Raw genomic sequence first — 72,089 nt, 5'->3', positions numbered from 1 at the left:
TTACCCTCGTGAACACCAGACGCCATCACGAATTCTTCATGGACGTCATCTTTAAACCACACACCAGCAACCCTGACCTTGAATTTCGACCAGCTGACTGTCATCCAAGCCGCTGAAGTCTACGGGATTAAAGGCCAGATTTTCAAGAAATTCCGAGAATTCTACAATCAAGCCAACAGTAATAGATAGGACAAGGACACACTATATTAAACACACATTAACATATGCTACAGCACACCATCACACGTTAGGCTTCGTTTTTTTAAATTATAAGTGTCTTACATATTATTATTTTCTATATATAAATACACAGAAGTTTGTAGGGATATGAGATATTGGTTCACACTCAGGATGGGATGGAGAAAGGAAACTCACAATGTGCTCACTGTATACATATTGTATTGGATGTACAATGCAGCTTGTTGCTGGGTAGGTAGCATGGTAATAAGCGTTGAGTAGAGAGAGCTGGGTGGTGAGGGTGCCCAGAGTGAGGGCACGCGGCTTGAGGGACGCCAAGGTCGCTGGCGGGAGCGGCAGCCGCAAGGCTGGCGCGGAGGAGGTGTTGCTTGCTGGTGGCACTGTGTAGAAAGAGAGGCTGGTCACAGCGGTGTCAGGCCTTATAAGGCGGGGGTAGGCGTGGGTAGATAGTTGACCCCAGCTCCGTGGGCGGCGCTGGAGGCGTAGGCTGGGTAATTCGAGAAGGTTCGATGCTTGTAGGGGAGGAATCCACTACAATACTCCCCTTCCCCTCCGGGCGCGGCGGGAGGCTGGAGGTTGGCAGAGTTGCGTGCCACATGTGAGGCAGAACGGACTGTGCATGCCACATGTGGGACATAACGGCGAGGGCGTGGATGAGCCGGCCGCTATGGGGGAGGCAACTCTGTCGAGATACACGAGATCTGTGGGAGAAAAGAGAGAAGAAGGGTTGTGGAGGCGATGAATATTGTGCTTCCCTCGCGATAGGTACAGAGTCCTCAGATGCGCCTGCTGGGGTGTGCGGGCCTGGGTCAGGAGCAGGGGCTGCGTTAGGAAGAGTGTCCATGACAGCAGCAGGGTGCATGACAGCAGCAGGGTCCACGACAGCAGCAGGGTGCAGGACAGTAGCAGGGGGTACCTGAGGGAGAAAAGAGGGGTGTGTGGGTCCGCGTCCAGAGCAGGGGCCGCGTCATAGAGCGGCAGGTGGGTATGCTGGGCCGGGGGCGGCGTCTGAGGCAGGACGGGTGTGTTGGGGTCGGTAGGACGTGGTGCTTGGGGCAGGAAGAGGAGCGGCTCTCCGCTTAGAGTAGCAGAGCTGCTCTAGGGTGTCTAACCTGCGGTGTAGAGACAGTAGTTGTAGAGCAGATGAGAGCTGCCTCTGCGTGGGTAAGCCGGTCTTCCATGTTGCTTGAAGACTGGGGGAGTGATCAGTTTCTCCTCCAACCTGTGTGAGTGTGAATCTCCGGGGATCACCATTTGTGGGGGTATGAGATATTGGTTCACACTCAGGATGGGATGGAGAAAGGAAACTTACAATGTGCTCACTGTATACATATTGTATTGGATGTACAATGCAGCTTGTTGCTGGGTAGGTAGCATGGTAATAAGCGTTGAGTAGAGAGAGCTGGGTGGTGAGGGTGTCCAGAGTGAGGGCACGCGGCTTGAGGGACGCCAAGGCCGCTGGCGGGAGCGGCAGCCGCAAGGCTGGCACGGAGGAGGAGGTGTTGCTTGCTGGTGGCACTGCAGGGTCACAGCGACAGCAGCAGGGTGCAGGACAGTAGCAGATACCTGAGGGAGAAAAGAGGGGTGTGTGGGTCCGCGTCCAGAGCAGGGGCCGCGTCAGTAGGAGCGGCAGGTGGGTACTGCTGGGCCGGGGGCGGCGTCTGAGGCAGGACGGGTGTGTTGGGGTCGGTAGGACGTGGTGCTTGGGGCAGGAAGAGGAGCGGCTCTCCGCTTAGAGTAGCAGAGCTGCTCTAGGGTGTCTAACCTGCGGTGTAGAGACAGTAGTTGTAGAGCAGATGAGAGCTGCCTCTGCGTGGGTAAGCCGGTCTTCCATGTTGCTTGAAGACTGGGGGAGTGATCAGTTTCTCCTCCAACCTGTGTGAGTGTGAATCTCCGGGGATCACCATTTGTGGGGGTATGAGATATTGGTTCACACTCAGGATGGGATGGAGAAAGGAAACTTACAATGTGCTCACTGTATACATATTGTATTGGATGTACAATGCAGCTTGTTGCTGGGTAGGTAGCATGGTAATAAGCGTTGAGTAGAGAGAGCTGGGTGGTGAGGGTGTCCAGAGTGAGGGCACGCGGCTTGAGGGACGCCAAGGCCGCTGGCGGGAGCGGCAGCCGCAAGGCTGGCACGGAGGAGGAGGTGTTGCTTGCTGGTGGCACTGTGTAGAAAGAGAGGCTGGTCACAGCGGTGTCAGGCCTTATAAGGCGGGGGTAGGCGTGGGTAGATAGTTGACCCCCGCTCCGTGGGCGGTGCTGGAGGCGTAGGCTGGGGAATTCGAGAAGGTTCGGTGCTTGTAGGGAAGGAATCCACTAGAAGTTCTCTAGAATTAATAATTTTCTTTGCCAATTATTACGATAATTTTCAAACATTAACTGAAAATGACTAAGCAAAGCTTTTGTGTAGACTGACTTTTCCTGTCTATTTAACACTGATGGATGATTTTTTTTATTTAATGAGTTCAGATATTGCCGATTTAAAGGATATTTAAGATAACGTTTCAGATAATTCTGACAACGCACTCAAGACTGACACTGTACTAGCCACTGGTACTAGTGTAAATACTGAACACATAGAATTAATAGATTCGCAAGAAATGCAAGCGCCCTTACTGTGAGACATTTCTGTTGAGAGTAGTGAACATTTAAGTGATCAATTGCATGACGATTTATGTCGTGGAACCCTGAGGTCAGGAAATACGTACAATACAACACTTGATTACGGGCAGGATACCTCTCAGTCTACAGAGTCTCAGAGATTTTTACTTTCCCTCTTGCATCCACGCATCTTTTAGTTAGATCTAAGTTGTCTAGCAACTCACAAACCATGGCTACATCTAATACCAGCATGTCATCTAACCAACCTAACATTGTTCAAGTATTGCCGTGCAGTGATCGCATTCGCGAGTTTACGGCAGAGGATGACTATCGTATGACCACATTTTTAATGTCATGTGAAGATGTAATGAAACACATTCAAATAACAGGTGATGAAGAACGCAAGGAGTTTGTACGCGGTCACATCAAAGAAGGAAGTTATGCTAGCCAACAATTGAACGCTAGTGGTCTTGCACATCCTACTTATGCTAAGTTTAAGAAGACTTTAATTGGTCTATTTGAATTAGGCGCACAGCAGGGTTACCTGAACTGGATGTTTAGGCGAGTTGAACATCTGCCACGGACGATACGCGCAGAAGACACGATGAGAAGTGTTTCCCTTGCTGGCGAGGTCTGTCAAGATATCTTAACCAATTTTGGTGGTTCACCCTGGGTGGACGAGCACAATAATATGTCTCTAAACAGTTTTGCACAATTAATGGAGTTCCTTGGTTTCATCCTAACGATCTGTGACCTGGCATATATTCATGCAAAGACACATGATTATAAGCCCGATGAGGACATTTGGATTATGCAGCCAAGATCGCTATTAAATCATCACGTAATCCCATGGCAAGGAGAGTAACACCTGTGGCGTCAATTCAGCAACGAGTTCCCAAGAACTCAGCAACAAAGAAGCAACATTTAGCATGCACACATTGCAAGAAAATGGTCATACAGTTTATTTTTGTAACCAACTCCAACGAAGTGGTGCTAAGCCTAAAAACAAACCAACCCCTCAACCACCACAGCGACTAGGCCCACCTAAAACTTACGCAACAGCTGCTCAAACCAAGTCTGCTTCAGACCAGACAGCTGGCGTGTGGTGTTTCCCACCCATACTACGGAGGATTGTGTAGCAGCCCGACGATGTAGAGAAATAGGGATGGAGTTACCCTAGGTATCCCACCACGGTAAGTCGAGTCGTCACTTTCACAAGAAATCGGGGGAAGACCAACGCCAGTCCGAGACCGATATAAGGTAGGTACACCACTACCAACACGCGACAAAGCATCTGTTACAGCCTCGTTAATAGCGGCGCTAACCAAAGCGGAATTGTTATCAATTCCGGCGAGGGTTGGGTCATTCAAGTTAGCGTTAGACATTAATTGATACGGGTGCTTGTGCAAACGTACTTTCTTTGGCAACCTATCAAGAGTTACAACGTAGATCCCCTTACCGAGAATTTTTGATTCGACCTACTGACACCGATCTCTTGGGAGTTTCCGGTACTCAGCTGGACATAACAGGAATGGTAACATTACCACTACGTTTTTCTAGACGTGGTATATCCTTTTCTGCAGAATTTTATGGAGTCCCAGACTTTAATTTACCAGTTGACGGCTTAATAGGTCTTCCAACTCTTAAAACTAATTTGATAGATGTTCAGCCAAGTGTAATGGCCCCTGTCTCATCAACAGAAGCATTATATAAATGGGTTCTTTACATTTGATTTATATTCAAATTCATCCCCTGTAACTTTCCACTGGCTATGAGTTGTCATGCCCAGATCACGTGAATGGTAGCTTCCTTGGGGTGCGGCTCATTTGACTATGTCAGCACATGTGTCAGCTCGCATAAGCCGGCGCCCACGGCTAGTCAGACTCATACTCCTCAATCGAAGAGACGTTGATTACACTGTCTATTTACATAGCCGCCGTCCTCTCTCTTCACGCTCATAAATAGTAGAAGTTACTGTTGATCTACACTCAGGAAATATATAAACAATACTTTTTAATAAAAGAAGAAACTTCAATTGGGTTTCGTTACTAAAGCCCAATACACTATAAGTGTACCAACCTGGTTAACTTGGAATTAACCAGCCGGTTCATATGGTGGCAGCTACGGTGGTGACGATACATATTAGTCTACATACCAAGACGTCAGTGTTTTGTGAAACAAGATAAACAAAAAACAGTGACGTGAAACATAACGTATGAGAGGCAAGTATTTTGCTCTTACTGTTAATCATTGTCTGACCCAAATGAAACTTAATGGATAAATTTTCAAAGTTTTCAAAGTTGTGGTCTGAAGACCTTACTGACCTGGCAGAACTTTTTGCTGAAGAATCACAAATAGAGGATAAACGTCAAGTATCTACTGCAGAGGTTAAGTTAGGATTTAAGCCGGAAACACAGCTAGACGTTTCTGTAGAGAGTAGTGAGCAGTTGATTGAGGATTCATTTGACAATTTAAACCGTCTTACCTTACGGTCGGGGAATCAGTATAGTACCTCGCCTGGACATTCACAGGTAGTTCCCAATCCTACTCTGAGTGATAGTGTGTCGGTTAACCTAGCATTACCCCACCCTTTAACTGAGCCTTCTGTTAGAAGTAAACGTAGTAGCATGCAAACATCTAACGCTAACATGGCTTATTCTAACACTTCACCCAATAACGCTCCCACGTCGACTAACCCAGATAATGTGTTTCATATGATGCCACGTGCTGACCACGTACGTGATTTTACGGGTCAAGATGATTATCGTGTTACACACTTCATCCGTGCGTGTGAGGACATTATGCTCAATGCAAAAATTACCGATGATCATGATAAAAAGGCGTTTGTGCGTTCCCACATTACGCAGGGATCGTTTGCTAGCACGCACTTAAATGCGTATGGTCTAACGGCCCCTAATTATGAGTAGTTTTAGCGCATCCTTATTGGAATTTTTGAGTGTGGGTCCCACTTGGGCCATCTGCAATGGGTATTCAGATGGCTGGATCGTTGTGCTCCGGTGGTTCACGCGGAATCACCTATGGTGGCTGTTGACATTGCCGGGGAATTGCGTCAAGGCTTATCCTGCGAATCTACATTGAGCACGATTCGTCCTGGTGGTTTAACAGAACGTTCTAGTTCTCAACAGAACAGGCGCGTTACGAATATTGAAAGAAGGATGTTATTTGTGTGATTTTCTAGTTTGTCATAACCATGTTGCCCAACAGCCTCCGCAATTCCTAATTGGTAGTGTTTCACCTCCAACTAAACAAACTAGACAGGAGAGGATAGATCAAATAATACCCCATGTTAAGGTGATTGAACACTCTCAAGGCAAGACTAGGTTCCTGGAGTTGCTTGCCGACTATCGAAACATTGTATCTTTACCAGGGGAACAGCTAGGTCACACAAATTTAACCTCACATCACATATCCCTAAAACAAGGCACAAACCCAATTTATATACCAGCTTACCAACTACCACATAGCCAGCGATCTGTAGTCCAGGACATGGTTCAGGATATGTTGGATCAAGAGGTTATCACACATTCAAAATCCCCTTTCAATAGTCGACTATTTTTAGTCCCTAAGAAGGATGGAGGTTGGCGCCCAGTAATTGATTTTAGGCGCATCAATGAAAATACTATCCCAGATAGGTACCCAATGCCTGTCTTGAGTGATATTTTACAATCCTTAGGCAAGGATAATGCTGTATTTAGCAAACTTCATTTGCTTAGCGGTTATTGGCAAATACCTATTGATGAAAAAATCTCGAGAGATTACTGCTTTTAGTACTCCTTTAGGCCATTTTGAATTTCTGCTGATGCCTTTCGGTCTCAGAAATGTCCCACTGACTTTTCAAAAAATGATCAACACCTCGTTTGCAGGGTTGATAGGGACCACAGTATGTGCCTACTTAGATGATCTCATCATAGTCAGTAAGAATGTAGATATGCATATTGTTAAACACAATGAAGTTGTCCAAAAACTTTCTACAGCAGGACTCAAAGTCATGTAGTTGACGGTAACAGCATTCATACAGTTGATGACAAAGTTACGGCTGTTGCCCAGTTCCCACGTCCTACAATTGTTGATAAAGTACGTAGTTTTCTTGGTTTATCTGGATATTATCGTTCTTTTATTAGGGGCTATGCAACATTAGCTTCACCCTTGATTAAGCTACTTAGGAAGGATGCAACTTTTGTATGGAATGCTGAACAAAAAGATAATTTCATTGCATTGAAGACAGCATTTCCTGATTACTCTCAAGAATTTACTATGTGTACCGACGCCTCAATACAGGGAATCAGTGCTGTACTTATGCAGCTGGACGCACGAGGAAAATATAGTGATTGCTTTTGCAAGTCGTAAACTTAATTATGCCGAAACACGTTATTCAGTAACGCATCTAAAAACATTAGCTGTTGTTTGGGCACTGAAGAAGTTTAAAGACATAATTTTTTGTTATAAAATAACCGTCTATACAGATCACGTGGCAGTGACAGAGCTGTTTCACGGTAAAAATCTTTCAGGTAGACTAGTACTTTGGTATCTAACCATTCAAGAGTTTGAACCCGAGTTCAAGTATTTACCGGGACGAGCGAATGTGGTCACAGACGTTTTGTCCAGAAACATAGCACCAGTGATGCCTCCATCATCGTTTTCCCACTCGCAATTAAGGGATGAACAACGACTAGATCCATTATGGTCTACAGTAATTTTCGCTCTCGAGTCGGGGGAGGAGGCTAATCTTCCAATGTTACCTCTTCCGTTCAATCAATTTGAACTACGACGAGACATACTCCTTCGCTCCAAGCAGACAGCTGACGGTATTGTTACACAAATTGTCGTACCTGATACACTTCGTGAAACGATATTAAAGTTGTATCACGATGCTTCCCAAGCAGGTCACCCCGGACGTGATAAATGTCTGGCGGAGGTCAGAAAGAAGTATTTCAGAACTACTATGAAAAAGACAGAGAGCAGCACATTGCTAAGTGTCTTCCGTGTGCTCAGCACACCAGAGCGTCTGTTTGACACAGTCGCGATCGACTTGTTACAACTTCCGAAGAGTCATCAAGGATCCTCGTACGTCCTAGTGTGTGGATCATTTTTCTAGATTTGTGATTTTAGCCCCACTGAAGGATAAAACAGCCGAATCTGTGGCTTATGCCTTAGTTATTCACCTCATATGTCCTTTTACTGCTCCTAAGGTTCTTCTCTCCGACAACGGATTAGAGTTCAAGAACCAATTTGTAGCGCAAATATGTCGACAATACGACATCCAACAAAGTTTTATCGCATCTTATCATCCACAGGCTAATGGCCTTGTTGAAAGAACCAATTGCAAAATCCTTGAGATTCTTCGTCCAATAGTGAGTCAAATGCACTATGCTGTTGTTTACGGCATAGACAAAGGCCTACCGTGTGACGTACTTACAGACAAGCCATGCCCAATCTATAATGTGGACGATTTCGCTACCAGGCAAATCAACGTATTCACGGATATTCATGGCTAAGTACGTAAACATTTAGCAACGTCACGCGCTGAAATGATATACAAGCAACATAAACAAGCTAATCCTGTCATGCTAGAAATAGACGATGCTGTTATGGTGCGAGAACCTGAACGAAAGTCCAAGCTTTCACCCAAATTTGACGGACCTTTCCGCATTATTGCTAAAGAAGCGTGCTTCAAATTTAAAATTTTGACGTCAAACTCACAAACTCCAGATGTTGTGCATGCGGACAGACTTAAAAAGGTCCATTCAGATTAATTCCCCAGGAATGATAATGATGTCCGAGACAACGATGTCCCAGACATACTGTTCAAACAGCAAACACGTCAAATACACCCAGTGTATCTGTTGATTATGGTTTAAAACTACGTTCTGCGAAACGTATATAATAATGTTCCTAACATTTCTACAATGATATTAAAACAAAAAGATTTCTGAGTCTAATCATTTATTTATTTATTTTCAATTTCATGAATTCAGTGCCTACACTGGAATGATTCGTTTCTTTTTCCAAGCATTTTGCATGCTACGAAAACTTCAACTCAAGCTGTATCTATTAACAAAAACGAACTAATTGCAAGTATCGTTGATGCAGGGTTAGGACGAGTGGATGCACAGCATGTGTACAGTATGTGAAAATTCTTCTTGAAGCATTACAAATAGCCAAGACGAGTTATCTTTTAACTCCAATTTTCGCAGACGAAGAAGTAGAATAGTATATCCTTCTGTTAGTCAACTCTCACGCACTATGCTATCCTCATCCACGTTACTATGCTAGTTCAAAACAAATTAATGCATGGCATGTAGAACCTTTTCCATTATACTCTGATGACACACTGTTTACTCTGGATATACCAACCGAACTTTTACTAATAGAAGTGGATGATTTTAGGGTATTATCACGGTGTGGGTCGTCATGTATACATTTACACATATGTCCAGCCTATGTGTGCGAGTTTATTCTGCTGCAGACGGAATATGCGAATTGGCGATCATACAAACTAACGTTCGCACAGCGCTGAAACAATGTAACTATACACCGATTTTCCAGGAAAACTTATTCATGCGCTTCTAAACAATGTTCAGTATATATCTATATATATATTTTTTTTTCTCTCTCTCTCTCTTCCCTGAAGGAATCACGTCACTTTACGATGCCAAGATGGTGGTGAGCAGTTAGTTGTGAAAGGTTATTATAAGGCTCCGGATTACTGCGCGATAACCTGTAAGTCGTTGAAAACCTTGCCTTCCCATCATCATTTTGCATTGAATTTAAATCTCACTTCGGATTTGATTCCTTTGTACCAAGTTTCTATTTTGACTCTCAGTGAACTCAATCTTATGTTAGGTAAATTAAAATTTATTTCTTATCTGAAAGATTCACATTTTACTAATATAGAAGATAAAATGCTATTTTGTTTTATTTTTCACGGGATTTCTTATACCCAGTTTAACTATTCCCACCATTGTGTAATATTGCCAGTAATATTTTTGTTTTGCTCCTAGAGAACAATATTATTTTAATTTAACATTGTACATAATATACTCTTCTGTAAGGCACTTAAGACTAGGACTCTAGTAACTGCTGAACCCCAGGTTGCAGTTGCTTCAGTTTGGTGTTTTCACACATATGTGTGTAACATGGATAGGTTTATGTATAGGGTTTTTATTTCTCTGCGAGAAGCTAATTCCTCGTAGAAGCTTGGAAAGTGGTGACGGAGCGATGTATTAGCCCTTGTCTTATGGCAGCAGCAATTGTATAAATTTGGGTTAACAAAATTAGTTTATATAATCCAATCACCCTACTGTAATTTTCCATAAGCTGTGAGGTGCCATGTGGCGTTCACGTGAGGGGAAATTCCTCTATTAGTACGCCGACCTTCAGAAAGTAGGGTCAGCCCAGCCTCTCCTTCAGAGCCTCCCCTCACGGCACCAGTCTTCACTTGAGCCCCACCAGAATCGGACGGGTGATCTCAACTCAATCAAGCTGAGCCCCCGTCCTTAACTAACACTCACAGCTTACAGTGTTAATTACGGTGCATCTACTAATAGACTGTGATCAATACAGTTTTACAAATAAATAGAGAAAAGACCATTTTGAGTTTGTAACTTAACCCCTCAACTTATTTATATATAAGCCAAGTTAAGGGAACTCTAACCCAAAACTTATATATAAACACAGCTGATCATCACAGGTAGTGGGGAGGTGGGGCGGGGAACACAGCTGACCACAGTTAGTGAAGAGGCGGTGAGCACAGCTGATCATCACAGGTAGTTGGGAGGTGGTGAACACAGTTGATCATCACAAGTAGTGTTGAGGTGGGGACGTGAACACAGCTCATCATCATAGTGAGACACCCGGTAGGGGAACACAGAGAGTGGGGGAAGGGGCGTAAATAGGGTCATGTGGAGTAACTTAACACCAGGAAGATTGGAAGAAGTAATATATGTGTCAAGGTCAGATGAGGTTCATTTATTCTAAAGAGCTAATATGAAGTTCATATAGAATCCTGATGGTCAACTTGCTAAAATAAGATCACGTACTGTACAATATTATCTTAAAAAGTATCTACCAGGATGGGTCCGATCAAAGACTAAAAACAGTAAGGGCAAACCGCTTTAACATTATAAACTCTAGTTCCGCTCCGTTCAATGACGTGAGGGTAGCGATGTACGGTGATCAGATGGTGACGGCCTTGCCTTGGTTGACGTTTGACTTTTTTTTTTGAGTACTCGTAAGGCTAAGGCTTTTCTGTGGCCAGGTGTTACACAATGAATGCCTTATGTTCTCATAGTCATTCAAAAAATAAGTAATATCGAAAAAAAGCATAATACTATAAGGAAACACCTGAAGGGTATCGGGCATTTCGATGATGACATGGACGAAGCAACTCATTTGTTAAACTTATTAGCAATGCAAAGATTTTCCTTATGTCAGATATGGCAAGGTGAATGTCTGGGGGTATTCTGGACAACTGGATATTGCCTTATAATGTATATTTAAGAAAATAGAGCAAGTTTATCGAAGCGTTAAGCATCACGACCGTCGCTGGTGAATTAAGTGATGTAATTCTGATTTTTTTTGGGGGGGGGCACTAATATTGTTTTCTTTTGTCAGACGTGGCAAGAACAATGTCTCGCGGTCTTCTGGATGACTCCAATACTTTTTCTTTAAGGCAGTATTGTACTCAGTATTGTACACTTTACCTTGTCATGAAAATCCATGCCATTATTCTTGGGGAAGTAAAGGCGTGGCCTCCTTGAAGAGTTGCTGCCATCTAAACCATCATTGGGGTTTACACTCGTTGTACTGATCATGGTTGAAGAATGACTCGCACCATCAATTTTCTTTTGCTTATCCACCAAATGGGAAATATTATCTTCACTGCTTGTACCCTCTCTATTCCTCTTTTTATTCGCAATTTTAAACGGCTCTTGTTCTTCACATTCACTGCTGCTAGACAGCTCCAAATCCGCCAACAGTCCTCCAGCAGTACCCTGGGTTACATTGCTATGACTGCTGTGTCCACCACCCAATTCCGTCATTGTAGTAAGCGACCTGCTCGTTGAAGCTCTTCCGCCAGCCATGACCGGACGTGTCCGGCCAGGGAGGTGTAGGAGGGCGACCTGCACGTCCGACCAGTACGACCAGCGTTCCAGAAGTGGTGCACAGACTGTCAGGTCACGTTTGCATGAGGAGGGCATACAACACAGAGTCCCTGCCATAAATGAACGGCTAACTAACCAACACCTCACTGGTCGCCTCCAGTTTGCCCAGCAATATGTTGGGGAGAACCTGAATTTTTGGTCGCGAGTAGTCCTCACGGATGAGAAGATTTTTGTCATTACTAACCACGGTAAAATTCATTTGTGGGGGCCAAATCGCACGAGGTAAGTAAGTTTAACCTATTAACAAGTCCATAATGATTAAAATAGGATTTAGACCGTATGTGTCAGTGTAGCCGTAAAACATCGAACAGCTCATTGTACATTTTCAAATAAGTCTAAGATTATCGCATAACATTAAAATTTATTTTCAAGTATTATACTACAAACTTAATATAAGATGTAATAGCTTAATTAGGCCAATATATTTATATTTGCATCGTATTTTCTCTTCCTGCAGATACGACAGGGTGGCGCAGGCTGGTCCTCACAGCATCACTCGAGAGGGCGATGTGCATCATGGAGGCCAGGCGGCCAAGCAACCGTCTAAAGTCTAAACCATGCACTCAGCAGAATCAGGGCCTCTTGTCACTATGGCACTAGTGTTTTGGTGAAGTTTTCATCATGGTAGAGTGCCCAGTGGTTCACTTCTGAGGTGCCAACAGAAGTATTGCACTGGATACAAAGTTAGGTGGATGCTTACTTTGTAGTTGTAACATTCATTAGTTTTTATGTGTTAGGTAGGACATATTCTAGTAATTAATATTTTGTAACGTGTTTATTGATATTATCTAATTTTTTTGTATATCATAAGCTATGTAATTTTAATGTTATATTATAGAAGGTGCTAACTAAGAATTTTAAATGCCGAGTGGCCCATTATTGGTATTTGTAGCACATTGTATGTCATGTTGTAAGGGGGCTGTTTCTTCCTTTACATCTTATTTCATATTTATCTAATATACTATAGGACTAGGCGTGTGTTTGTCTGTCTGGTTGTGTGTGTGTGTGTGTCTGTTCTGGGCAGCCGAAACGGCACAATCGTTTTTCATCAAACTTGGTGGAAAAATCGCAAAAAATTCGTAAAGTGGAACAAACCTGGTCCCATATCGATGGTTTCTTTAGGAAGCCATTAATTAACCATTTTATTTATGCTGGAAAACGATGCAAGTCTACGGACTTGGAGCACCCTCATTCGCTGTACGCTGTCAACCCACGATTGCAGTTATCATAAGGCTCCCTCCTCCTCCCCCACTGTTTTTCTTAGCCTACTTTTTTTTAATGCTGTTTGGAATAGTAAAGGAAGGAAGGTGAAAAAATAGAAGAAAAAAGAAGGGGAAACAGAAAATAGTTAGAGATAACAGGCTTAGTTTCATCATGCGTCTGGATGCGCAGTTTAACGTTACCAGACGACCTTACAGCTACAGTGTATACTTATTTCTGTGGGTGACTGTACATGGAAAAGGAGAAGAGATAAAAAGATAATAACAGGAATGCATGGAGAAGATGACTACAATAGACACAGGGTGAATATAGTCAGTGAAACAGATAGGAGGTTGACAAAAATAGACAGATTCATACATGCACAAATAGACAATATGGCAACTAACAGGACAGACAGACAGCTGACTGACTGGTTCACAATAGACAAACAGGCAGACACATGCCAACAACGGATAAGACAGACAGATTTGACGACACAAAGAGTACAGACGGGCTAACATTCAAACACCACGCAGACAAACAGACAGTTGGGATGGCAATAGACAGGACGGATGGACTTGAGACAGATTAGAAGGCATCTATAAACAAGAATGACACTAAATTGACCATAGGTGCGCCAGTGAGGGTAGGAAGTCTTACATCCACCAGTATAAATAATAAGACGCATTGAAAACTAACACCCTTGCGTGGAAAGAACATCGATGGTCGGTCAGTCATGTGAGATGGGCCTAAAACTGACTAACGTAGATGATGACTATGATGACTTAAGCAGATGGTGACTAATCTAACCATAATCAAGGTCACTTCTCTTCATAATATAATTTATCTCGGAATGATCATCGGTGATTCATAATATATATTTTTTTTTTTTTATGATTTTAACCTCTCCTTATGGCGACAATACTTTAACTAATTGTTCTAACCTTTATTCTATTCCTTCTTATAGTATATTAGATACTGTAAGTATCACGACCACGAGCATGATTATTACAACCACGACCATGATTATAACAACCACGACCATGATTATAACAACCAGAGCCATGATTATAGCAACCAGGACCATGATTATAACAACCAGGACCATGATTATAGCAACCACGACCATGATTATAACAACCACGACCATGATTATAACAGCCACGACTATGATTATAACAACCACGACCATGATTATAATAACCACGACCATGATTATAACAACCACGACCATGATTATAACAACCACGACCATGATTATAACAACCACGACCATGATTATAGATGACAACCGACCATGATTATAACAACGTGATTATAACAACCACGACCATGATTATAACAACCACGACCATGATTATAACAACCACACCATGATTATAACATATGATTATAACAACCACGACCATGATGATTATAACCATGACCATGATAACAACCACGACTATGATCATAACAACCGACCACGATTATAACAACCACGACCATGATTATAACAACCACAACCATGATTATAACAATCATGACCATGATTATAATAACCACGACCATGATTATAACAACCACGACCATGATTATAACAACCACGACTATGATTATAACAACCACAACCATGATTAAAACAACCTCGGAAACTGTACCACAGGACTCGCCACCAGGCACGAAGGGCCCACGATCACTTGTTATTCTTTATATATTCTTCAATACTTATATCTTGCTTCATATCTATATTTTCTTTTAATCTTTTCTTGTGTATATATATCTAATATACTATATGACTAGCCATCTGTCTGTCTGTCTGTCTGTCTGTCTGTCTGTCTGTCTGTGTGTCTGTTCTGGGCAGCCGAAACGGCACGATCGTTTTTCATCAAACTTGGTGGAAAAATCGCAAAAAAAATCGTCGAGTGGAACAAACCTGGTCCCGTATCGATGGTTTCTTTAGGAAGCCATTAATTAACCATTATATTTACGCTGAAAAACGATGTAAGTCTACGGACTTGGCGCACCCTCATTCGCTAAGCCCACGATTGCAGTTGCAGTTATCGTTCGGCTCCCTCCTCCTCCCCCACTTTTTTTCTTAGCCTACTTTTTTTTTAATGTTGTTTGGATTAGTAAAGGAAGGAAGATGAGTAAATAGAAAAATAAAGAAGTGGAAACAGAAAATAGTTAGAGATAACAGGTGGGGGGGGGGGAGTTGAGTTTCATCATGCGTTTGGATGTGCAGTTTCAACGTTACCAGACCATTTTCGGACCTTACAGCTACAGTGTGTACAGTATACTTATTCCTGTGGCTGACTGTACATGGAAAAGGAGAAGAGAGAAAATGATAATAACAGGAATGCATGGAGAAGATAGAAAGGGAGAAGAGAAGGAGAAGAAGAGAGACTGAAGCATTATTATCCTTAAGAGGCGAGGAAAGGAGATGGGAGACAGGGATAGTGAGAGGTGGAGGTATGAATGGAGAGATAGAAGGACAGAATAAGAATGATATAGAAGGATAGTAGCGAAGGAGACTCGAGAAGGAGACAAAGGAAGGACAACGATAAGTAAAATAAAAATAAAAACAAGAGTTTGGATGATAACAGTAGAAATTAGTCGGTTAAATGTACGTAAAAAGAGTAAGAATAATGAGATAAAACATAAAGAAGAAAGAGACACTTATTATAACAATCACGACCATGAATATAACAACCACAACCATGATTATAACAAACACGACTATGATTATAACAACCACGACCAACTACGACCATGATTATAACAACCACAACCATGATTATAACAAACACGACTATGATTATAACAACCACGACCAACCACGACCATGATTATAACATCCATGACTATGATTATAACAACCACGACCATGATTATAACAACCACGACTATGATCATAACCACGACAATGATTATAACAACCACGATTATGATTGTAGCAACCACGACCATGATTATAACAACCACAACCATGATTATAACAACCACGACTATGATTATAACAACCACGACCATAATTATAACAACCACGACCATGATTATAACAACCACAACTATGGTCATAACCATGACAATGATTATAACAGCCACGACTATGATTATAACAACCGCGTGTATGATTATAACACCCACGACCATGATTATAACAACTACGACCATGATCATAACCAAGACCATGATTATAACAACCACGACTATGATTGTAACAACCATGACCATGATTATAACAACCACGACAATGATTATAACAACCACAACTATGATTATAACAACCACGACCATGATTAAAACACCCACGACCATGATTATAACAGCCACGACTATGATTATAACACCCACGACCATGATTGTAGCAACCACAACCATGATTATAACAACCACGACTATGATTATAACAACCACGACCATTATTATATCAACCACGACCATAATTATAACAACCACGACCATGATCATAACTACGACCATGATTACAACAACCACAATCATGATTATAACAACCACAACCATGATTATAACAACCTCGACCATGATTACAACAACCACGACCATGATCATAACAACCACGACTATGATCATAACAACCACGACCACGATTGTAACAACCACGACCATGATTATAACAACCACGACCATGATTATAACAACCACGACCATGATTATAATAACCACGACTATGATCATAACAACCACGACTATGATCATAACAACCACGACCACGATTGTAACAACCACGACCATGATTATAACAACCACGACCATGATTATAACAACCACGACCATGATTATAATAACCACGACCATTATTATAACAGCCACGACTATGATTATAACAACCAAGACCATGATTATAACAACCACGACCATGATTATAACAACCACGACAATGATTATAACAACCTCGGTAACTGTACCATCGTACTCATCACCGGGCACGAAGGGCCCACGATCACTTGTTATTCTTTATATATTCTTCAATACTTATATTCTTGCTTCATATCTACATTTTCTTTTAATCTTTTCTTGTGTATATATATCTAATATACTATAGGACTAGCCGTCTGTCTGTCTGTCTGTCTGTCTGTCTATCTGTCTGTCTGTCTGTGTGTCTGTCTGTCTATTCTGGGCAGCCGAAACGGCTCAATCGTTTTCATCAAACTTGGTGGAAAGATCGCAAAAAATTCGTAGAGTGGAACAAACCTGGTCCCATATCGATGGTTTCTTTAGGAAGCCATTAATTAACCATTTTATTTATGCTGAAAAACGATGTAAATCTACAGACTTGGCGCACCCTCATTCGCTGTACGCTGTCAGCCCATGATTGCAGTTATCGTTTGGCTCGATGCTCCTTCCCCACTTTTTTTCTAGCCTATATTTTTTTTTAATTTTGTTTGCATTAGTAAAGGAAGGAAGATGAGTAAATAGAAGAATAAAGAAGGGGAAACAGAAAATAGTTAGAGATAACAGGTGGGGGGTGGGGGGGTAGTTGAGTTTCATCATGCGTTTGGATGCACAGTTTCAACGTTACCAGACCATTTTCGGACCTTACAGCTACAGTGTGTACAGTATACTTATTCCTGTGGCTCACTGTACATGGAAAAGGAGAAGAGAGAAAAAGATAATAACAGGTGTATAGATGTGTGGGTACCAAGATATGTGAACACGCCTGACGGCAGGACTCTGTTACCATTCATTGTACCATTTATTCACATGTCAGTATTGCTACATATTATTATACCATGTCTGATATCTATGCTTATGTCTAATGCCTATGTTCACTTACTATGTCCCGATATACTATGTCTGTACCGCGCTAGTCGAGTAACTAGAGGACCTCATTTATTGTCCTAGTGATGTCTAGCAACCCTCCTTGCCCAGCTAGACAACTTCTCTCAGATCGGCTCCGGCCTACCTACGGTCCGGGGTCCCTTGTGCTCGCTTCTGTATCGGTCGGCTATCCCGCCAAGTCTTGTACACTTATTGAATATACCTACTGCTCGTGCTCTGGAGTTTCAAGAACCTTGTCTAGGATTGCATCCACCACATGGCGCAGTTGAGTAGCTCCAACACGACAGTTCACAAGTTGCAAAAGCCGGCCTAGTCCGTTTCCCGGCCTCGTCTGTTTCCCGCCCAGAAGATATACTCCACAGTGTCCCTGGATTTAAAGAGCTTTGTGACCTTGTGAAGTGCCCTAAGTGAAGTGCAGTGCCTTTCATGTCTGTTTGCTATGTCTCTGCAGCCCTACAGGTAGCAGAAACGCCTTCAGCCCAGTATCCAAGACAGCACCTCCGGCATACACCCCCCGTCCGCACAGGCCCGCAAGCCACTGACTCCCTACACTGAGTCACCACCAGCCCCGCCCGGGCGCCCGGAGGGATACGCCGCTGCCAGCCGTCTCCCCTCACTTCACAAATATTACAGTCAGTACTCTTTTACTTGCCCGCCAGTTCCTGCACTTAGGCAAGTACATTGACGAAAACATAGCACTCCACCTTATTCTCCTTGTCTTTCCCATCGCAACCATACCAAACACGAGAGTCCGATCACGACGATTTGCTGGGAAATTTATATGAGGATTATGAGGAAGACGACGCCTCACAGACCCTCCCACCCCCCCTCACGCCTCACACGCCGGGAGCGCCAAATTCAAAGGATGGGAGCCGGGATATACGTCAGTTAATTCACTTCCTACAAGTTTCCCAAGAGAAGGAAGCCCAAAGACGTCAATTAGAGGAGGAAAAACGACGTCAAGAGGAATTGTCAAGACAGTCAGAGGAATCAGCTTACCGTCTTCAACTTCAACAACAACACCAAGCTGATAACCACAAACTCCTGGGACTATTGGAATTGCTGGCAACGAAGACGACTTCACCAGCTGCCACAACCAATTCGCCAGCTTCAGCCTCTTCATCTATCCTTCAGACAACGCCTCCTCACACGTCACCTATTCCCCTTGGGTATGCCTCAGTGCCTTCTCAACCACCTGTTCCAGTCTCAACTCTCGTCGACCTCTCCGTGCCTCCTCCACCGCCTGCCGTCTCGAGCACACCCCTGCACAGCAAGTCTTCAGTTACCAGCCCCCCACCTCTTCAATCTGATGCAACATATCAAGTATACCGTCAATGGCGACGTCGTTTCGAAGACTTTGCTGTCATGTCTGACCTCAACCGAATGCCCCCTCATAAACAACTCATCCAATTAAGATCGTGCATCTCCCTCGATGTTCAACGCCTCCTAGAGCACACGCTAGCCATTCCCCCTGACTCCTCCATGTCAGTGAAAGAGGTCTTAGACGCCTTGCAGAGTCATTTCCGTGGCCTCCGCAATGAAGCTTTGCGTCGTAGGGAACTGCTATCCTGCAAACAAGCCTCTGGGGAATCATTCTCAGACTTCTATGCACGACTTAAGGACCTAGCAGCCGAGGTGGACCTATGTACAGGCGATCCTGTAACCTGTGCCGAGATCCAGCTCAAGATGATCTTGCTGATGGGTGTACGTGACGAGGACCTGCTTCAGAAACTCCTCACCCTCGACGCCGCCTCTCCCCTCACCGACTTCGTCACCCGTTGCAGGTCGCATGAGGCCACAAGAGAGGCTGCCTCAGCTATACACTCATCGCCATCTCAAGTTCACGCCGTCTCCACCTACAAGAGGAATCAACGCCAGATGCAGACGGCGTCCTCTCCACAGCCCCCGTCACGGTCACCAGTTTTTTCTCCCGAATCCTGCAGAAGCTGTCAGCGCCAGCACGGTCCAGGAAAGTGCCCTGCAGCTGATAGTACATGTCGAAACTGCGGGTTTCAAGGCCACTGGCCCCGCACACCTCGATGTCCCGCCAACAAGGTCTCATGCAACGCTTGCAACAAGCAAGGACACTTCGCCAAGTGTTGCGGGTCCACCAAGAAGCCTCCATCCCCAGGTCAAAATGTCTCTTCACCGTCTCCCAAGAACAACAAAGGATGCCTATGCGTGGATGATGCCTCGAGTGACAGGTCCCCCAAGCCCGTCAATGTTCGTCTGTCCTACAGCACCAACTCTTCCAACCTCCTGATGATACCTGACACGGGCGCGGACATCACGGTGATTGGACCAACACACCTGGACGCCCTCAACATCCCCAGGAGTAGCCTGTCACCAACAGCCAGGAACGACGTGCTCACAGCGGACGGGTCCCCGATGTCTCCAGCTTTGGGGTGCTTCAAGGCAACATTACAGCTCGGTCCCAAGTCTTGCGTTGCCACAGTCCACGTCCACGAGGGCATCCAAACCCCTCTCTTGTCATGTGGCCATTGTCAGGACTTGGCCATCGTCTCATCCGAGTTCCCAAAGCCCATCCTCGCCGTGACACACCTCAACAGGTGTGCAGAGATACCTGTTTCAGCCATGACCACACCTGCTGCCGCCCGGGAGTTCTTTTTTCGTCAGTTCAGCGACGTCCTTGTCTCCAAGTCCGACCTCCAGAAGACGCCGCTCAAGAAGATGACAGGCCCCCCGATGAGAATCCACCTCAAGCCTGGCGCGACGCCTTTCGCCATCCACACACCCAGGCCTATCCCCTTTGCCATACGGGACAAGGTGAAGGCGGAGCTCGATTCTCTGGTGCAGCAGGGGATCATCAGACACGCCGGTGAGGAGCCCTCCGAGTGGTGCCACCCTATGGTCTTGGCACCCAAGCCTGTAGGTGTTCGCATCACAGTGGACCTCACCCATCTCAACTCGCAGGTCTCCCGTCCCGCCCATCCATCGCCTACGCCCATTCAAGCAGTCCGCAGCGTCACCCCGTCTGCAAAGTTCTTTACCACGGCGGATGCACTACATGGGTACTGGCAAGTCGACCTGGCGGAAGAAGATCGCCACCTCACTACATTCATCACGCCCCACGGCCGCTTCCAACACTGCCGCGGACCCATGGGCTTCGCAGCAACGGGGGATGCGTACTGCCTCCGTGGGGATATGGCCCTGCAGGGTGTCACCAACTGCGTGAAGGTCGTAGATGACATCCTGCTCTTCGACGATGATCTCCCGGCCCACTTGAACCGAGTTCATCTGATGCTCACAAGATGCCGTGCCCATGGTATCACCCTGAATAAAGATAAATTTGTGGTCGCCGCCTCCCAAGTCAACTACTGCGGCTACAACATCTCGCCAGAGGGGATCTCAGCTGATGGGGAGAAGGTCAAGGCCATCAGGGACTTCCCTACTCCAGCGAACCTGACCGACCTCCGCTCGTTTATGGGCCTGGTAAATCAGCTGGCAGACTTCTCCCCTAAACTCGCCACATCAGCCCAACCTCTACGCCCCCTCATGAGCCCCAAGCGCTCTTTCCTCTGGACTCCTGACCACGACCTAGCGTTCAGGAATGTTAAGAAGGCGTTGCTGTCACCACCAGTCTTGGCACCCTTCGACCCGTCCTTACCAGTGGTCCTCCAGACCGACGCCTCCCGTCTATACGGCCTCGGATATGCCCTCCTTCAAGATCACGGCCAGGGTAGACTGCGCTTAGTTCAGTGTGGCTCCAGGTTTCTGACGGACACGGAGACCAGATACGCCACCATCGAACTAGAGATGCTGGCAGTCGCCTGGGCTATGGCCAAGTGCCGCCTTTACCTGTCCGGCCTCGGGCATTTCACCCTCATGACGGACCATCGCCCGCTCATACCCATCCTCAATCACTACACGTTGGACGCCATCGAAAATCCTCGCCTCCAACGTCTCAAAGAGAAGACCGCCCCTTACGTCTTTACAGCTGTGTGGCGCGCCGGGAAGCTTCTGTGCATACCAGACGCCCTCTCCCGAGCCCCTGTTAGTCGCCCCACACCTGAAGATGAAGTCGACTGTACCACGGCCGCGGCTCACGTTCGGTCTTTAGTGACACACACAGCCACTTCTCTTGCTGACAAGACGACGACGACGCCCTCCATCGAAGACGATAGGACTCTCCAGGAGCTTCGCATCGCCGCCGCTCAAGACCCGGCATACGTCCAACTCCTCGACTACGTCTCCGCTGGATTCCCCACCAACCGCTACGACATTCACGCCTCCGCCCTCCCCTTCTGGAAGCTAAGGGATAGCCTCTATGCGGACGGAGAGCTGGTGTTGTACGGCCCCAGGATCGTCGTTCCCGCTGCCCTCCGCCGGCGCACCTTATCCCGCCTCCATGACAGCCACCGCGGCGTTGAAGCCACCAGGCGCAGAGCCCGTCAGACCGTCTTCTGGCCTGGTATTGACGCCGATATTAAGAGCACGGTTGAGGCCTGTGAGCCTTGCCAGCAACTCCAGCCCAGCCAGCAACAAGAGCCGTACCTGTGCAATGACCTCCCAAAGCGGCCCTTTGAGTCCGTGTCCGCCGACTTCTTTAATGTGGCCGGAAAGTCTTTCCTGGTGGTCGCCGACAGGCTCTCTGGATGGCCCGTGGTAGTTCCCTGTGGTCGGGACACCACCTCTTCCAGGGTCATCCGGATGTTTTGTCGCTTCTTCCGGGAAGTCGGAGTGCCTCTCCGCCTCCGAACCGACGGCGGGCCCCCGTTCAATAGCCACGAGTTCAAGAGCTTCGCCGAACGCTGGGGTGTCCACCACATCGTCACCTCCCCTCATTACCCGCAGGCGAATGGCCACGCCGAGGCAGCGGTAAAGTCAGTAAAATACCTCATCCTCAAGACAGCACCAACGGGGAACCTGGACTGCGAGGAGTTCGACAGGGGCCTACTAGAACTCCGTAACACCCCTACCCCTGCCGGACGCTCTCCTGCCCAGGTGTTGTATGGCCGCCCCCTTCGTACTTGTGTGCCTGCCCACCCCCAGTCCTTCTTAGATGAATGGCAGATCAAGGCGGACGAGTGTGACCGCCGTGAGGCTGCCCGGATGGCCCAAGTGACAAGCCACTATGACGCCCACGCCCGCCCCCTTCCCAGGTTGACCGTCGGCCAGCAAGTACGAATCCAGGACCCGACGTCACACCGCTGGGACAAGGTCGGGGTCGTCATGGGCCGTGGCGAGTCTCGTTCGTACCAAGTCCGCCTCCCCAGTGGTCGTGTGTGGTGGCGAAACAGACGCCATCTCCGCCCAGTGCCATCCTCTAGTGACGAACCTTCCTCCCCGTCCCCTGTGTCCCCTTGCCCAGACCAGGAACGAAGGTCGTCAGTTGATCCTCCCATTGTCCCTCGCCGCTCCCCCCGACTCATGGGAAAAGAGTCCGTAGCCGCTCGAGATTGCACTACGAGCGTAAAGGGGGAGGGAGGTGTATAGATGTGTGGGTACCAAGATATGTGAACACGCCTGACGGCAGGACTCTGTTACCATTCATTGTACCATTTATTCACATGTCAGTATTGCTACATATTATTATACCATGTCTGATATCTATGCTTATGTCTAATGCCTATGTTCACTTACTATGTCCCGATATACTATGTCTGTACCGCGCTAGTCGAGTAACTAGAGGACCTCATTTATTGTCCTAGTGATGTCTAGCAACCCTCCTTGCCCAGCTAGACAACTTCTCTCAGATCGGCTCCGGCCTACCTACGGTCCGGGGTCCCTTGTGCTCGCTTCTGTATCGGTCGGCTATCCCGCCAAGTCTTGTACACTTATTGAATATACCTACTGCTCGTGCTCTGGAGTTTCAAGAACCTTGTCTAGGATTGCATCCACCACAACAGGAATGCATGGAGAAGATAGAAAGGGAGAAGTAAAGGAGAAGAAGAGAGACTGAAGCATTATTATCCTAAAGAGGCGAGGAAAGGAGATGGGAGACAGGGATAGTGAGAGGTAGAGGTATGAATGGAGGGATGGAAGGACAGAATAAGAATGATATAGAAGGATAGTAGAGAAGGAGACTAGAGAAGAAGACAAAGGAAGGACAACGAAAAGTAAAATAAAAATAAAAACAAGTATTTGGATGATAACAGTAGAAATTCGTCGATTAAATGTAGGTAAAAAGAGTAAGAATAATGAGATAAAACATAAAGAAGAAAGAGACACTTATTATAACATTCACGACCATGATTATAACAACCACAACCATGATTATAAAAACCACGACTATGATTATAACAACCACGACCAACTACGACCATGATTATAACAACCACAACCATGATTATAACAACTACGAGCATGATTATAACAACCACGACTATGCTCATAACCACGACAATGATTATAACAACCACGACTATAATTATAACAACCACGACTATGATTATAGCACTCACTACCATGATTATAACAACTACGACCATGATCATAACTGGAGATGTTCGGGGTACTTGGTTCTAACTACAGGAGCGAACATAAACACCTGTAGAGTTTTGTAGGTTCTTATTAACGGAAATATGCAAGGGCGCTTAAAAGCACAGGTAGTCCTTACACTCCTATAGGGGTCAACTGGCCTCTTTCTGACCTCTCAGGTGACATGTGGTAATTGGTACATTAGCAGCTTCCAGATGTCGCCAGGCACATTTATCTAAGCGTGTGGTGACATGAAAGAGGGGCATTGCCACACGCTATTGACTAGAGAAGTAATGTGTGTATATAGAGTACATACATGGTATACATATAACATACATAATGTACATACACCCCCCCCCCTATACGCTCATAGCAAAGTCTTGAGCGGACCTTTTCCTGTGGATCCGTTCTTAGCGTCGAGGGGCTTAATCACTGGAGGGGGGGGAATATGGGACGCAGCACTGGTGGCGGGATCAGCGGAAAGCGTTTTTACGGGTTGGAGAAAACGGCGGTTCCTCCACCACACACGACCGCTGGGTAAGCGCACCTGGTAGTCCCGTGACCTACCGAGACCCATGACTACGCCCACTTTGTCCAAACGTAAGGAGGTCGGGTCCTGGACACGGACTTGGGTGCCGACACTCAACCTGGGGAGAGGACGGGCGTGGTCGTTGTGGCGGGCGACGACGTCTTGAATACGTTCGGCGGCTCGGCGATCAAAATCCTCTGTCTTGGCCTGCCACTCCTTGGAGAAGGATTGAGGGTGAGGAGAGACACAAGAACGGAGGGGGCATCCATACAAGACCTGGGCAGGGGAGCGTCCGGTATAATTGGGTGTGTTGCGGAGCTCAAGGAGAGCCTGGTCGAAGGCCTCGCAGTCAATATTCCCAGAAGGGGCCACTTTGAGAATGAGGTGCTTCAGGGATTTGACAGCAACCTCAATGTGGCCGTTGGACTGCGGGTAATGAGGCGGTGACAACACATGCCGGACTCCCCGTCGATCGAGGAACACGGCAAAGTCCCGGCTTGTGAACTGGGGCCCTCCGTTGGTTCGCAGGCGCGCAGGAACGCCCACGTAACGGAAGTGGTGGCGGAACTTGCTGATGGTGGCGGCAGATGTCGTATCCTTACCACACTTGATGACAACCGGCCAACGAGAGAGACGGTAGACGATAACCAGGAAGGACTCTCCTGACACACAGAAAAAGTCGACCGACACAGACTCAAAGGGGCGGGTGGGGTTGTCGTCACTCATGAAGGGTTCCTGCTGCTGGCTGGGTTGTAGTACTTGGTGGGGCTTACACGCCGAGACAGAATTGGAGATGTCGGGGTCGATGCCAGGCCGGAACACAGTCTGTCTTGCACGCCGTTTGGTGGCCTCGGCTCCACGGTGACTGTCGTGGAGGCGAGCCAAGGCGTGGGGACGTGAAGCAGCAGGGACAACTACCGAAGGAGAGGTGTCACTGGCCAGAGGTAGAGGTAGGGCGGCAGCAGGGTAGTTGCTGCTCCCTTCGTGCACCCTGTTGGCGTATTTTACCTCGAGAATCGGTGTTGGGAAGTCCTGGGAGATGATGGCCAACTCTTGGCAATGTGTGTAGGACAGCAAAGGAGTCGGGACACCATTATGCACGTCAATCCAGGGTGGACACGACCTGTTGCCAAAGGTGACATGTGCATAGAGTGAATCTAGGGCTGGGGCCATCTGTGAACCGTCTGCCGTGACGCGGAGGTCCTTGGGAGGCGGTCCTAGATCACTTGGAAAGAGACCCCAGCATTGCAAATGCTGGGGACCGATGACCGTATCCTCAGCGCCAGTGTCGGGCAGCATCTCGAGACAGGATGACACACTGCCGTAGGTCACGATGACGCTAACATGCTGGGGGACTTTGGTCTTGGGACGCTCGTAGTACACCCTCCTAATATGGGTCAGGCTTTGTCCAGGGTGGTCGTGCCTCTGATTTGGCGACTGTGGGCGGCCCTCACTGGTGGAAGGGCGCTTCTGCTTCCGTCGACGCTGTCCCTTGAGTATGTTTGTCAGTCAACACTTGTCGTTGTGGCCCAGACGACCACACACGTTGCACTGGACGCGTTTGGCTGGGCACTGTACTGCAAGTGACCAGTGGCCCTTGCGGTCACAACTGTCGCAGGGAGACTCAGCAGCTGGACATACCTGTGTTCCGTGCTGCCTACCACAGCTGTTGCAAATGGAGCCGAGCTTGGGCGTGGGCGTTGGGGTAGACTTCTTGTCTTCCTTGTATTGGGACATAGCCCGTACGGCTGTAGGGGGAGCTCGGATGACAGAGGTAGCACACCTGGCAGCCTCATAGGTGCGACATACTGTCAATACATCCTTAAGAGAGGAGGAAGAGTCGAGGGAGGTGAGGCGTTGGACAAGCTCCTCGTCATTAACACCCATCAGGATCACCAGCTTCAACTGGGTCTCCTCGCACTGCTGGTGATTACCGGGACATATGTCTATCTCTTCCGAGGCTCTCTTGAGTCTTACATAGAAATCGTCAAAAGTCTCGCCCTCCATCTGTCTACAGCGAAAAACTTCCCTCCTGCGGAGAGCTTCATTCCGCTGACCTTTGATGTGCCTTTCTAGAACATCCAGTACCTCCTCTACAGACAACAAAGACGTAGGGGGCACTTACAACGTATGTTCCAACACATGCTGTGTTCCCAAAGACAGGCACATACGTAGCTGAATGAGCTGTTTAGGCTGTGGCAAGCTCTGGAGATCCATCATTGTAGCATAATCAGTCCACCGTCGCCACCACTCACGAAAAGTCTGGAAAGTCTCATGAGGCTTCAAGGTGGGTGGGGGTTGGACAACCACTTTGGCAGAAGGCGTTGACGAGGTATCTGAACCAGTCGGTACTTGAGCAGTGGAAGGGCCAAGGGCTTGATTAGCAGTGAGGCTAGATATCAAAACTGCAAACCGTTCGTTATCTTCCAATCTCCTTTGGTGGTCCTCAGCACGTCTTTTCGCTTCATCCTCGCGCCTTTCCTCCCTCATAAGCTTCATCAGAGCAATTATCTCTGCGGACAAGGCTGAGGGTCGAGGGGTGTGGCTGGGAGATGTGTTGGGAGAGGGTGGGGCGTCACGCTCTGACTGGTCATCCATCTCTGTAGAGGTGTCATCCGTCTGATTCATCCGGGCGTTAGGGACACCCCTGCGTGAGGCCCGGGGCATAATTACTTTATCTGTATATTGTATCTCGAATCAGTGTTGACCGGTCAGCCCGTCGTATCAACCAGATCGAGACAACAAAATTTATTGAATACGCAGATAAGTAACATATATATATATATATATATATATATATATATATATATATATATATATATATATATATATATATATATATATATATATATATATATATATATATATATATATATGCAAGTAAATCACTGTAGGTGCGCGTGATCTAGGTATATGCTGATAACCACAAGGAAAGAAGAAAACACGAAGTTCCCAAGCGCTTTCGTGTAATTCACATCTTCAGGGGTGAGTACAGACTAAAGAGAAGTACAAAACAAGGTGTATATATACAGAGGAGGGTGAGACCAGGTCCACAATGGTCAGGTATTAGGTAATGACCCTACTAATCTTTAAATAGCACGCAACGGTCGGTAGTCAGGTCAGAGGGTAAGGTGACCCAACCTTCTCACCTGGTTACAAATCTTCTTAATTACAAAATTGTCCAGTTTGTACATGCCATTACTCAAATTCATGTTGAATGCTTCGGTATGTTTAATGAGACTAGATTCTATGATGTTCCTACTATCAATTGAATTACAAGGTAATATTGAGGAGGCATTATCCCAGTCAATGCAATGCTTGTTATCCCTCAAATGAACAAACAGAGCATTGGATTCCTGGCCTGTCCTAACACTATATTTATGTTGTTTAAGTCTAGTTACAAGATCTTTACCTGTCTGGCCTAAGTAAAACATATTACATTCCTTGCAAGGAACTTTATAAATGCAACCAATTGTGTTGTTGGGGGAGTTCTTGATTAACATTTGTTTAACAGTGCATGAGTTTTTAAATGCCACATTGACGTTCCAGGTTTTTAGTTGTAAAGGAATTTGAGAGAAATTTTTGTGAAATGGTAATACTAAGATATTCTTATGGTCATGGGTGGGCTTGGGATCAGTTCTATAAAAAGATTTCTTAGTAATGTTAAGGCATTTGTCTATGAAAGATCTTGTGGTTATCAGCATATACCTGGATCACGCGCACCTACAGTGATTTACTTGCATATATATATATATATATATATATATATATATATATATATATATATATATATATATATATATATATATATATATATATATATATATATGTAATATTCAGAAATTTCAGTGTAAGTTCAAACGCCGCACCATTGGCCATACTGAGTTTTCAAGGTCGACTGAGGAAGAGAGCGCTCCTGCCCTTAGTGACAGCTTTTGGAACTAGGCCTATATGATACTGAATGTAGTTTGCCGAATTAATAATGATGCGGTTCATGAAGTTAAGGGACTATTATTAAATTTGAAATTATTATAGATCGTTTATCAGTCTGAACAATGTTACGGGTGTCCCAAGAAAGTTATTAGTTAGGCAGAAAATATGTCACATAGGCCTAAGCTAACGCCTTGGGAAGACGCGAGGCTGGTTGGTCCTCAGTCACGCGAAAGCGATCGGACAGACAGGACGTCCTTGCGCGTCCGTCCACAAAAAAAGTCACGTGGTCTAGTCACCTGTGTTACGCTATTGCAGTATAACAAGTAAGTCTCATTCGATCTCAGATAGGGGTTAGATAGGGCAGTGATAAAGTTATGAAGAGCTAACAGTGAGTTAATTTCAGGGTTTCCGCCAGAACCCACTTGACTGCGAGAGATTGACTGCCGTTTGAGACTGCCGTTGATGATTGAGGATTGGCGATTGTCGCCGTTGGAACGATCAGTGTAGGCTGGTCACTGGTTAGCGGGGTAGCAAAGGATCTCTTGAGTGAACGAGTGCTCCCGACAACTAAAACGACACGGGACCAGCATCAGCATTGAGTGATCAGTTCTTACCATGGGGATGCACAACACCACGTGCCCTCGGTCAGCTAGAAGTATTACCTACTGGCCATAGTCACCTGCTGGCATTTTCTCTTCCTGCCCATGGACGCACTGGGAGTACACTGAGGCTATCTGAGTAAATTAATGGTCACACACTGAGACCAGGAGTCTAGGGGATACCTAGAGAAACATTTTATCTCCCTTATTACAGGTGTATGCTGAGTTGGGTGAAGCATGGTTCACGGGTATTGGTGGACCCAGTAACACCTTAATAATAGTGATAATATTTTTGTGTGTAGTTAATACCATTTTTTGAGTTACTGATATTATCTCGACGTGTGTAGTTTAATATTTCTGAAATAATTTTGATCGTATTGTTTGTTAAATGTTGTGCCACTAATTGAAACCATGGTGATACTGTGATTTAGTTCCTTTAATGCATTTAATTTTTCTTTATAATTCCGATCTCAGGTATAACCTTTGTTCCCCAGAGTAGTGTTTAAGTTAGGTTAGGAAGTGTGCATCTGTTGGGGTAATATAATTTTGTTGAATGCCCTGAAGGCCTATCCAGGGTGGAATTAATAATTTCTTATTTTTATGCCATTTCCGCAGTGGTGGACATTATTTTGTGAAAACCCTTAAGGCCTGGTTCATGTGTGCAAGCAACATTTCTTAATACTTTAAATTTGTTGTTGTTTAATGAGGCATTGTCTGAGTTTCAAATAATTTCAATATCATGTATAACTTTTATTCCCCAGAGTAGTGTTTTAAGTTAAGGTTAAGAGGTGCGCATATTGGTGTACCATTATTTGACTGTGTCTATAGTGTTGGAGGGAATGTCTAAATTTTACAGTGTGTCTCATTCATCCCAGTCACAGACGCTATCCTTCCACGGGTCACGGACAATTTAGTTTGTTTAGTAAATTTAAGTGTTCTTGTGCTGGTTCGGGATTTTTTTCAAAGGGGCGCTTCCACTGCAATTTCATCTAATAATATTTAATAAACCCCAAGTGGTTAAAGGGTGAATAATACTTCTCACGTCGTACACAAACATTATAATTCGGTCAAACCTGTTGAATACAATTCATTTTGTATTTCAAACAAGTCATATATAGGCACTCCTACATAAATGTTTAATCCAATATATATTTACATAACAATCATGGCTATGTAATTAGTCTAATCTTAACACTTACAATGAGTTCTCAATTTGCCATATTTCTATATTGTCACAATGACAAATGATGCAATGGACACAGTCTATCTGTGTACACAATAAGTACTAGTTAAACTTACGTGTTGAAAGTCTAGAGACAAGCCAGGGTAGGTGTTGCCTCTAAGATATGGGTAGCTACACTGAAATGCCCACCCGATAGCATGGCCCCCTGGCTGTTCAGCTATGGCTGAGACAGGTGATTATAATTATACATAAACAAACTCCCTTCACACACTCCAACCACCTTCTGGGCCTCTCATCTCCACCATCTTCGTACTCTACATACTGTATACGGTCTGCTTGCGGTAACACACACTCCATTGAGCGTTCACGCTCAAAACCATGTCAGGCCTTTGATACTTAATGCTTTGTTACGTTCTTGTGACCATGCTGCCCTCAGGCTGATGGTATTCAACTATAATTTTGTCACGTTCTGGTGACTATGCTGCCCTCAGGCTGGTGGTACTCAACTTTAATTTTGTCACGTTCTTGTGACCATGCTGCCCTCAGGCTGATGGTATTCAGCTTTAATTTTGTCACATTCTTGTGACCATGCTGCCCTCAGGCTGGTGGTATTCGACTTTAATTTTGTCACGTTCATATGACTATGCTGCCCTCAGGCTGGTGGTATTCAACTTTAATTTCGTCACGTTCTTGTGACTGTCGCTGCCCTCAGGCTATCAGCACTTATCAGCTCCTTGGGACATCTCGGTCCTTTGACGTTCGGACATCACTGTCTTCATGTGTGGATACCCAATTCATTCTCCTGGCCGACTCCGTCAGCCCTTTCCATTGCTCCCTCCAACAAGCATAATTTTGTCACAGGTCACAGCATTGTGGACGTCGTCGTCTCAACTACTGCCTGTCGTACAAGTCCATCCTCGCCAGCCTTGACTTCCATCACTCGACCAAGGTGCCATTTGTTGCGTGGACTAATTGCTTCTGCTATAATGATTAGGCCACCAGGGCGAAAGTTGCACTGTGGTCTGAAATGCACTTGTCAAGTTCTGAGTTGAGGGAGGTACTCCGTCAGCCAGCGCTTCCAAAATTAATCTGCAAGGTACTGGACATGCTTCCACCTTTTGTGGTATGATTCGCCTATTGACCTTCCACCTAAGGGAAGATTACCCTTTTGACTTACGTGCAAAAGATCAGCAGGCGTGAGAGCCTTTTGTTCATTTGGAGTGTTTGGAACCGGGTGATTGGCCTCTCGTTAACTATGGCTTCCACTTCACAGAACAGTGTTTGCAGACGTTCATCTTCTAAGACTTGCGAGCCCACAATCGCCTGCAGGACCTCCTTTACTGTGCGAATCTGCCTTTCCCATACTCCCCACATGTATGGGGCAGCTGGTGGATTGAAGACCCAGTCAATATCTGCTTTCAGTAAGGCACCTCTGAGTCTGTCATCTTGCTCCCAACTTATCACTGCCAGTTTGAGCTCTTTGGCTGCCCGTACCATATTTGTCCCATTATCCGACCTAATACGCTCTGGTGTACCTCTGCGTCGAAAGAACCTTGTTATTGCGTTGAGGAAGGCTTGACCTGTTTCCTCCCTACCCTGATAATGAATGGACCAAAACAGTCCGTTCCAGTGTAAGCAAATGAAGCCTTTCCAGGAGTGAAACAATCTATTGGTAAGTCAGCTTGCCTTTGATGCCGACTTCTCCAGTTGTTCCGTCGGCACACTACACAGCGTCGTATGATTCTATCAAGCAAGCGTCTGCCCTGGGGAATCCAATACCTTTGCCTCACACACGCCATCGTGTGTTCTCGTCCGGCATGTACGACTCTCTCTTCGTGCATCTCCCGCACTATGATTTCGGTGATGTGGTGGTCTCTAGGCAGCAGTATTGGCTCCTCACCACTTCGCCCAAGAAGGGTTCCTTTAATTCTTCCCTTTGATCTGAGCGACGTTCTCTCGTCCAAGTAAGGTTCCAGTTTATATAGCTTATTGTCCTTCGGCAGCTCACCCATTATGACAGTTTGGATTTCTTTTTTCATAAGCCTCTTTCTGCACCAATCGTATAATTGTCTCCTCAGCCGACGGTAGTTCCTCAGTGCTTAGCCTCTTCATTTTGAGGCGCAGGTCTGCGGTCCTTGTACTGGATCCAAGCCACCAAATGAACCTTTTAATCCATGCCACCCCTTTCACCAAGCGGTACCATGATGAGTACCTCAGCCACAGTTTGGTGAAGGACCACTTTGACTGCTCGCTCACTCCTAGAGCAACTACAGATCTCTGGTGTACTTCTCGTTTCACCTCCAGTAAGTCGTTCAGAACTGCTGGCAGTTCCTTTCCCTTTGGCCACCGTTCTTCAACACTGAGTAGAAAGTCAGGACCTCGTATCCACCGAGATCCTGCAACCAGGTCCAGGACAGGTAATCCCCTAAACAGGACTCCAAGTAATTTGTTGTCAAAGTCTGGACCTTGTAGTACCTGGTCGTTCAGCGATGTCCTTTTGTGTTTGGCTGCAGTCAAAAACTATGCGTACTTTGTTTGGCTTATTTGGGTTCAACACCGGGTCATGAGGCAGATACCAGACCAGTCCAGTATCTGATTCCAACTGGCACTTAGGCACTGATTCAGCATATCCTTCAGCAAGCAGTTTATTTATTTCCTTGGATAGTCTCCTTCGAAGCCCATCTAGTCGACGCTCCGCCACGGCCTTGTTGTTTGGGAGTTCCGTGTTCTCATTACGGAACGGTATGGGAAATTGGTAATGACCATTAGTTTTGATGCCTGTCTCTGACCATAACCTCAACACTCTTTTGCCCTCAAGTGAATGAGCTGCTGACTGCAAGGCTCCTGTGTCCCCACTTTCCAGCTCCCAAAAAAGCTTAACTTGTCTTTCCAGACGGGTTTCAGGACTCACGACAGTTTCGGTCATCAAGCATCCTGACATGCAAACTCCTTGTGCGTCTTGGTGCCCCACCGGTCCATTTACTGTCCAAACCAGTCACGTTTTTATGGCGAATGGCATTCCATCCCTTCCTGCTATGACCTCCAAGGGTACCAGGGCCTGTGGCACATCTTGTCCTATCAGAATTTCTATGCTGTTGCTCTGCAATTCTGGTAATTCCACACCTCGCAGATGGGTCCACCTTGAGATATCACTTGTGTTCGCTACGGAGTTGTGCAGAGTTGTGGGGAAATTTTGTATAATGAGTACTTTCGGCATAAGTATGGTTCTGCCTCGTTTCGTGCCTGCGCCAACCACTTCTAGATCTATCTCCGCTGACTCGAGTATCATCTCTTGGGCAAGTGTACCCATGGTTACCAGGGTAGGTGTCCCTTTCACCCTTAGTTTCTGTGCCAGATCTTTGGTGCAATACGACTCTGTCGCTGCCTGGGTCCAAGAGAGCTAAAGTTCTGATGTGATTTCGTTGGTGTTAGTCCTTTCCCCGAATCTTCACACTCACTATGGGCAGTACAATCTTGGCATTTTTCGTCGATAGTCAGATGTCGCTTTCGCAGCTGTATGGGTTTTCATGGCCGTCCTTTGTCCCTGTAGCATAGACATGGCCTATTTTTCCGGCCATGTACGAACTGTCGTTGGCTTTCTGGGCCATGCCACCATCAGAGGTGCCTGCCATTGACTCCTGTTTCACGAGACCTTGAAAATTTCGCTTTACGCCACCCTTGCTTGTGTTTGACATACTTGCAGTAAGTGCCTCCCTTCGTTCTTGATGCAACAGTCTAGAATGCTTCTCTTTGCACCCATCAGTGCCACACCTGAAGCGCGACCAACACCCAACAACAAGGTGGCCCACTCTCAGACACAAGAAACAGCAACGTAATCCTTTTACCCTCTCTAACCTCTCCCTCGCAGACATGCTCCGGAATTTGTCGCACCCTGCTAATCCATGTGCTCTGGAACACACTGGGCACGAGCCTTTTCCAGAGCTTGTTTCATCTCCATTGCCTTTCGCTTCACTGATAGTCACTAGGCCCACGGCACGTTTGCTTGACGATGATCCTTCTGGTCTTTCCTTACTTCCTTCTTGACTGTCCTCGCTTGATAGCAGAGCCATGTCATCCATCGTCACCGCTTTCTCCTCCAAATATAGCGCTAACCACTTCATCAGCCCCGTTCTGTGTCCTGTCGACTTCTGATAATTTCGTACATCATCCACACAGCGTTCCCTCAATATGGGGGGATACTTAATCACCAGCGTTCTGAAGGTCTGCCTTGTTTCAAGTTCAGACATCAAGTTCAGATTCTCCAGATGGCTTACTGCACCCCATAGCTGAGATGCCAGTTTTCTCAGCCCTTCGTCGTCGAACGCCCCCACTGAGCGAGCATATGCATATGCATATGCATATGCATACTTATCTCCAAACCTTGCCTCCAGGATCTTGATTGCCTTGTTGTAGGCTCTGTCTGGCTCTAGATAGTCGCATCCCATGATTGCTTGATGTAACTCTTCTCCTTCACAAGCATCCATGAGCAGTTGGTACTTGTACTTCTCTGGCACGGCCGCATTTGTCATGTATCGACGGAAGGCATGCATAAAGGTCCTAAACTTGGAAAGGGTGGCTTGAGGCCTGCACATCGTAGCCACTAACTCTCTTATTTCTTCACCCTTCCCTGATTCTCCCTGTGGATGCATAATTGTGACTTGAGGCGCTTTGTTTGCAAGCATTGGCGGTAAGGACGATGCCAGTTTCTCGACATTGACCGATGCTTGTTGCTGGGTTTCTTCCAGCACTATTGGCTTCTCATAATTGCTGGAGTTCTCTGTCGAAGTCTATGAGCTGTTACTTCTTCGTGTTAGTGCTGATGTCTCTTGACCCGCCACCATTCCAGTGTGCATCGTTTTCATCCACCCTGCCTTAAGCACTCGCAGGGCTCGGTTTACTTCATCCGTCTCTTCCTCACCTCTGGCCACTGCTTGTTGATAATCTAATTCCCTACTGTGACCTTCCCCTGGATCTCCTGGTATTGCAAGCTCATTTCCTGTTTCACCACTCTCTGATTGTACCTCGGTGGGCGGATCCATTGTCATTAGGTCAAAATGTTTGCTTCCATCTAGGTCCGACTCTCCTTCCATGTCATCAATATACCCAATCTCCGACATCTTGCTTATTTTGGTAATTTGAATTGCGTTCGTTTCCACCACTCTTAAATCAGGGCACGTTCGTGTGCCTTGTCTCACTAAATTATCAGGGCACGTTCGTGTGCCTTGACTTGTACTCATTTATCAGGGCACGTTCGTGTGCCTCGTCTTACACTCGCACCTGATATCATTACACACTTTACATTGATATTTAGGTTATTTACAAAGCAATATCACTTCAGTCAACTATGACTGCTAATTGTGTTCTGCACTTACGTCAGACAACAAAATGACATGTGTTTTCATTCTCATATGCGCTACACTGGGAGTGATAAAGATCACTCAGACAAACTATTATCTGGACTAACAAGGTTTAACTATTACAATGGTCAACATAAAAAAAAATTCTCATGGTTCTGGATCAAAACAGTCTGATTCTAGTGTAATTGTATGTGCTGAACTCAATTATGACATTCGTATAGCTGTATCAGGCTCAGTTTTCCAGAACCAGCATATCTATATATTTAGTATACCATGCTATTCATACAGTAATTTATATGCTCATTGGCTCCACTTATGCAATTATTTTGTCCTGATTTGTGCTTTTTTGTTTGTTTCAGTTTGCTGATTCATGATATTGCATATCTACACCTGCATGATTTGTAATTACTCTGAAATTAACAAAACATGGAACGTCGCAAGTGTGTGAACGGTGCTGACAGTTTTTGCTACATATGTGGTGCCTTCACTCCTGGTAGCCTCAAGAAACCAATCACAAATACTGTTCGACTGAACTACAAAAGTTACTTCAAATGTCATTTGGGTGACCAAGACAAGAAATGGGCACCTCATGTAGCCTGTAAGTCTTGTGTTAACCACCTGAGCGAGTGGATGTGTGGTAAACGAAGTTCTGGAATGCCGTTTGCTGTACCAATGATATGGCGTGAACCTAAAGACCACAGAAGTGACTGCTACTTCTGTCTCACAAATATTAAGGGAATAAAAATCAAGACACGAGGCAAGGTACAGTACCCCAATATTGCTTCTGCAATCCGACCAGTACCGCACAGTGCTGAACTTCCAGTCCCAAATCCACCGACTGAACAAGAATTGAGTGATTCCGATTCTACCTCTACCTCAATGGAAAACGACTACCAGGATGACTCTGAAAATACCAGGCCTAAACTATTTACTCAAGAAGCGCTTCATGATCTCATCAGGGACCTAAACTTGTCAAAAGAAAAGGCTGAAGTTTTGGGATCCAGACTAAAGCAGCGTAACCTGCTAGAAGATGGAGTGCATATCACTACAGCGCGTTACCGACATAGATAGCTGTCTGCATTTTCAAGATGGCAAACAACCTTTGTTATTGCGAGGACGCAGTATCTCTCATGCAACAACTCTGCAAGTCTGAAACATACAAGACAGAGGATTGGAGGCTGTTTATAGACTCAGGAAAAGACTCTCTGAAAGCTGTTCTTTTACACAATGGCAATCGGCTTCCATCTGTCCCAATAGCACACGCAACAAAAATGACTGAGAGCTATGAAACAATGAAAATTCTGTTGGCCGCTATAGAGTATGAGAAACACCAGTGGAAGATATGTGGCGATCTCAAAGTCATCAGTTTACTACTGGGCCTTCAGAGTGGCTACACAAAGCACATGTGCTTTTTGTGCTTGTGGAACAGCAGAGCTGATGCAGAGCACTATGTGAGAAAGGATTGGCCGACAAGACCAAGAGATGCGCCTGGAAGGTTTAACTGTGCTCACAATCCGCTTGTAGATCCAGAAAAGATATTTTTGCCTCCACTGCATCTAAAGCTCGGTTTGGCTAAAAATTTCATCAAAGCTATGGATCAATTCGGTGCTGGGACTCTATACTTATCTCAGAAACTAGGTGGTGTGGTTTCCGAAGCCAAGTTGAAAGCAGGTGTCTTGAATGGACCACAAATTCGTATACTAGTTAATGATAGCGAATTCACCAAAACATTGAACCCACTGGAGAAAAAAGCATGGGAATCATTTGTCAATGTGTCAAAGAATTTTCTTGGAAACTATCGTGCTGACAACTACAAAGAAATCGTAACAACCATGCTTCAGAATTATCATGCATTGGGAGCAAGGATGTCCTTGAAATTGCATTTTTTCCACTCTCATAATGAATTTTTCCCAGGTAACCTTGGAGACGTTAGTGATGAACACGGCGAAAGATTTCATCAAGATATCGCCATAATGGAGAGCAGATATCAGGGACAATTCAGTCCTAACATGATGGGCGACTATTGCTGGACACTGCAACGAGAAGAGAGCAAGCTGTACAAGAGAAAGAGTAAAGTTCAGAAGCACTTTTAGAACTTCATATTTTGTCATTATAAAGGATTTGAACTTATGTTTTTTGGTACAATTTTTTATGAGCTTATCTGTGATAGGTTTAAAATTGTATCTTGCATGACGCGATAATGTTACTATATTTACTATTTTTTTTATTCTTTAAGAAAGTAGGTCTGATGGTAGAATGAAACATCCAATTAATATTCATTAATATGAAATTAGTCATGAAAGCACAGTCACATGAGATAATCTCATCTTTTGCACGACACGTGATGGAATATTAAATATTTGCACCTATTGATTTTTGTATAAAACCTGGTCTGATAGAACAAAACAAATATCAGATTCGAATTCAGCAATATGAAATTAGTTGTGTGAGCATGATCTCATATGTGAACCATTTTGGATGCGAGAAGTATTCGGACGTTGCACTGCACTTCTCGCCACTGGATACGCACACATACACACCCACACGCACTCACTCGTCCCTCGAGTGACGCGTGTTGGTGTGCCAAGCTACACTAAGAGAGGCTGAGCTCACTCTGACAACATTATTTTCTTCAATAACAAAAGTTAAAATATTTTCGCCACTATAAATCTATGGGCGTTGCACTGTAATCCGTGGCATTGCGAACACATGCGCATCCCTCCAGTGGGTTCAGTTGAGTTGACCTTGGTTACTCTGCTGCCCGCTCGTTGATTCCAGCTAACACACTGCTACACAGTAGACATTCCCGTTTGACTAATATATATATATATATATATATATATATATATATATATATATATATATATATATATATATATATATATATATATACAATACGTCATATATATATATATATATGTTACCACAAAATATATATATATATATATAGTTGAAATATATATATATATAGTATATGTTATATATATATATATATATATATATATAATAATAAATATATATATATATATATATATATATATATATATATATATATATATATATATATATATGTATATATACAAATATATATATATATATTATATATATATATATATATATATATACTGTACATATATATAATATGTATATATATATTTGTATATATACATATATATATATATATATATATATATATATATATATATATATATATATATATATATTATAGTTCTTGCTGCAAGTCACATCAAATTGGTAGAGTCCGTCTCAGAATTATTCACAAGCTGACCAGAGACGACCCGACCTGACCTTTGAGGTAACATCAGAATCCATCATTATCTTTATTTACCTAATGGCCACTACTCAGAGGTATCATGCCGAGAGAGGCAAGTGGCCTTTTGGCCTTGTAGGATCCCTTCCATTGTTCTTGATAATTTTGTAAAGGGTTATTGTGAAGCCCAAAACTGTTCTTGCTTCCAGAGCTTGGGCTGGTAGACCGTTCCATAGGTTCACCACCTTCTTTGGTTGCAAAACGATTTTCCTTATATTCGTTCTGCATGATAACTCTCAAGCGAGCTTGTAGTTATGTCCTCTCATGCTGGTGGTGGTGCGTGACATCATAAATAAATGGCACTTCACGTTGTCCATCCTTTTCTGGATTTTGAATGTTCCAATGAGATCTGCCCACTGTGCCTTGTCTGAAAGGACCTCGGTCTACTTGGATAATCGAGATGACCTAATTACGGAATCATCTTGCACCTTTTCTAAGGATGTTGTGATTCTTTATGGAGGTAGGGTTTTCATTCCTGTTTACAGTAATGTTGACTGAGACGTACAGTCAACCAAGGATGCACTGACCCCACCTTGGGTCTCATACAATTGGTTTACCTCATGCCTGTCGAACAGGATGCAGTATGTCTGTTATAATAACCACCAATCTGACTCCTCGCCTATCTTGTATGGAGTCCCCCAAGGCTCAATTCTCGGTCCAGTACTGTTTTTGTTGTACATAAACGACATAGTCCACGCCAGCCCACTCATAAAATACAACTTATTTGCAGACGATAGTAATCTCTATGCCAGCAACTCAGACCTCCATTCCTTGATGAGAACTATGAACCCTGAATTAACTAAAGTCGGGACCTGGGTAATACGTAATAAACTGATCCTAAATCTTGAGAAAAACTACTACACGATCTTTCACAGAAGAAAAAACTTACCTCCAGACTTGAACCCCCTGTACCTTGGAAATATAGTCCTCAAACGCGAACAAAATACTAAATTCCTCGGAGTTATTGTTGATGAGAAACTTAAGTGGAGAAACCACATACAAGCCATACACAGTAAAATCAATAAACAGTGCTGTATCATGTATCACACTCGACAGTCACTCACTCTCACAGCAATGAAAGAAATCTATCATGATCTTGTTTACCAACACCTGATACACTGTCACACAGTATGGGGGGCCTCTGGCTCTTCAAAAACACAATCTCTGGTTACTGCCCAAAAGAGAGTTGTACGGACAATGACCTACTTGAAAAAAAAGATCACACTAACGAAAATTTGCTATATTGAAATTTTTAAAATTCGAAGATATTAACACTTACTGCTGTGCCCTCTTCTTTTACAAATCTATCAATCATTCGCTTGACAATAATTACTTCCAGATCCGGAATAATCAGAGATACAACTTAAGGCACCCAGAGCTAATAAGACCACCCCCCATGCGCTCCTCTCAGTCCCAGACCTCCATAAAATATCATGGTGTGAAGGTATGGAACAACTTACCCCCACCCATCAGAGCAAAGACAACGCTCCAATCCTTTAAATCATCTCTAAAAAAATATCTATTGTCGAAGTATTAATATTTCTTGTAACACTTACTATATTTACAGTACCTGCTTTTATTGTACCACCAAATCCGTTTTATCGGAAATTATCATGTAAACAAATAAGTAATTACCATTGCAATACACATAATTGCCAACTAGACATAATCCTGAAAGCTCTGTCCTCTTGCTCAACCTTATTACTGCACAATCCAGGTTGTACTGCTCCCCCATTATACTTATGTTTTTAAATTCCACTCTAATTTATATGTATATGTGTGTGTGTATGTATGTGTGTGTATATATATATGTGTATGTATGTGTATGTGTATATATGTAGATATATATATATATATATATATATATATATATATATATATATATATATATATATATATATATATATATATATATATATGTATATGTATGTGTATATTGTTTGTATAAATAAAAAACTAAATAAATATATAATAAAAATAATAAATAATAAAATAATTAATATTGAAGTGATAATTGTGGTAACATTATGAGATGTACTTATTACTACCATGCTATTGTACTATTCCAGATGATACTAAACGTTACATAATATTTCCTTGAGATAAATGTATAGTATACATATATCAGGTGCCGCAAAGAGAGCTCAGGTTCTCAACTGGCTCAGCCATGTTAATATTGTTATTATTACCCACTCTGTATCTGTATTTTTCTGGCTAAATAAACTGTTACAAACTGTTACATACTCGCAATTTTACCTGGCAACACTCGGTAAAGTTAGGCTGTATGTAAAGGTGATTGTGATTGGTGGATATATTTTCGGCTGTATCACAATCAGGATAAATATTAAACAAACCTAAGGTAGAATTTTTATAATAATAAACTGTTCATCATTATTTTAGATCGGGAGAAGTTTCCAAATGTTCGTATATTTGCTTAAATAATGAAGAAAATCGGATGAGAATATTGTGGCAGCTGTGGTTGCAGTTAAGTTGCCAACTCATTAAGATAATCTTCTTCATTATTTAATAACCATTTTCCGTTCAAAATGTACTCCATTTATTACCACACTTTGTTGCCTGTCTTCGAGCTAGTTGTCAATCCACGTCAAAGATGATATATCTCCAATAGATTATAGCCAAAATTGGTGACGTAAAGGTAACTCCGTACATGACAAGCTAGTGCCACACCACACCGCTTGACCCGCTCCCTCTGACCTAAATAAACCAGGTCATTGGTTGGCTTCAATTGTCTGACCCCATCCTAGAACATCTGATATATGTATAATAACATAAGGAATATGCTCCCAATGATTAGGCTTAGAGTTGGTCATGATCGTCGTAATGACATCTAAACTTCAGAATGTTGGTCAAGAAAGGAAACAAGAGGTTTTTTGCTACCAATACATGGCTTTAATAGGTGTTCAAGAAGCAGACAGACTTTTAATAATGGTAAATAATTACATATTTAACTAGACAGCACTCGGAAACTGCAAACCTTCGATATGAGGAAAAGGCGTCAGGTCTTGGCAGATATGAACAATTAAAAATCTTACACAACGTGGTAACATTATCAGTGGAAAAGGTCACATGATGTTAATAACGTGTCCAGTCTCTGATAGTGTTATCACATGTTACATACCCACAAAACGTTGTTAGCAGAGCCATTGGTGGGTAACTATCTCATAATTCTTTAACTAATAACAATTGTCGCTACGGTCAAAATGCTGTATTTATTAATGCAAATCATAAGGCATTATGCTTGTAAATAAACTTTACTAGCAACAGTGGACCTTTATTTTGCATCCCATTGGTTTCCTCACTTTCCTACGTAGTCTGTCACGTGTTCTTAGTGCAAAATTTTATGAGGGTTTTCTATTTTGTCATGTCTCAGGAATACCCTACTTTATGAATGGCATTTATGAAACACCCTGTATATTTAGGGAATCCGTTATACTCACCAGAGTCACCGCTTGAGATGATACTGAAAGAGATGGGAGGATGGTTATCAGTCCTGTTGAGCTTGGTGATGGACAGAAATCAAAACACACACACGGTGAAGCTGAAAGAAAACAAATCGAAAATGTGACATTAGTAAAGAACAAATATGAGGTTATATAGGAACATAAGAACATAAGAACATAGGAATGGAGGAAACTGCAGCGGGCCTATTGGCCCATACTGGGCAGTCCCGTTTACACCCAACCCCTATTGCTCATATAAGCATCCAACCTAAGTTTGAAGCTATCCAGCGTATTCCAGTTAATGATGATATTTGGTAACTTGTTCCATTCATCCACTACTCTGTTTCCAAACCAGTGTTTACCAATTTCGCGCCTAAATCTACATTTGTCTAATTTAAAACCATTGTTACGAGTTCGCTCCTGGTTGGATAGTTTGAGTACCTTTGTAATATCTCCTTTGTTTAGCCCTGTCTTCCATTTATACACATCTATCATGTCGCCCCTCGCTCTACGTCTCTCGAGGGAGTGCAAATTAAGATGCTTAACCTGTCTCTGTACTCAAGGTTCCTAATGCCCTGGATTAGTCTTGTCATTCTCCTCTGGATTCTTTCCAAGGATTTTATATCCATTCTGTAATATGGTGACCAGAACTGCACTGCGTAATCCAGGTGAGGTCTCACAAGCACAAGATATAATCTTAAGATGACCTCGCTAGTCTTGTAACTAACACTCCTTTCTATGAAACCAAGTACTTTATTAGCCTTGTAATGAGCAAAAACACAGTGTTTACTTGGCTTAAGATTCCTACTTATCATTACTCCGAAATCTCTCTCGCAGTCGGATTTCTCAATGGCATCATTGTTCATCTGGTAACTGGTTTCCCTGTTTATGTCTCCTATACTGAGTACTTTACATTTGTCCACATTGAATTTCATCTGCAATTTTTCAGACCATTCGAAATTTTTTTTTAGATCTTCCTGTAGTTTTGCGGAGTCTTCGTCAGATTTAATTACACGTCCTATTTTAGTGTCATCAGTAAATTTACTTATGTTGCTATTTATGCCGATATCTATGTCGTTTATGTACATAAAAAATAATAATGATCCAAGTACTGAGCCTTGGGGAACTCCACTAGTGCCGTTAATGCTCACTCGCTGTTTCCTGTTTTGTAACCACGCCCTAATCCATTTTAGAATATTACCTTTAATGCCATGTGCTTCTACCTTTCTTATAAGTCTTTCGTGGGGGACTCTTTCGAAGGCTTTGCAAAAGTCGAGATATTCCACATCATAATAGTGCCCCTCGTTCACCTATTCGAAAACTGATGAAAAGAATGTTAATAGATTAGTTAGACATGAACGCCCACTTGTGAAGCCATGCTGGGAATCATTGATCAATTTGTGCTTCTCCAAGTGGTTTCGAATAGATTTTGAAATGATTGCTTCCAGTAATTTGCCTACAATTGATGTTTGACTGATTGGACGGTAGTTAGAGGATAGTGATCTATCCCCCTTCGCTATCCTCCATGATTCTGGTAATACACCTGTTTTTAAACAACTTTGCTAAGGGCATACTAAGCTCTTCCTTACATTCCTTTAATACTCTGGCAAATATCTCATCGGGACCAGGCGACTTATTAGGCTTTAGTTTGTCTATTTGCTTACTAACATCGTTACTAGTCACTACTATCTCGCTTAATTTGTTTTCTTCACTATCTCTGAATAGAATCGGTGCCTCGGGTATCATATTTAAATTTTCAGTGGTGAAAACTGTCAGAAAATATTTATTCAGATTATTGCTCATTTCTCCGTTGTTATCAGTTATCTCGCCGGTATCTGACTGTATTGGCCCAATCTTTTCTCGTGTTTTAGTTTGATACATTTCATAGAATCCCTTGGGGTTTGTATTCGCCTCCCTTGCTATCCTCAGCTCAATATTCCTCTTTCAATATTCCTCTTTGCTTTCCTTATCTCGGTCTTAACCCTACCGGCCAATACCTTATAATAATCCCGGAGGTAAATTTCGCCACGATTTATCCTCCTACCTATAGCCTTCCTTTGACCAATAATGTTCTTCAAATAATTATTTATCCATTTAGGGTCATTGTTGTTTGACCTGAGTTTTTTATATGGTATGTTCCACCTTTGTGCGTTAAGTAACTTATTATTTAAATTGTCGTGGAACTCGGCATCCTCAGATCTCGTTATCAGGTCGGTTTCAATCGTCACTAGCCATTACTGACAGTTTATCCCCGGGAGCTAAGCCGCTGTGACCTTTCCTCTCGTGAGGTCAGAAGACAACTGAAATATTTCCACCTTTGTATATTTAATATACATAGATTGGATTATATACGTTATATTTAGCACTTGTCAAGCAATACAACAAAGAAAACATACGACTTACCCTTTGAGCAACTGTGTCCCCACTAACTGCAGGCATTGAAAGCCTTCTCCTACACCTGACTTTCAGGTCGGCCATCACTCTGTAATTCGTTCACCTGTATGGCCGTGCCTCGGATCTTAATTTCATAACTGCAGTGTGTGAGATTTTTCCTTCATGTCCAGTGTTTATGACGATATTTTGAATGGTATAAATTGCAATATACTAATACATATTGTCATCTAAGCATCCATACTATGACTGCTTACCGTTATACATAGCAAGATGAGTATAACATGACAGGCTGATAGCGAAGCCTCGAATGGTTCATAACTTGTGTGTTCGTGCTCGTATTGCCCCGTGATAGTTAGCGTGGCCCGCAGTTCAGAAAGAACCCGGTCCTCAATTCCGGCCTGACCTGGGTGGCCTAGAAATTGCTGTTTCCGAGTGTACCTGTACTATCGTGCACAAAAGTCGTGTCCACTACCCAGCCACAGTGAGGTTTCGAATAGCCTTGACTCTGAAGTTTCGAAACAGTTGGGGTAAATGCTATGGTCGGCCAACAGATGTCGCCCACTTTAGTGTGTGTGGGGGGGGGGGATAGAGGAGGTGGGAGCTGGATGAGAGGCAGGTTTATATATTATATATACCACCATCATTTCAAGCTGCCTTTTTAACTACGTTTTGTCTTACAGTTGTTTCTTTATGGTTACGAATTCATGGAACAGGTGCAGTGTCCTGGATTCTTATTGCCGCTCAGGTCACAATGATACTTTAAAGAATGGAATATATTAAGGATAAAAGTGAAATATGCAAGGATCAGCTAATTTTACTCAGCGACCACGTCACAATTTTGTTGTTATTCCGACCAAGAGATTATGGTAATATTTATTTATATTCCACCCATCCTTTGCTTAATAAATATTTGTGATAATATGCAATATTATATAATTATTTACTTATGTTAAAAAGAGTGGAGTGAAAAAGTTATCAGAATTGTAAAATAGTATTCTGACTTAATCTACTTCCAATTCTTCCAAGTTCCAGTGTTTAAACACCCCACCACAATATGCAAGCTTTATATATTTTGGAGTGTGCTCAGTTACCATTAATATTGTGTGCTGAACATCATGAGCATATCAATGATGGTAGCTATTGTAACTATATAATTATATTGTGCTATAAGACAAGGCATTCCACGACGTGTCATACAGATCATTGTATACCACACAATACATAATTTGTGGCTGTTAAGTTACTTTGTATGAATTTTCATGCGATATAGTTTAAGATATCATTAAGGACATGGATTTAAGATAACACTGTAGGTGAGTTAATATATATTAATTGTATTTACAAACAATACTAGAATCCAAACAATACACCAATACACACGTCTTAGTATTTGGTCCAGCCACCCATTACATTCAGGACTTCATCAAGGCGATTAGGGATGGAGTCGACCAGCTTCAGGCACACCCCTGGTCGTCGACGTATACTCTCCCACACGTCGTAAGCTTTGGCCTCTATTGCTGCGCAGGTTCGCTGCTCCCCAATATCCCAATCACGTTTCATCATGGCCCAAATATGTTCAATCGGATTAATATCACATCCTAGTGTTGGGCAGTCGATGACCTCAATTTCAGGGTGATCCTGGAGGTAGTCCTTCACTATGTTGCTGGTATGAATGGGACTGTTGTCATGAACCAGCCTGACCGTGTGGGGGGCTGGAACTGCCATAGCCCGGACTGTAGGAATTAGCACTTGCTCCAGGATGTCTACATACTGCTCACCAGTGAAACGGCCATTGATCTTGACCAGTTCACCTGGCCCATGTGCCCACATCCACCCCCAGAATGACACTGACACCTTACCACTCACTGCACGATGTTGAATGTGTTTCTCTGGGGGGGGCTGTCAGCACTACCTTGCTTCAGCTCCCACTGACCTGAACACCGTTTCAATGGTAAATATAATGGTTCTCCAGTATTCTTCTCTATGTGGAAGGTGTTCCAATGCAAAGCCAAGTCGACACTCCTTGTGAGTAGGTGTTAGCCACCCTTTGTGAGCTGGAATATGGCAGTCGATCCCGGCTTCATGAAGTCGACGTCTCGTCGTCATGTGATGGCAGATGAGGCCCAGATTTCTTGTATGCTCCACTGATGTTCGCATTGGATATGCCGTTGCAGCTGCCACGATCATGGCGTCCATCCTTGCCGACGTTACTCGTGGCCTCCCGCTTCGAGGTTTCATCTCCACTGAGCCCTCTTCCTCCCACCGGCGGATCCACCTCCTAATCGTCTTGGTGCTCCTCTCCACTTCGAGAGCAATGTTCGGCACAGTTGCCCTGGCTCTCCACATCCCGGTGATTTGGCCTCGCTCAGCAATCACTGCCGACGAATTTGCTCGTCCTGCAGGCATATCTGAAATGGCAGAGTAATATTAGGTTGTGAAAACTGATGCAGGCTTTTATATACTAGAGTAAATTAATGGTATTAGTAACACCTTGGTTAAGTATTATTACTCTGACATAACGTTTTGGTAAATCTTTTAGGTTCAACTGCCTAAGAAACCCTTCCTATTTCATGTATTCATAGTGAACTGCAAGTGATCCCCCCCCCTCCCAAAACCTCCACCACCACCCCTGCAACTGTAAAGTGAACATTCGCCGATAATCATCACCATCATCAAGATTTAGTTTAACTAGACCACTGACACCCCTTTGAGACTCTCCTAGGGCTGGCCAGAGGGATTAGTTAACATATATTTGTGCTTCTATAATTTAGTGTTATATTGTTTGGAGGAGATTACAGTATTTCAAAAAGGTCAAAACTGAACTTAGGGAAAATTTAGGGGTCTCTGCTAAAATATCTTACATTGTAGGGTTAGTGAAGCACATTGTTCGATACCGATTATAAATAGGGCATTCAATGAGAATATGTTGGGCTGTTATTTGTGTTCGGCAGTTGGAGCATATAGGTGGGGCTCCATTAGGAGAAGACATGAGTTGGCCATGCATCAATCGCGTATGCCCAATTCTTAGACTATTCAGAATAGTTTCGTGATGTCGAGAGGATTGTTTTGATGGTGACCAAGGATAAACTGATGATTTGATCAATTTTAGCTTATGACTTTTTGGTTCATTTTCCCAGGACTTTTGCCAACTGAAAAATGCTTATGTGTATAGAAGATTTTCAACTCAATCACATATACTTTCACCTCTACACATATCTGCTGTCACTCATGGGACACCCTGCAATAGTATGAGGACGACATGGGCTATGCTGACAAATTAATGTGACTTACCTGTTGGTGACGACGATGGTAGGAATGAGACCTCAGCATGTTTCAGTGTTCGACATCACCTCCTTCCCCTGGTATGGGTGGCGCCAACCTTGGTAACAACTTGTGTATTCTCCGTGACTACCAGTACTGGTAGTCACGGAGAATTAATTACTGGTGTGCCCATCATTCGCACCGTCTTAGCCACGAACGGCAGAGATATGGTCGTTGTAGTGCTTTTATTTACCCGTTACACATCTCTCACCCTGCATAATAATATTAACTAATCTTCATGACATTCTTATTGTTATCAGTGATTGCGGAATTCACGATGTTATGCTCCACCTACACACAGCCTGTTACTAGACTAACCCCCACCTCCTCCCCCCACACACACACACTACAGTGGGCGACATCTGTTGGCCGACCATAGCATTTCCCCCAGCTGTTTCGAAACTTCAGACTCAAGGCTATTCGAAACCTCACTGTAGCTGGGTAGTGGACACGACTTTTGTGCACGATAGTACATACTTGTACATGGAGTGTCACATCTAATGAAGAGGAGGATGAATAAAGCTCTTGAACTGCTGGAACTTTCTAGTTCTGTGTTACCGAAAATTCCCATGTTTATTTCTGTGCTGTTTTTCTAGTCCTTTGTTGACAATTTGTCTTGCTTAACATGTTATATTCATGTCCAAATGCGCTTGTACCAAATAGTAATGAATCTATCAATCTGTTCTTTTGATGTTGACTTATGTAATTTTATTGTCTTGTGGTAAAAAAATAACAGTGTAATGAAATAATCACAATGACATCTTGTCTAGAGTAAGTGCGAGTCTCATTCTTTTTTATTGAGTAATAACCTAATACAATATCGTGTATTAATTCAGTATTGATTTGTGAATTGATATATTTGGAATCCATTTTTTATCATTGGAGAAAATGTTCAGTGAATTAAGCAACATTTAATGTGCTTATGTCATTTGATATAAATAAAGCATGATTGATTCTTTAAATTAGGACTTTCACTTGGAAGTACCAATTATTAACAACAGCTTATGAGAGTCAGTTAAAAATGCAAGAAAGTGACATGAACTAGACCATTTGACATTCTCATTATTATGATCCCTTGTCAATGGGTATATGGTATTAGACACAAAATCAAGTCTCTATGTGCAATATTAACAAAATTAGAGCCATTTTAGATATTCTGGAGCATGGATGGTGACCATTTTGTTCTTTGTCAATATTCTTTTTCCTCAAGAGTGCCACACTGACACCCGGCAGATTCTTGTTCAGAATAAGTGAATTATGGAGAATCAATCAAACACATTATGCATATGCCTACCACAAATATAGGTCCAGCTAAAAAGCCCCATTTGACAACTTGACTTTATGCTTCAAACGCTGCCAGAAGTTGAAACAACTTGTTTTACGCCAAGGAGATGCAAGAGGGTATAATTATAACACTAACAGTAACTGGTTCATTTATATTATAGAAGAAAGGTAGCAACCAGAATTACAACGGAAATTCATTTCAATTTTAACCATTAGAAAATGCTTCCTCTTATAACATGTTACATATAAAATTAACCTTCAAGATTGGATGCTATCAAGATTAGGACCTTTCAAGAGTAGGACCCATGTACTCCTATACCAGTAGTTGTTTGATGGAGCAGGTCAGGTTGGGACCTAACCTAACCTTACCTAACCAAACCAAACCTAACCTAACCAAAAAAAACTAACATAATCAAACCGAACCTAACCTAACATAACCTTACATAACATAACCTAACCTAACCTAACTGAACCGAAACCTTGCCGCAGCCATTAAACGAATATTAACCCCAATAGGGTTGGGGGCTGGGCCTATTAAGAGTAATTTAAGACTAGGACCAATTTGACCAGCCACTAAGGTCATACACCAATAACAAAGAAAAGGCGTTATTTACTTTATGTCTGATGTTATTTGACCGATATCCGACGGAATAACCACTGGTTTTTTAGTTGGATCCTAAATAAAACTAAGTACTTCTGGCAATAGAAAATTGTACATATTATTTTTCATAATATTTTCAAATTATTAGAAAATTTCGATCAAAGAGAAATAATGCATGCAAAATTACGGATACAGAGAACACAAAATCTGATTAAATTCTAAATAAATTTGGTAAGAAAACCCAAACCTAAATGTTTAACAGTTATGATGTCCAACCCAAACCAACACAACCCAATCTAACCCAACCTAACCCAACCTACATTATGTGTGTCGATGAGAGAATTGGGACATCTCGGAGTATCAGTAAACGATTTATGAAGATAGTGATGAAGCACTCAACATTTAAATAATTGTGTAATGACTAGTGTAATGCCCATAGCCTTCCTTCATGACCAGAAACCCATTAAAATCGTAGGAAATCATCCACAATCCCAGTGGGTCTCGGTCATATTGTCATGGTCACAATGACTGCTGGTCTGTTTGAAACCTGATGATTCATATTATGCTCCACGCCCGCAAAACATGTGGATAACTGGTGAGTTATCCCTAGAAAGAAATGCTTTTTCCCTGGCTTCAGGTGCTGCCATTTTCTCAGACTTCCTGAATCCAACCTCCCTATAAAGCAAATTTGAATGTGAGAGCAAGCACCATTGTTTTGAGGCAACTTAGATGTGTTTGATTTCAGTTAAAGCATTCAAGATCCTTCGTGAGTGATGTTGAAAGCTTCAACTGTCTTTGTTGTTAGTAACACTTGTCAAGTAAATGAGAGTCGAGTCTGCCTGTACGAAGGCCATCTCATGTTTTCGTCCTCGGGGATAGCCAGGAGTTTCCAATTGCTACTGAAGTTAGATTGTTTTGTTGCCCAAACATCAGAGAATCTGATGTTTGTAGTTTAGTTATTGTCAGTTGTCTATTTAAGAAAGTCATTAATCTCCTGAGAAGAACATGTCAAACTCCTAATCTCCAAGATCTCAACGTATATCCATGAGAGGCTCCTTGTCTAGAAATCCCATCCAGTTGGGAAACTGAAGTTATCAGCATGTGTAATTTCACTTTTTCCTGGCAAGCTTAATCTCTGATTAGATTATGTAAATCGACTTAAGAAATTCGCCTGACCTGTGGCAACTGAGTTTCATATTTAAATGTACAGCAATTTAGGTAAATGTAATTTCTGTCATTGCGAGAGTAGCCATTTCTGGCATGTGTTGAGTTGCCAGTTAGTCGTACATAAGCTCGTGCGCAGGAGAGACGTCACTTCTTCCTGACGCTCTCCAAATTATCTCAGGTATGTGTAAGACTCCCCGAACGCCATGTTGAGTCAGTTTAACTCAGTAAATTTTGTGAATATCAGTGTTCATGTTGTAGCAGTGAAATTGTCATTTACCCAGTGAAAGAATTAATATAACGTAAATGTCATCTGTCGTTGCCAGACGAAAGATTGTTTGTGATTGAGTTATTATACCTCCTTTTTCCTGACGCTCTCCAAATTATCTCAGGCCCAGTGTGTGTGTGTTAGCTGAATACCCCACCGGCTGCCGGGGATCAGTAGCTACATAACACTTAGCTGTATTGGACGATGTCGTTAATTCGGCAGGATTAAACTGCTCAAGTCCGCATCCTGGGAACTGGACCCCAGACTCTCGCCGGGTGTCAGACTACAACAGACCATAACAGCGATCTTCATTTGTGTGGAGACACCAATGTTATACCCTGGAGCACTCCTTACAGTTATATGGGCCACAGAATTATTGCTATATATGATGAGGGATAATTAGCCGAAATATAATTGTCCCATGTTGAGTAGTGAACCCATAAAACTTGATAGTACCAGTAATAACGTGTTATGTGTTGTGAGTGCATCCTCCATATGTACTACCAACAGTTCTAGTGAAGGTACCATATGTAAACTTGTCATGTGGTTTGTTCTTTTAAATGTACAACCAGTAATGATGTACGAAGCAATAGTGTCAAATTGGTATTTCAGATGAGTAACGCCAAGGAGTTGAACCTTGTATTTGTATGTTAATGACATCTTTAACCAAATTTATTTTCATATAAATAAACCATTTTTAGAGTATGTTAGGGGTATCATTGTCCAATAACTTGATACCAGAATTACAGAACCCATGTGCTCTAACCCTCGCCATGCTACCAAAGGTCAGAGGTTATGAAGTAAATATGAAATGAAATAATTAGACAGAACAAATGAAGGTAATAAGACAAAGAAAGAAGAATGAAATAAGAATATAAGGATTAAGAAGAAGAAAATCCCCGCCCTTATAATATAGCCGATGGTTATTCTGCCGGGTTACCCGGTAAGTTAACCACTTCGTTACCCTATCCTTTTCCAGATAGACATAAAACAATGCACTCTTTTAGCATAGTTTCCCTTTTCATGCTTATTTTCTTTGTTGATGGAGGAGAGCGACACGAAAATTTTTGGGCGTAACTGTGCTAAATAATACAAGTAGGTGATACTTTTACTTTTACTTGCAACCTTTTCACCGCTAATCGGCTCTTTAGCCACTTGGGTGATCCGTCACGTCTCTGTTACACACTGTTGGCAAATACTGGGTAGGGACTGGTTCTTGAATGTCTCTGAACCTGCTCCAGCACTTGTCAACTCAGGTCTTGAAAGAGCTCACACTCGGTGCCATCACAACACTCTCTGGCAGATTGTTCCAAGAGTTCACAATTCTCACTCCGAAAAAGTTACCCCTTGCAGTTTTCTGGGCTTGCGGCTTCTTCAACCTTGAGTTATGACCCCTTTTGGGGCGAGCGTCCGCCAGCTCCAGGTAAGGGCATTCGACTGAGTAGTGCCCTTTGAGATGTTTATACACCTCAATTAGCCCCCCCCCCCTTTCCCGTCTGTAGTATAAGCAAGACAATTTAAGGACCTCCTTTGGATATTTTCATACAACCGACAGTCCCTAGCATATCTCGGGAACCAGACGGGCTGACAGTGTAATGAACACAGTCATACACGTCAGTTAACGTAAAATTAGACGATTCATATTACGCTCAATAGCCCACAAAACATGTAGCTATGCTTTCTTATTAAAGTTTCCCATCTGAAGAGTCCATTTTCTCAGCGCTTCAGGACGCCTGAGTCTGCCGTTTTCTCTCAATCTTGAATGTACCTGAGACTTCATTATTCCTTAGTAATGACAGAATTTGAAATTGCAACTGTGGTTGCAATTGGTGAGGCAACCTTGTCATGGTCACGTTGACTGCTGATCTATTTAACTATGATTCTTATTAAACTCCACGCCCGCAAACCATGAGTGCGTTAGCGACACCTGAGAAGACGTGTTTTTTCCCCATACACGCTACACTGTGTTCCTTCCCAGAGTCTCGCCTTTGTGAAGACAGTTGCCAATGCGTGGTTTATTCCACTTTCTCCTGGGAAGCTCAATCTTGAATTAGACTGTGTAAATCAACTCAAGTAATTCGCCAGACCTTTGTCAACTGAGGGTCATCTTTGAATGAGTAACAGTTAGTTTGTTTGTAATTATTGTCATTGCGTGAGTAGCGTTCACTGGCAACTCAGGGGTATATATACGCAAGGTAAAGGAGAGACAGCGTAAAAAAAAAAAAAAAAAAAAAAAATTAATAATATTAATAATAATAATGTGATTACCCTCCCAGCTATATCAGCCAGGAAGAAGTAATTGAACCACCTCCTGCCTCAACATACACATTTCTACATAAAACATTACTAGAGGAATAAAGATGAGAGTGACCAACCAGCTCCACTAAGAACCTGGCAGGCCTCTCCATACAGTGTACCTTTAGACTAACACAACTAACACTTAACTAACACCTCAAAAAAAAAAAAAAAATGTGACTACCCTCCCAGTTACACAAGGACCTGGGCGGGCTCACTAACTCCAACAATAACAAATAATAATAATAAGCAGCATTATATAAATAAACCAATATTAATACAAAGGTCTGACGACCCAAGGGAGCAGAACAAAGACAAAACACCAATAAGAAAGATGAAGCGATCTGGTTGAGCCCAGATTCTTTCTACTCCTACTGTATTTCAGTTTCACCACTTTTCCTTCAACTCCTAATAATCTTTTTTCACCTCTTAACTAAAGACTTCGTATCGTATCGACAGCGTCCCGACTGCTGGACCCGGAGCTGCGAAGACCTGCCTCTTTTGCTGCATGTTTGAGCAGTCTGCAACTTTGTTGTGATAGGACACTCAATCCTAGTGATTGTACTTACTCAACATAGTGACGGTGTAATTACCATCACAGATTGTACGGAAAATTCCAACTTCTGGAAAACAAATATTTGGGCTCCCCAAATTCTGACTACTACCCGTGCGTCTACATCCTGGATTGGCCAATCAGTGGTGCCCCACGGTGGCGTGATACATGCACGTTTACTGCGGTGCTCTGATTGGCTAACCGAACGTGGCGTGGTAGGTAGGCTGTTTCTACTCTCTAAGTCCTCTCCTTTCCTTTTTTCATCCCCCTCATGCACTCCGTTCTTTGAACGGGAGGCGGGACTTAGCGATGCGGTCGATCCGGCAAGGGAACCTGTGATAGTGCAGGGCACCCCTTGTCCGGGGGTCACCGGTAGGTGGCAACTTTCTTAGACATAACTATAGTCACAGGTAACCTGGGTGCAGAACCCTACGAGCCCGACGCCCGTCCAAGAGGGGAGGGCGGGGTCACTGCTCCCAGGCAGGAGCCCTGTGTTATAGGTAGGATTAGATGTAATCAAGAAGATGACAACAAGCATTAGAATAAAACATAGAGATAAGGGACACTCTATTGGAAGGGGAAAAGTGGCAGAAAACACTTACAACAAATTGCAAGTCCCACTAACAAGAATATTCAGCACCAATGAAGGTTTTAAAGTAATCTGTAAAGATGACTTTGATTCAGATAAAATCCTTTCAAAAGAAGCCAGAGATATATTTTACAATGAAGGCCTTGTTGTTGTCATGCCACCAGAACAAAAAGCAAAAAGATCAGTTTTCGTTCGTCAAGTCGACCAAGAGATCGGGAGGAAGACATCTGAAGACCTGAAAGATGAACTGGAACGCCAAAACAGGTGGATGAAGATTGAAGAAGTCATTAAGATAAAAGACTATACTCATGTTTTTAAGATTACTTTTGAAGAAGTGTCAATGGCTGAGAAAGTTTTACAACAGGGCTTTCTAATATTCAACATGTCACTCACACCACATCAAATAAAGAAGGAGACATTCATCAGTCTGCAAACTTGCTTCTCCTGCTACAAATATGAAGAACACACAACGAGAGACTGTCCGGAAAAAGAAAAAAAGTACTGCTCAGATTGTGCAGGCGACGACCATACCTACACTGAATGTAAGAATACACATGTTGGCTGTCTCAACTGTAAGAGAAACGGGAATGCATACATAGGACATAGGACGTTAGCAATTGCATGCCCAATAAAAAAACACATGACAAAGTACAAGGAACAAGAAACAAGGAAAAAGGAACAAGACAAGAAGGATACGACATACGTCGAAATAGCCAAGAGAGCGGTCCAAGAGGCTCATAGACCAGAATCCACCATATTAAACCTAAGTGAGCCAATACATGACAAGGTAATGATTAGTATGATCCATGCACATCTGCACAATATCATTGCACCCGGATCATACAATGAGGAATTAAGGAAAATGTTTAAATTGAATAGCCTACCAGAGATTATATTTCCAGAGAATCCACAATCCGAAAAACTATTTCAGGCAACATATGCAAGCGAACTGAGAGAAAGACTACAGCTAGACAAACAAAAGTTTGAGCAAGGAGCAACAGCTGATACACAAGGAACACAAGCGACTGATAGAGATCCCAGACAAATGACTAGAAGTGACAAAGAGAAGATAGAAATAACAAAAGGACAGACTATAAGACAAAGGAATAGGAGGAGAGAAGATAAGATGGAAACTGAACACAATATACAACCTGAATCTGCTGAAGATATTGGTGAAGGTTACTAGTGTGCCCTGAAGAGTGCAGTGATGGCTAGGGAAACACTGAGTAACACTGAGTCCATTTATTGTGGATGAGAGAAATACAAGTGGTGACCAGCGTGTGCCAAGCACGGCTCACACAGTCAGACTGAGGCGCCTTGCCATATGGCAGCCTCGGGGCAATGTTGCCACATAACACGTGCAGTGTTGCCACGTGATAATATATATAAATGCTACTCGGCACAGTAGCTTATGTACAGGGTTGCTACTTGGCACAGTACCTTATATACATAACCTACATCTCCCTCCCCCCTCACGCTCATAGTCTTTGTCTTGGGCGGACTTCTTAGTCCTAAGTCGCTCCGAGCGTCGAGGTGCACTGTGGGGCGGATCCTCGTGAGGTGTAGGTGACTCGTCCTCGGTCAGGGGGCCAGCAGCAGGAGGTGGGACTGGCCGGAGGAAGCGGCGGTTCCTCCACCAGACACGGCCGCTCGGCATCCTGACCTTGTAGTCCCGCGACCGGCCGACTCCCATCACTATGCCCACCTTGTCCCAACGTGTCGTCGTCGGGTCCTGGACGCGGGCAAGGGCACCAATCTCCAGTGGCTGAAGAGGGCGGGCACGGTCGTCATACCGAGCCTTGGCGTCCTGGGCACGTGAAGCGGCGCGGCGGTCGCAGCTCTCGGCTCTGGTCTGCCACTCCTTCGCAAAGGCCTTGGCGTGTGCAGGAACGCAAGAGCGGAGAGGGTGACCATACAGGATCTGGGCAGGGGAGAGTCCTGTGTGGGTGGGAGTATTACGTAACTCCAGGAGTCCTTTGTCAAACGCCTCACAGTCTATGTTGCCTGAAGGGGCCACCTTGAGGATGAGGTGCTTGACTGTCTTGACTGCAGCCTCAGCATGGCCGTTTGACTGTGGGTAGTGGGGTGTTGACACGATGTGGCGGACTCCCCAACGCTCCAGGAATCCTGTGAAGTCCCGGCTGGTGAACTGTGGCCCACCGTCCGTCCGCAGACGTACGGGGACGCCCAGGTCACGAAAGAGGTGCCGGAAGTGGCGAATGGTGGCCGCGGACGTCGTGTCCGAGCCACAGATTACCACCACAGGCCAGCCAGAGAGTCGGTCGGCGACAACTAGGAAATGTTTCCCAGCTGTGCTGAAGAAATCAGCCGACACGGACTCGAAGGGCCTGGTGGGTTCGTCGTCGCACAAGAGGGGCTCTTGCTGTTGACTGGGCTGCATGATCTGGCCCGGCTCACAGGCACGGACCGTATTGACGATATCCGCGTCAATGCCGGGCCAGTACACAGCCTGCCTTGCGCGGCGCTTGGTGGCCTCTGCTCCACGATGGCTGTCGTGTAAGCGGGTCAGAACGCGACGACGGAGAGCTGAAGGGACGACCACACGGGCACCCTACAGGACGAGGTCCCCATCTGCGTAGAGGTCCTCACGTATCTTCCAATACGGGCGTAGGGCGTTGTGGAGGTCAAAACGGTCGCTAGGGAACCCAGTCCTCACACTCTCCAAGAGCTGAGTGTAGGAGCGGTCGTCGCGTGCCGCGGTCCGTAGTTCCTCAAGGGCCAGATCGCTGTCGGGTGGCGACACTGAGGCCGGGGTGCTGGCGAGGGACTGTACGGCCTGCAAGGTGACGATGTTGCTGACGGAGATACAGGCCTCGGTGCTGAGCATCTCGTCTTCAGGTGTAGGGCGGCTGACTGGGGAGCGGGAGAGGGCATCCGGGATGCACAACTCCTTACCTGCGCGCCAAGCCGCGGTAAAGACGAAGGCCAAAATCTTCTCCTTCAGGCGCTGGAGGCGGGGATTCTCGATGGCGTCCAGCGAATAGTGGTTAAGAATGGGGACCAAGGGCCTGTGGTCTGTGATGAGGTCGAAGTGCTGTAGGCCAATCAAGTAGAACTTGCACTTCGATAAGGCCCATACCACTGCCAGCAGCTCCAGCTCGATGGTAGCGTAGCGAGACTCAGCATCGGTGAGGAAGAGAGAGCCACACTGTACGAGCCGGTACTTTCCTCCACCGTGATCCTGGAGAAGGGCGTAACCAACCCCGTACAGGCGCGAGGCGTCTGTCTGGAGGACGGTGGGGAGCGCTGGGTCGAAAGTAGTGAGGATAGGTGGACTTGACAGGGCCTCCTTCACCTTATGAAAGGCGAGGTCGTGGTCAGGGGTCCACGTGAACGACCTCTTGGGGCTCATCAGGGGGCGGAGAGGCCCAGCAGCGGCGGAGACGTCAGGGGAAAATTCTGCCAGCTGGTTCACCAGGCCCATGAAAGACCTGAGATCCGTAAGGTTGGCAGGTTTCGCAAAGTCCGCTATGGCGCGAACTTTCTCCGGGTCCGCAGCAATGCCATCCCTTGAGAGTCGGTAGCCGCAGAAAGACACTGCAGGTGCGGCCAAGACGAACTTCTCGGCATTCAGAGTGATGCCGTGCGTCCTACACCTGGTCAGTACCTCGTCGATGCGGCGAAGATGCGTCAGGTAGTCCTCATCGTAAAGGAGGACGTCGTCCACTACCTTCACGCAGTTGGTCACGCCTTGAAGTGCCATGTCACCACAGAGACAGAAGGCATCCCCAGTAGCAGCGAATCCCATAGGGCCACGGCAGTAGTGGAAGCGTCCGTAAGGCGTGATGAAAGTGGTGAGTGGCTGATCCTCCTTCTTCAGTGGGATCTGCCAGTAGCCACAGAGGGCGTCCATCGTCGAGAAGTGCCGTACCTTCGGATCCACACTCCGTATAGCTGCAAAAGGTGTGGGTGAAGGGTGGGCGGGACGGGACACCTGGCTGTTTAGCTTAGACAAGTCGGTAGTAATCCGCACTCCACCGTTAGTCTTAGCCACAGCGACTAGAGGGTGGCACCAAGGGGATGGGTCGTCACCAACGGGTACGATGACACCCTGGGCCACCATGGAATCCAGTTCCTTCTTGACTGAATCCCTGAACGCGAGAGGAATCAACCGGGGAGTGTGTATGGCAAACGGCAGTGCATCTTCCCGCAGGTGTATCCACATAGGCGGACCCGCCATAGCCTTCAGTGGCGCGGTCCATAGGGCCTCCTTCGTCACCAGCACATCCGAGTACTCCTTCAGGAAGTAGGCCCTTGCGGCTGAAGGGGACGTCTCGCTGTGAAGAGGAAGCAGCCGTGACTTGGGTGGAGGCGGGGAGGGAGTGGACGCAGGTTCTGGGCAGCTCTGTGTGGCAGCGCCAGGCGCGTCGCTCGTCGACTCACGCACCCTGCTGGTGGTGTAACGAGCAGCTGGGATCTGCTCGGGAAAGTCTCTGGGCACCACGCCTAACTCCTTGCAGTGCTCCCACGACAACAAGGGTGTAGCGAGAGTAGGCTGCACATCGATCCATCCGTGACACGACCTGTCGCCGTAGGTGATCTCTGCTTGAAAGGAGCCCACAGCGTCCGGCATCTGGGAACCGTCCGCATTGTAGTACTGCAGCTGCGGCGGTGGTCCCAGGCTGCGTTTGGTGAGGCCCAGTTTCTGGAGGTGCTTCAACCCAATCACCGTAGTACCGGCGCCGGTGTCCGGTATCACCTCGATGTGACCCGACACATCACCGTGTGTGACGGCGACGCGGATAGTAGGGGAAGGGGTAGCCCTGGGGCGTGTGGTCGATTCCACCCTCCTGATGTGACTCCGCTGCTGCTTGGGGCTGCGTGGGCCATCTGGAGGGGGCTGTGTGCGAACCACCCCGAGGGAAGTGCGCTGCTTTCCTCCTCGTCTCGGGCTTTTGGGATTGGGTTGGCGGCAGCACTTGTCGTAGTGTCCATAGCGACCGCAGGCCTGACACTTGTGGCCTCGTGCAGGGCACCTGTCTGTGTTAGACCAGTGGCCCTTACGGTCACATCCACGACACAGTGCGTCGGCGGCCGGGCAAGTCTTGGGGCTGTGCTGCTTTCCACAGCTGCCACAGGAAGCACTAGGCGGAGGCGTGGAAGAACGTGTGGCAGCCTTCGCGTTGTTGGCCGCCTTCTTATCCTTCTTGTATTGTGAGATAGCTCTCACAGCAGGTGGGGCCCATAAGGCAGAGGTGGCGGACTTGGTGGCCTCGTATGACCGACATTCAGTCACTACCACCTGGAGTGTGGAGGAAGCGTCCAGGGGGATGAGTCGCTGCATCAACTCTTCGTGCCTGACACCTGTCAAGATCCCGTGCTTGATCCAGGCTTCCTCACATTCCCGGCTGTGCGCCTTGCAGACGTCGATCTCCTCTGACAAACTCTTCAAACGTACAAAAAAGTCATCAAAGGATTCGTTCTCCGCCTGCTTGCAGCTGGTAAAGGCACGGCGACGCAAAGCCTCGTTGTTCCGACCCTTAACGTGCTCCTGTAAAAGGTCGAGGACATCCGTCACTGAAGAGGTAGAATCGGGAGGCACTCGCAACGTGTGCTCCAAAATTCTCTGGGTCTCCAGCGACAAACACATCCGCAGTTGGATGAGCTGTTTGTTTGGAGGCATGCTGTCCAGGTCCACCATCGTGGAGTAATCTGTCCAACGCCGCCTCCACTCACGAAAAAGCTGAAACGTGACGTCTGGTGAGAGGGCGTGTGGGGGTTGAACAGATGCCTTGGGAGCTGTTGGGGTAGCAAGAGTACCTGGAGGACGCTGGTGTGGTGGAGGAGGGAGTGTACTGGCGCCTTGAAGCGCGCTACCTGCAAGCGAGGGAGGGTGGGTTAGCGCCAGGGTCGCCAACAGCGCCTCAAAACGCAACTTTTCCTCCTCTTTTCGTGTCTCCTCCCTCTGAAGTTCCATTACTCTAAGTCGCTCATCCCGGTCGTCCATCCACTTCAGAATTGTGGCGATGTCCGTCACTGGAGGTGGAGGATGAGAGTCTGCGCCCGGTGGAGGGGAAGGTGGTGGGGAGTCGTGTCTCCCATCTTGACGTCCCTTCTTACCTCCCATCTTTGTGTGTGCGTGGACTGCACTGTTTAATATATAAAGTGGCGCCTCAACAGCTCGAACCACATATATAAGACATAAACAGCACAAAAATCACGCTTATGGTCCAGGTCCACTGTTCTGTCCGTGAGTGAGTGAGTGCGTGCGTGCGTGTGTGTGTCTGAGAGAGCGGAGGGAGCGTGGACAGCTGCGTGGTCCGGCAAGACCGTCAGTGTCCCCCGGATGTCGCACGAGAAGGGTGTACGCCTGCGTGCTCCGTGGGTACCACAAAAAAGACAGGCCAATGCTCAAGTCAGCTCTAGACACACACTAATACACTGACACTAACACTGGCACCGTCACTAAAACGCACTGTGACGGAGCAACACTGCACATCGCGGCGAAACACAGCGCAACACAACACAACACAACACACTGAGTCGACGCGCATCACCGGCAGACGTAACTGTCGGCATTGTTCACGCACTTTGTAAGTCCACAGATCCTACTCACTGCGCCATGAAGGTTACTAGTGTGCCCTGAAGAGTGCAGTGATGGCTAGGGAAACACTGAGTAACACTGAGTCCGTTTATTGTGGATGAGAGAAATACAAGTGGTGACCAGCGTGTGCCAAGCACGGCTCACACAGTCAGACTGAGGCGCCTTGTCATATGGCAGCCTCGGGGCAATGTTGCCACATAACACGTGCAGTGTTGCCACGTAATAATATATATAAATGCTACTCGGCACAGTAGCTTATGTACAGGGTTGCTACTTGGCACAGTAGCTTATATACATAACCTACAATTGGATTAAAAGTTATCACTACAACAAAACATGGAATCCCAACATCGAGACCAACAGGAGGGACAATAGTAAAAAACTGTGAAGGAGGGATATACAAGTGGACATATCAAGAAAAATCCCTAAGTGAAGATTATGTCTGGTCACTAATTACTACGGACAAACTAAAGATTACGACCAATGACTTTAAAATAGTAGACCCGTCAGAGTTTAGAAGAGTCAGAAGCGGGAAACAGGAGGATAGGTCTCCACTTCAACAGTTACAATCCAAGTATAAGAAATAATGGACAATAGACAAACAGTAAGAACTTTAAGAATAATACAACACAACGTAAGAAACTGGAAGACCGAGAGAATTAACCTAAGTAATATATATCAAGAAATTGACCCTGACATTATACTAATAAACAGTCACGGTGAGACAGAAAACAACAACATAAAACTCTTTAACTATTATGTAAACCAAAGAAATAAATCGGGCAAGAAAAATGACGGAGTAGCGATAGCGGTTAAAAGAAACTTAAAATTTAAACTAATTGATGACTTCCAGGATGAATTTCTAGCAATAAAAATAAATACAACTCAAGGAGACGTAATTATTGCTACTACTTATCTGCCACCGAGACGACCCTACTTACCTATAGAAGACCTATTAAAATTGGCTAACAATAGTCATCCGATGTACATCTTAGGAGACTTTAACGCCAGACATAGGATTTTTGACAATACAAATAATAACGTCGTGGGAAACGCCCTTAATCAATTAATAAATTTAGGGAAAATCAATCATCTGGGTCCTAACTTTCCAACCTGGAGAAATCACAATACACAATCGACACCAGACAAAATTTTTACCAACAACAAAGCCTTTTTCAATTACCATATAATACAGGGACCTCTTACAGGCAGTGACCATCTGCCAATTATACTAACACTGTCAACAAGCCCCATACAGATACCAATAAAAAAGAGACTGAAAATGAGTAAAACAGACTGGGACAGCTTCAAAGACGACTTAAGTAATCACCACTCGATTAACCTACAAGGGAAAACAACAGAAGATATAGACTCAGAAATGGACAGACTGCACTCAGCAATAAAAACATCTATAACCAAACACACTCCTACTTCACACTTTAGAACATTACCCAACAACAGACTACCAGAAGAAGTTAAATTAATCCAGACCTATTACAATGAAATAAACAGGTATATGGAAAGACACGGCAGTAACAGATGGCTATATACGACACAGATAGCACTACAGATAAAATTAAGAGACGCATGTAAGGAAGCAAACAATAAAAAATGGAATGATATTATAATGGCGGCTGACATGACTAAAGACACAAAAACATTTTGGACTTCCATAAACAAGATGATGGGGCACAACAAGCAAAAAACACCATACATTAAAGACCAAAATGGAACAAAATTGCACGAGGAAAATGAACAAGAGTCAGCATTCAAAAGGGAATGGGTAAAAGTTTTTAAAATATCAGATGAGGAAAATGAAGATTTTGATAGTGAACACGAAGAAAGGATAGAAGAAGAAATGGGAAGACAAATACATAGAATCACCCCAAGGCAATATATAGACTATAACTTATTACCTAATAATCAAATAATAACCATGGGAGAAATGATGCACTGTCTGAGGAAGTTTAAGGAAAAAGCCCCCGGGCTCACAGGTATTACACGAAATATGATCATGAATCTACCTGAAAACATCTTAAAAACACTATTAAACATTTATAACGCTTGCTTAATAACTGGTTACTTTCCAGACAAACTAAAATATGCTAAAATTATATTTATTCCTAAGGAGGGTAAGGACAATAAGGAAATATTAAACTACAGGCCAATATCTTTATTAGAAATTACCGGGAAACTATTGGAAAAAATGTTAAATTCAAGACTTATAGCCTTTTTAACACAACATGGGAAAACTAACAACAGACAACATGGATTTATGCCCAATAGAAATACCCTAACTGCAATAGCTACAATAACGAAAATAATTGCAATAGAAAAAAGCAAGGGTAACCAGATCAATATAATTTTAAGGGATGTTTCTAAGGCTTTTGATAAAGTTTGGCATTTAGGCTTGAAATATAAAATATTAAAACTGGGACTTAACGAATACTTGCTAAGAATATTGTGTAACTATTTAGATGATAGGAGAGCACAAATTCAAATTGGAAACTTTATGGGAACTATGTTTAATCTTGAGAGTGGAGTACCTCAAGGAGGATGCCTTTCTCCAACACTATATACAATTTATACTTCAGACACACCTCAACCTACCCCCTTTAGCGAATATGTAATGTTTGCTGATGATATTACTCAAATAGTATCATACCCAGGAAAATCAACTCAATTTATGGCACTCTACACGGTAAGAGCGATAAAAAACATAAATGATTTTGAGAAAAAATGGAAAATCAGGACAAATAAGAACAAATTCAAGATAATACCAATAGCCAAGATTAAAACAAGTCCAGTAATAGTCGACCAGGAACTATACCCATACGACACTGAAGGCAGGATGCTTGGATTAAAACTAACAAAAAGAGGATATATAACATACTTAAAAGATAAAGAACGACAGGCAAGAATAAGATTATAAAAAATAAAACGCTTTAAGAACCTTAGCATTAATAACAAAAGAAAGATTTATATTGCCCTTGTTAAATCAATTATGGACTACCCACCCATCCCATTGAACACCCTTAGTAAAACGTGCATTAAAAGGTTACAAACAGTACAAAATATAGCCCTCAGATTTATATATAACATAAAATATACAGACCACATCAATAATGAACAGCTACACAAGAGAGCAAACCTCTTAGCAATCAATGTAGATATACACAACAAAGCTGTAAATATTTGGAAAAAAGTGACTGAACTTAACACAGAAACATATCAAAACTGGATAAATAATATAGACAACGAAGAATTCCAAGAACACAGTTGGTTTAAATCAGCCAGGAAGAAAGTAATTGAACCATCTCCTGCCCCAATATACATATAAAACATTAATAGAGAGAATAAAAGATGAGAGTGACCTACCAGCTCCACAAGAACCTGGCAGGCCTCTCCATACAGTGTACCTTTAGACTAACATAACTAATATTTAACATTTAACATTTAACATTTAACATTGAACTAACATCTTAGTAAAAAAAAAAAAAAAAAAAAAAAAAAAAAAAAAAAAAAAAAAAAAAAAAAAAAAAAAATGTGACTACCCTCCCAGCTACACAAGGACCTGGGCGGGCTCACTAACTCAAAAAAAAATAAATAAATAAAAATAATAATAATAATAATAATAATGTGATTACCCTCCCAGCTATATCAGCCAGGAAGAAGTAATTGAACCACCTCCTGCCTCAATATACACATTTCTACATAAAACATTACTAGAGGAATAAAGATGAGAGTGACCAACCAGCTCCACTAAGAACCTGGCAGGCCTCTCCATACAGTGTACCTTTAGACTAACACAACTAACACTTAACTAACACCTCAAAAAAAAAAAAAAAATGTGACTACCCTCCCAGTTACACAAGGACCTGGGCGGGCTCACTAACTCCAACAATAACAAATAATAATAATAAGCAGCATTATATAAATAAACCAATATTAATACAAAGGTCTGACGACCCAAGGGAGCAGAACAAAGACAAAACACCAATAAGAAAGATGAAGCGATCTGGTTGAGCCCAGATTCTTTCTACTCCTACTGTATTTCAGTTTCACCACTTTTCCTTCAACTCCTAATAATCTTCTTTCACCTCTTAACTAAAGACTTCGTATCGTATCGATCGCTACTCACGCAATGACAATAATTACAAACAACTCTAACTGTTACTCATTCAAAGATGACCCTCAGTTGACAAAGGTCTGGCGAATTACTTGAGTTGATATACACAGACTAATTCAAGATTGAGCTTCTCAGGAGAAAGTGGAATAACGACGCATTGATAACTATCTTCACAAAGGCGGGGCAAACTAGCAGGGAAATGCAAGTGTAGCGTTTTTGGGGAAAAACACGTCTTCTCGGGGGTCGCTAACCCACTCATGTTTTGCGGTCGTGGAGTTTAATAAAAATCATTAGTTAAATAGATTAGCAGTCAACGTGACCATGACACTTGGAGGTGTTTAATGATATAATGAGTACTTGAAGTGTTTGATAAATTGATAAGTATTTGCGGATCTGTTTTGTCAATGTTACAGTAAGACCTGAGAGTCCAGTTTTGTCTGGGTGAATCTAAGTCACATCTTATTCACTCACTGTGTTAATAAATATTCAATTAGTAATCTGCAAGTATCACCTCTCTATTCTTTCTAAACATTGGTTCCCAGAAAATAATACTTACTCACTTGCCTCTACATCTACCACACTACTCAAAAGCTTTCCATGAGTTATGTTATATAATAAAAAGTCTGGGTGGTGGCAGCTTACCCTTTGTAGGTATAATAAGTGTTGTACTAAGAATAACATGGTTCCCCAGACTAACCCATGTATGAGAATACAGTATAAGTAAAACAGAGTAAATACTTCAGAAAGGTAAGGACATATAAATTAAAAAAATATAATATACAGTATATGAAAAGAAATGAAAGACTTGGAAAGTATAAGAAAAGACAGATAAGACATGCATGTAAATTGTGGAACTAAAGACACAGCCTGGACATTATTAAATAAATACACCATGAAAGTTTAATATTAAAAACATACATAACTAAGAAAAGATACTATAAGAATGTAAGCAAGAATACACAATTACACATACATATACATATAAAGTATGTTTATAAATAAAGAATTGAAGAATAATAACAGAAAAGAATATCTGGATGATAAAATATGAAGTAAAGAACCTCGGCCCAGTACAAGTAGTGGCAGCCTAGATGGAATATTAAAGTGAAAGAATTTGCGCCACTACAAATGATGGCAGCTTAGGTGGGATATAAAATGAGACGAACTCGGCCCGTTACAACACTACTCCAGACAGGGAAGCACCACACTCTTGAAGATCGTTACGTGGGTTGGACCATCTAGGTATCTGAACCACCTTCTTATAAGACCTAATAATTTAGTTGCCTGATTCTCCTTCTTCTTGCAATGGCCCGAGAACTTCAGCTCGTTGTCAACATACACACCTATGTCCTTTTGACATTCAGTCTCAATTAATGCAGTTTCTTCTTCCCACTGGGACATATGATACGCCTCCTTACTGTTGGTGCGTCCCAGTGTCATGGTCACGTTTGTGCAGTTAGTCCGTTCAACACTTAATTATTCATATTATGCTACAGCACCCACAAAACATTTGGATCGTTTGAGTCCCCCAGTAATAGTTTTTGAAGTCCCGGAGAGCCGGGCGGGGAGAACTGTGAGTAAGGTAACACACTATAAGGTGCTGTTTCAAAATATTTGTACAGAGGTTCTGAAGATTCCATCAACCCCTCAGGATGTGAGGAGGCTGGGACAAAAGCAGGGGGATAAGCCGCGCCCCCTCAGGATCACACTAGTGAGTGAGGAGGAGAAATGGCAGGTTATTCGGCAGGCAAAAAACTTAGCAAGGAGCGAGGCATTTCAGGATGTATTCATTCACCCAGATCGCACGGTAATGCAGAGGGAACAGCACAAGAAACTCCTGCAGGACTTGAAGCAGAAGAGGGGGACAAGGAAACGGAGATGGGTGTACATGGGTTATACTCAGGGGTAGTGGAAACAAGTGTGCCGACACAGGGCCACGGGGCAGCAGTGAACCCTCCACCCGCTCTAACCCTCACCCGGGAGGCAGCACCAGCTCCGCCTACCGAAGAGGAGGAGGCGAGCGCCGTGTAAACAATGACATTTCTACCCACACCCTGCAAAATACAGTGTACTTAGCATATGCTGCAGCTTCTGAGAATGTGGGGGTGAGTGGGGTTACTACTAAGAGCAGAGACGTTACCGAGAACAAATTCTTGCTTGAATGTCATGTACACTAATACTGACACGTTTCTCGATAATAGAGAGGAGTTTGAAACACTACTAAGAGTTTACCAACCAGATATTGTAGGCGTTGTAGAACTGTTGTACAAGAACAGGAGAATCGACCCAGAGGTGTATGTATATTATGTATGTTGTATGTATACCATGTATGTACTCTATATATACACATTATTTCTCTAGTCAGTAGCGTGTGGTAATGCCCTTGTTTCATGTCACCACATGCTTAGATAAATGTGCCTGGCGACATCTGGAAGCTGCTAGTATACCACTTACCACATGTCGCCTGAGAGGTCAGAGTGAGGTCAGTTGATAAGAACATACAGAACTCTACAGGTGTTTATGTTCGCCCCTGTAGTTAGAACCAAGTACCCCGAACATCTCCATGGCGCAGTGAGTATCAAGTGATCGATTAAGTGGAAATAAGTGCGTTCGTGTAAAATCAAGGCCGGTAGACCTCCTCCGTCAACTCCGTCATCAGTCGCCATTGTCTCCCCCAAAAATTCGTTTGAATGACCAACGAGTTTTGAGCAGTGTGCAGTGACCGCAATTTCCTGTGAAGTGTCTTTAAGTGCCCCTCGTGTGTGTGTATTGTTAAAGTGTGTGTCCTTGTTTTAAAGGATTCCCTAAGGTGGAAGGCTGATATAGGGAATTTGTGAAGAGTGGTGCGTCAGCGCGACCGTCCCAGGCTGCCTCGAGGGTAACTCACCCCCCACCGCCTCGTTTCCCTCCGTGCTCCACCGCGCCTACACACACCAACCCACGCACGAGCACACTGACCGCGGTCATTTCTTCATATATATTTTATATATATATATATATATATATATATATATATATATATATATATATATATATATATATATATATATATATATATATATATATATATATATAAGTTACTTATCTGTGTATTCAATTAATTTTGTTGTCTCAGATCTGGTTGATACGACGGGCTGACCGGTCAACACTGATTTGAGATACAATATATAGATAAAGTAATTATGCCCCGGACCTCACGCAACGGTGTCCCTAGCGCCCAGGATGAATCAGACGGATGACAGCTCTACAGAGATGGATGACCAGTCAGTGCGCGACGCCCCACCCTCTCCCAGCCACACCCCTCGACCCTCAGCCTCGTCCTCAGAGATAATTGCTCTGATGAAGCTTATGAGGGAGGAGAGGCGTCAGGACGAAGCGAAAAGACATGCTGAGGACCACCAAAGGAGATTGGAAGATAACGAACGGTTTGCAGCTTTGATATCTAGCCTCACTGCTAATCAAGCCCTTGGCCCTTCCACTACTCAGGTACCGACTGGCTCAGATACCTCGTCAACGCCCTCTACCAAAGTGGTTGTCCAACCCCCACCCACCTTGAAGCCTGATGAGACTTTCCAGACTTTTCGTGAGTGGCGGCGACGGTGGACTGATTATGCTACAATGGTGGATCTCCAGAGCTTGCCACAGCCCAAACAACTCATTCAGCTACGTATGTCTTTGGGAAGCAGCATGTGTTGGAACATACGTTGCAAGTGCCCCCGACGTCTTTGTTGTCTGTAGAGGAGGTACTGGATGTTCTAGAACGACACATCAAAGGTCAGCGGAATGAAGCTCTCCGCAGGAGGGAAGTGTTTAGCTGTAGACAGATGGAGGGCGAGACTTTTGATGATTTCTACGTACGACTCAAGAGAGCCTCGGAAGAGATAGACATATGTCCCGGTAATCACCAGCAGTGCGAGGAGACCCAGTTGAAGCAGGTGATCCTGATGGGTGTTAAGGACGAGGAGCTTGTCCAACGCCTCACCTCCTTCGACTCTTCCTCTCCTCTTAAGGATGTGTTGACAGTATGTCGCTCCTACGAGGCTGCCAGGTGTGCTACCTCTGCCATCCGAGCTCCCCCTACAGCCGTACGGGCTATGTCCCAATACAAGAGAGACAAGAAGTCTGCCCCAACGCCTATGCCCACCACGCCCACGCCCGGCTCACTTTGCAACAGCTGTGGTAGGCAGCACGGAACACAGGTATGTCCAGCTGCTGAGTCTACCTGCGACAGTTGTGACCGCAAGGGCCATTGGTCACTTACAGTACTGTGCCCAGCCAAACACATCCAGTGCAATGTGTGTGGTCGTCTGGGCCACTACGACAAGTGTTGTCTGACCAACAAACCTAAGGGACAGCGTCGACGAATGCAGCAACGCCCTTCCACCAGTGAGGGCCGCCCACAGTCGCCAAATCAGAGGCACGACGACCCTGGACAATGCCCGACCCATATTAGGAGGGTGTACTACGTGCGTCCCAAGACCAAAGTCCCTCAGCATGTCAGCGTCATCGTGACCTACGGCAGTGTGTCATCCTGTCTCGAGATGCTGCCCGACACCGGGACTGAGGCTACGGTCATCGGTCCCCAGCATTTGCAATGCTTGGGGCTCTCTCCAAGTGATCTAGGACCGCCTCCCAAGGACCTCCTCGTCACGGCAGATGGTTGACAGATGGCCCCAGCCCTAGGTTCACTCTATGCACATGTCACCTTTGGCAACAGGTCGTGTCAAGCCTGGATTTACGTGCATAATGGTGTCCCGACTCCTTTGCTGTTCTACAGACATTGCCAAGAGTTGGCCATCATCTCCCAGGACTTCCCAACACCGATTCTCGAGGTAAAATACGCCAACAGGGTGCACGAAGGGAGCAGCAACTACCCTGCTGCCGCCCTACCCCTACCTCTGGCCAGTGACACCTCTCCTTCGGTAGTTGTCCCTGCTGCTTCACGTCCCCACGCTTGGCTCGCCTCCACGACAGTCACCGTGGAGCCGAGGCCACCAAACGGCGTGCAAGACAGACTGTGTTCCGGCCTGGCATCGACCCCGACATCTCCAATGCTGTCCAGGCGTGTAAGCCCCGCCAAGTACTACAACCCAGCCAGCAGCAGGAACCCTTCATGAGTGACGACAACCCCACCCGCCCCTTAAGTCTGAGTCGGCCGACTTTTTCTGTGTCTCAGGAGAGCCCTTCCTGGTTATCGTCGACCGTCTCTCTGGTTGGCCGGTTGTCATCAAGTGCGGTAATGATACGACATCTGCCGCCACCATCAGCAAGTTCCGCCACTACTTCCGTTACGTGGGCGTTCCTGTACGCCTGCGAACCAACGGAGGGCCCCAGTTCACAAGCCGGGACTTTGCTGCGTTCCTCGACCGATGGGGAGTACGGTATGTGTTGTCACCGCCTCATTACCCGCAGTCCAACGGCCACGCTGAGGCTGCTGTCAAATCCCTGAAGCACCACATCCTCAAAGTGGCCCCTTCTGGGAATATTGACTGCGAGGCCTTCGACCAGGGTCTCCTTGAGCTCCGCAACACACCCAATTACACCGGACGCTCCCCTGCCCAGGTCTTGTATGGACGCCCCCTCCGTTCTTGTGTCCCTGCTCACCTTCAATCCTTCTCCAAGGAGTGGCAGGCCAAGACAAAGGATTTTGATCGCCGAGCTGCCGAACGTATTCAAGACGTCGTCGCCCGTCACAACGACCACGCCCGTTTTCTCCCTAGGTTGAGTGTCGGCACTCAAGTCGGCGTCCAGGACCCGACCTCCCTACGTTGGGACAAAGTGGGAGTAGTCATGGGTCTCGGCAGGTCACGGGACTACCAGGTGCGGTTACCCAGCGGTCGGGTGTGGTGGAGGAACCGCCGTTTCCTCCGCCCCGTAACGCATCCCGCTGACCCCGTCACCAGTGCTGAGTCCCATATCCCCCCCCCCCCAGTGATTAAGCCCTTCGACGCTCAGAACGGATCCACAGGAAAAGGTCCGCTCAAGACTTTGCTATGAGCGCATGGGCGGGGGGAGGAGGTGTGTATATTATGTATGTTGTATGTATACCATGTATGTACTCTATATATACACATTATTTCTCTAGTCAGTAGTGTGTGGTAATGCCCCTGTTTCATG

At 44.5% G+C, this 72,089-nt stretch overlaps 1 protein-coding gene across 1 annotated transcript; it reads right to left on the bottom strand.

Moving 5' to 3' along the window:
• Window positions 1-34,154: 34,154 nt before the first annotated feature.
• LOC121858199 lies at window positions 34,155-35,252 on the bottom strand. The gene has a single exon (XM_042354411.1). It carries the CDS (start codon window positions 35,250-35,252, stop codon window positions 34,155-34,157), a length of 1,098 nt encoding a protein of 365 aa, XP_042210345.1.
• Window positions 35,253-72,089: the final 36,837 nt, after the last annotated feature.

Source organism: Homarus americanus, unplaced genomic scaffold (genome assembly GCF_018991925.1).
Source record: "Homarus americanus isolate GMGI-L3 unplaced genomic scaffold, GMGI_Hamer_2.0 scaffold57980, whole genome shotgun sequence".
Lineage (NCBI taxonomy): Eukaryota > Metazoa > Arthropoda > Malacostraca > Decapoda > Nephropidae > Homarus > Homarus americanus.
This window is presented reverse-complemented; position numbering and strand designations above follow the sequence as displayed.

What these genes read in the sequence shown, in the direction of transcription:
- LOC121858199 (XM_042354411.1), bottom strand. Translation starts at nt 35,252, where the DNA reads ATGTGCAGGCCTCAAGCCACCCTTTCCAAGTTTAGGACCTTTATGCAT.